The sequence below is a fragment of the Symsagittifera roscoffensis genome, chromosome 3, assembly GCF_963678635.1.
Source record: "Symsagittifera roscoffensis chromosome 3, txSymRosc1.1, whole genome shotgun sequence".
Classification (NCBI taxonomy): domain Eukaryota; kingdom Metazoa; phylum Xenacoelomorpha; order Acoela; family Convolutidae; genus Symsagittifera; species Symsagittifera roscoffensis.
The window spans coordinates 74,202,228-74,274,316 of NC_087064.1; the positions used below are offsets into that span (position 1 = coordinate 74,202,228).

At 34.7% G+C, this 72,089-nt stretch overlaps 3 protein-coding genes across 5 annotated transcripts in view; all 3 read right to left on the reverse strand.

Moving 5' to 3' along the window:
• Window positions 1–9,395: 9,395 nt before the first annotated feature.
• LOC134842182 (solute carrier family 22 member 13-like) lies at window positions 9,396–34,336 on the reverse strand. 2 transcript variants are annotated; one of them, XM_063858399.1, is made up of 11 exons: window positions 34,093–34,336; window positions 26,310–26,447; window positions 22,517–22,674; window positions 22,030–22,200; window positions 19,751–19,955; window positions 19,256–19,490; window positions 18,738–18,943; window positions 16,938–17,116; window positions 16,131–16,396; window positions 15,605–15,741; window positions 9,396–9,801 (listed from the first exon to the last, which is right to left on the reverse strand). In XM_063858399.1, the coding sequence occupies exons 1-11, from the start codon at window positions 34,233–34,235 to the stop codon at window positions 9,498–9,500; spliced, it is 2,142 nt and encodes a 713-aa protein (XP_063714469.1). In that variant the 5' UTR covers window positions 34,236–34,336; the 3' UTR covers window positions 9,396–9,497. The 2 variants fall into 2 exon arrangements, with proteins under 2 accessions (XP_063714469.1, XP_063714470.1); XM_063858400.1 differs by lacking the exon at window positions 9,396–9,801 and adding an exon at window positions 15,075–15,194.
• Window positions 34,337–39,097: 4,761 nt separating this feature from the next.
• LOC134842586 (hydroxyacylglutathione hydrolase-like) lies at window positions 39,098–43,794 on the reverse strand. 2 transcript variants are annotated; one of them, XM_063858996.1, is made up of 6 exons: window positions 43,444–43,794; window positions 42,159–42,504; window positions 41,386–41,561; window positions 40,786–40,990; window positions 40,035–40,247; window positions 39,098–39,782 (listed from the first exon to the last, which is right to left on the reverse strand). In XM_063858996.1, exons 2-6 carry the CDS (start codon window positions 42,286–42,288, stop codon window positions 39,235–39,237), a joined length of 1,272 nt encoding a protein of 423 aa, XP_063715066.1. In that variant the 5' UTR covers window positions 42,289–42,504; window positions 43,444–43,794; the 3' UTR covers window positions 39,098–39,234. The 2 variants fall into 2 exon arrangements, with proteins under 2 accessions (XP_063715066.1, XP_063715065.1); XM_063858995.1 differs by having other exon boundaries at window positions 43,291–43,794.
• A 7,363-nt stretch (window positions 43,795–51,157) lies between these two features.
• Window positions 51,158–72,089, reverse strand: part of LOC134841831 (uncharacterized) — a 34,415-nt gene continuing 13,483 nt past the window's right edge. The window contains exons 9-21 of the mRNA XM_063857870.1: window positions 67,036–67,129; window positions 66,652–66,750; window positions 64,393–64,483; window positions 63,776–64,049; window positions 63,281–63,377; window positions 60,160–60,233; window positions 59,659–59,769; window positions 59,439–59,491; window positions 59,055–59,174; window positions 55,852–56,038; window positions 54,534–54,646; window positions 53,918–54,014; window positions 51,158–51,620 (exon numbers count right to left, since the gene is read on the reverse strand). Coding sequence (XP_063713940.1) covers window positions 51,318–51,620; window positions 53,918–54,014; window positions 54,534–54,646; window positions 55,852–56,038; window positions 59,055–59,174; window positions 59,439–59,491; window positions 59,659–59,769; window positions 60,160–60,233; window positions 63,281–63,377; window positions 63,776–64,049; window positions 64,393–64,483; window positions 66,652–66,750; window positions 67,036–67,129 — 1,713 coding nt within the window. The 3' untranslated portion in view covers window positions 51,158–51,317. The remainder of the gene's footprint in view (window positions 51,621–53,917; window positions 54,015–54,533; window positions 54,647–55,851; window positions 56,039–59,054; window positions 59,175–59,438; window positions 59,492–59,658; window positions 59,770–60,159; window positions 60,234–63,280; window positions 63,378–63,775; window positions 64,050–64,392; window positions 64,484–66,651; window positions 66,751–67,035; window positions 67,130–72,089) is intronic.

The following is a 72,089-nucleotide window of genomic DNA, read 5'->3' on the forward strand; positions in this document are numbered from 1 at the left end:
AACTTTGGGTCTAAAAAATTTCTTAAGTGATGCACGCCAATTATGAGTCTACTTAATTGCTAAGTGACGCACGCTAATTATGAGTCTACATAAATGCTAATGAACGCTAGCCAACTATGGTGAATTAGCAGTACCAGTCAATTTGAAAAAAAAGAAATTTATCAACTAACATGCCTCAATTTATAGAGCGAACGCATTTTAACTAGTATACGAAAAAAATTCATTAACATCCGACCCTGCCCAGGTTCAAACCCTTTTATTTTGTTGCTGGTCTCCTTCCCTATCTCTACGCTACAGATCCATGATATCTTGAAGCTAAAGTACTTTTTGTAATATAATAGTCTGTGTTAAAATTCTTAGCATTGGCTGTACTTAAAAGCTGGGTAAAAATGAACACTTTCAAAATGAACACATTTTGTCACAACAATTGCATCGCAACAATATTTGCGACTTAGGTTGGAAAAAAGAGAGTTCATACTCTAACGCAAGCTATGCTTGTGTAAAAAAGATAAAATCATAATAAAGTTTTGAATTTCGAAAAGTTTAATTTTCCTTTTTTTGAAGTTTGTTGATAAGAAAGTTTTGGCAGGAAATTTCGGATTAGTTTTCTAACACCTATTTAAGCTTCGAGTTTTTGAAATTAAATTTCGACCAGAAGCAATATCTGCGCAAAAATGCATTAATTTTTACTAGCAATTAACGCACCTTCGGTGCTTCGAAATTTTTCGACAACTCATGAAAAAAACCGCATATATTGGAAACAACATCTGCAAACTTTTAGTGTACTCTGACTGCACCCAATTACCGGGTTGGTAATTATCTAACTTTTAATTTATTTTTTGAAATTCCCATTTTGAAAGCGTCATCTCAAAAACTTAATGGGCCTCTGGAGAAATTTGGAAGCCAGATTTGCAACCACTGAGAGTCCCTGAGAGCACCCTACTATAGGGTTAGGAATCCAAAATTTTGTGAATTTTTTTTAACCTAAGATTCCCGAAAAAAAAAATTGAAAAGAAACGACTTATCTCGGAAACTAAAAGGATCTGAGCATTCATATTAAGAGGCAAGATTTGAGACGCCTGAGTCTGCGCTGACAATAAGGTTGTATCTTCATTAAGTTTGTAGTTTCAAATTTTTTGAATTTCTTTGTAGATAAGTTCTTTGAGAAATTTTGAAAAAATCGAAAAACGTCACATCTCGGAAACTAAAAGCATTTGAGCATTCGCGTTTAGCAGTCGCATGTGGCAAGATTTGCAACTTTTTAGAGTACACTGACAGCACCGAACTATAGAGTTGGGAATTTCAAATTTTGAAAAATAATTAATTTTAACTTTCTGAAAATTTTGAAAAAAATCACAAAAAACGTCACATCTCGAAAACTACAAAGAATTGAGCAATGATATTTGGAGGCAAGATTCGCAATCTTTGAGAGTACTCCGACAGGACCTAACTACAGGGTTGGGAATTTCAGATTTTCAAAAACTAATAATAATTTAAGTTTTCTGAAAAATTTTGAAAAAATCACAAAAAACGTCATATCTCGAAAACTACAAAAAAATGAGCAGTCACATTTGGAGGTAAGATTTGCAATTTTTGAGAGTACTCTGACAGGACCTAACTACAGGGTTGGGAATTTCAGATTTTTAAAGAAAAAAAATAATTCAAGTTTTCTGAAAAATTTTGAAAAAATCGCAAAAAACGTCACATCTCGAAAACTACAAAGAATTGAGCAGTCATACTTGGAGGCAAGATTCGCAATCTTTGAGAATACTCCGACAGGACCTAACTACAGGTTTGGGAATTTAAGATTTTGTGAAAAAAAATTAATATAAGTTTTCTGAAAATTTTTTGAAAAAATCACAAAAAACGTCATATCTCGAAAACTACAAGGATTTGAACAGTCGTATTTAGAGGCAAGATGTGTAACTCCTTAGAGTACTGCGACAGCGTCCAACTACAGGGTTGGTAACTTCAAGTTTTGTAAATTATTTTGTTATTTGAAATTTCTGAAAATTTTTGAAAAAATCTCAAAAATCGTCTTATCTCGTTAAGTAAAATGATTCGGGCATTCAAAATTGGAGGCCAAATTCGCAACCCCTAATTCGATATTGGGCTGCTTAACTTAAACTCGGTAAAATAACCATTAACATATTGGAAAACCGAAAAAAATTCTTAACTATAGCAATATACGATATAGCTTAAACGTGCAAAAATAATACGTTGAAAAAGCTTTAACATGGCGAGATAGTGAAGCCCGCATTTAAATATATAATAGATTAACTAAAACGATTCGGGCATTCAAAATTGGAGGCCAAATTTGCAACCCCTAATTCGATATTGGGCTGCTTAACTTAAACTCGGTAAAATAACCATTAACATATTGGAAATCGAAAAAAATTCTTAATCATTGCAATATACGATATAGCTTAAACATGCAAAAATAATACGTTGAAAAAGCTTAAACATGGCGAGATAGTGAAGCTCGCATTTAAATATATAATAGATTAATTGGAAATGACAAGTGAAATTTATTTCACAATTTATAACAGTTTCAGTTTTCAAAATTTCGTGTCCAAAAACTCTATCATAAACATTGACCATGACCAGCGTTGGAGTTTGTTGCATCATTTAATGTCTTTCGGCAAGAGCTGGAAGTGAATCAGAACTAAACAAGCTAATAGTAATTACGCGTGTACAAACGATACAGAAAAATCAATACGGCGCCAATCAAAGAATTCAAAAAAATAATTTGCATGAAACAACAAATAAATTAAATTTTTTCCATTTTCCGAGGAAATTTTTTTTACTTGTACACGCGCGTCCAAAATCCAAAAATTTTAGGGTCTTGTGATTTCACCAATTCTAGAAAAAAATGTTAGAAAAGTTTTAGAAATTATAAAACAAAACACCTCTAAAATATTCTCTTCTATCGGCAAGTTTTAGCAAATCAGATATTATTGTATGCTTAATTGCTCCGAAAATTTGAAAAAAAATTACACAGTTCTCATTTCGTACATTTAGGAAAAATTATATGGTAACGTTCAAAATAATTTGAATTTATTCCAAAAACTGAAACAATAGCTGATACCCAATTATTTATTGGGAAATTCCTTCACAAAAATGAAAAAAGTCAACCTACAATTTTCAAAAACTTTCTAGTAAAATGTATCAAATAAATATCATTACAAGGCGTTCTGCTTCCTTCCACGCTCCACATGTTTCGTCCTGAGCTACAACTTCATAAAAAATGATAAAATAAGGCCAAAACGCTTTGGTTGGTTGCCTTGTTACCAAAAAACTTGGCAATTTGTGGGGTAATATCAGTCAATAAAAATTTTTTGAACAACATTTATAATGTGAAGTTCTAAATGTAGCAACGATTACATTGTTGTAATGGCATGAAAATGCACTTCAGTATATCAAGTTTGAAAATAATTGTGTGGATCAAAAGACAAAGAAACAGCGTAGTGACTGGCTTCAAAAGTTATTGTTCCAAAAGAACACACCATAAACATAGCTAACTGAAAGTTGGAAAAATGAATGAACACAAGGAAACCGACCATCGAAAAAAGAAACTGACTTTTAAAAAAACTTCAAGATCGGAATTTTAAAAAATATGTCTGTCCTTGAAGCTCTTTGATTATCACGAACAATTAGTGTTTAACCCTTTTTTGGTAAAAGAATACAATTTGAGAAAACTGGATCAATAGGTTAACTTTCAATATCGACGCCTAATCTGATAATTAAATTCCATTTTCGAAACCAGCGTTTTTCGTCGATCGCGTTAGGTCCAATCAGCGTTAAGTCGATCGCGGTTTTTATGATCTTCACATTTCTGCTGTTCAATAATAAAATTTAGAACCGCGAAAAAGTAAAACTGAGCTAACACTTTTAAAATTTGAAAACTCCTAAAAAGAACACACCATTAAAACAAACGGAAGCCATTTGCGAGAAAACCAATATTTTTACTGCATTAGAAAATTTTTAACGCGTATAAAAGCACCACAATGACCTGGAAAGATGATTGCGACTTCAAAGAATGGCTTCGGAAAAGCAGGGGTTGCTTAAAAAATTGAAGCAAACGATTTTTTCGAGAAAAACTCCTCTCGAGGATTTTTAACATAGGCGCTACGCGCAATACACCGAAGGCATAGAAACTGAAGCAAAAACCAAACAACTTGAACAACTAATAATTGAAGAATAACAGTTCTAGAACAAAAAATCGTACTAATACATGTATACACCAAAATTTTGCTATATCGAGAAAGAGCCTGAAATAACAGTTCTAGAACTAAAAATCGTACTAACACATGTATAGGTAAAATTTTTGATATATCAACGAAGATCATAAAATAACACTTCTAGAACTAAAAATCGTACTAACACATGTATACACCAAAATTTTACTATATTGACAAAGAGCCTGAAATAACAGTTCGTGAGCTAAAAATCGTACGAACACATGTATACACCAAAATTTTGCTATATTGGCAAAGATCATGAAATAACAGTTCGAGAGCTAAAAATCGTACTAACACATGTATACGTCAAATTTTTGCTATATTGACAAAGATCATGGAATAACAGTTCTAGAGCTAAAAATCGTACTAACACATGTATACACCAAAATTTTGCTATATTGACAAAGATCATTGAATAACAGTTCGAGAACTAAAAATGGTACTAACACATGTATACAATAAAATTTTGATATATTGACAAAGATCATGAAATAACAGTTCGAGAACTAAAAATCGTAATAACACATGTATACACTAAAATTTTGATATATTGACATAGATCATAAAATAACAGTTCGAGAACTAAAACTGGTACTAACACATGTATACGCTAAAATATTGCTATATTGACGAAGAGCCTGAAATAACAATTCTAGAGCTAAAATCGTACTAACACATGTATACACCAATATTTTGCTATATCGACAAAGAGCCTGAATAAACGTTGTAGAACTAAAAATCTTACTAACACATATATACACCAAAATTTTGCTATATTGACAAAGAGCCTGAAATATTGACAAAGGACCTGAAATAACAATCGTAGAACTAAATGTCGTACTTACGCATTGTAGATCAATTTCTATAGCTATAATAAAATACAAAAGATTGTGTTTGTATGTGTAGCAAAACGCCTCCTGTTTTACACCTAATACAAGTATACACAGACCAGTTAATTGAAACTACAGTGTACCTATTACAAGTATACACAGATCAGTTAAACTAAAGAAACTGTGTACCTAATACAAGTATACACGATCAGTTGATTGAAACTACAGTGTACCTAATACAAGTATACACAGCAGTTAAAATAGAAAAACTGTGTACCTAATACAAGTATACACAGACCAGTTGATTGAAACTACAGTGTACCTAATACAAGTATACACAGCAGTTGAAAAAAAACTGTGTACCTAATACAAGTATACACAGACCAGTTGATTGAAACTACAGTGTACCTAATACAAGTATACACAGCAGTTGAAATAGAAAAACTGTGTACCTAATACAAGTATACACAGATCAGTTGATTGAAACTACAGTGTACCTAATACAAGTATACACAGCAGTTGAAAAAAAACTGTGTACCTAATACAAGTATACACAGACCAGTTGATTGAAACTACAGTGTACCTAATACAAGAATACACAAAAGTTGAAATAGAATAACTGTGTACCTAATACAAGTATACACAGATCAGTTGATTGAAACTACAGTGTACCTAATACAAGTATACACAGCAGTTGAAAAAAAACTGTACCTAATACAAGTATACACAGACCAGTTGATTGAAACTACAGTGTACCTAATACAAGTATACACAAAAGTTGAAATAGAATAACTGTGTACCTAATACAAGTATACACAGATCAATTGATTGAAACTACAGTGTACCTAATACAAGTATACACAGCAGTTGAAAAAAAAACTGTGTACCTAATACAAGTATACACAGACCAGTTGAGCTGCTGGCAGAAAATCATACAGTGACTAGCTAAAACTTTGTAACCACCTGTTCAGAATGGCAAGGGAAGAATTGAAAATGTTTTTTTTTTAAGAATTAAGGTGTAAAATTTATTGGTCGTACATTAAAACAGATTGTAAATTCTTAAAACACGTAGTCCAAAATGCTCGTACTCTTCGACGTGACCTGCATTGTCAACTGTGACCCTCTAAGAGAATGAATAAAATGCAGTAATGATAAATTTCAAAAAAGATTCAAAGAAAATTATCACAAAGAACTCATCTACTGCTAGTCAATCAAAAATATAACAAGGTACATTTGAACGATTTGAGTACATTTGAGAGACATAACAAAAATTTGTCTACAACTAGACATCCAGAAAGTGTAAAGCAGTCTTAAGCGTACTACTAATAGGCGGTGTGTAAACGTGATACAACGCCTTGGGTGAACTCGAGCGTAATGGACGGGTTCTCGAGAAAGAACTCAGACAGGCTTACTTCGTTTATAACTATAGATAAATCTTTAAAATAAATAATTTAAAATCATTTTTGATGTAGCTGCAACCCAAAAGCAAGTGGACAAATCTCGTTGGCAGCGTTCCCTGTAAATCGTTGTACGCTAATTGGTGATATACAGATCTTTCTGAAAATATCCTAAACAGAACAATAAATTGAAAATCATTTTTTGCTTTTAACTACATAGCTAAGAAGTAAAACATCAAATTTCACAATCAAAAACAACAAAGACGCTAACTAAATAAATAAATAAATGAACGAACAAACCAACAAATGAACGAACAAACCAAAAATAAATAAACATAAATAAATAAATGAATAAATAAATACATACATGAATAATAAATAAAAGCAAAACTAAATGAAAGAAAATAATTAAATAAATATAGCAATAAATATCAACGAATAAACAAAACACACCTGATAAATAAATAAACAATAAAAAAATAAATCAATACATAAATAAATAAATACATACATAAATAAATAAATAAATAAATAAACGCAAAACTGAAATGTACAAATAATTAAATTAACATGAAAAAATATATATCTCATGAACAAATAACCAAACAAACAGACCCATAATATAAATAAATGAAAGTAAATGAATTAAATAAATACACATACATAAATAATAAAAGCAAATCTAAATGAAAGAAAGAATAATTAAATAAATATAGAAATAAATATCAACAAATAAACAAAACACACCTGATAAATAAATAAGCAATAAAAAAATAAATCAATACATAAATAAATAAATAAATACATAAATGAATACATAAATAAATAAATATATAAATAAATAAAATCAAAAGTGAAATGTACAAATAATTAAATAGACATGAAAAAATATATATGAACAAATAACCAAACAAACAGACCCATAATATGAATAAATGAAAATAAATAAATGAAATAAATACACATACATAAATAATAAAAGCAAAACTAAATGAAAGAAAGAATAATTAAATAAATATAGAAATAAATATCAACAAATAAACAAAACACACCTGATAAATAAATAAGCAATAAAAAAATAAATCAATACATAAATAAATAAATAAATACATAAACAAATAAATAAATAAATAAATAAAAGCAAAAGTGAAATGTACAAATAATTAAATAGACATGAAAAAAAATATATGAACAAATAACCAAACAAACAGACCCATAATATAAATAAATGAAAATAAATTAATTAAATAAATACACACGCAGAAATAATAAAAGCAAAACTAAATGAAAGAAAGAATAATTAAATAAATAAACAAAACACGTGATAAAAATAAACAAAAATAAATATGTACATACATAAATTATAAATAAATATAAGCAAACTAAACATAATTAAATAAATAGAAGAACAGATAATTAAATAAATAAAGATGAACAAATAAAGAAACAAACATACGCAATCACGTGACATAGCGCGATATAGTCCAGCCCACATGATAATTGATAACTGTGGACGTTATTTGTCGACACTTGACAACAGACAACATTAAAAAAAAACCCCGTTACACGATACCATAACACCTTGACTAAAGTCTTCGGTGTAATAATCGGTTAAACATAGCCAGCAAGCAGTTGGAAAAAAGCCAATGAACACAATTAAATTTTTGAATTTCCCACAAAAAAATAGATGAGCTTAAAGCTCTTCGAATTTTTTGATTAAGTTTCGATTGTCACTTTTACGGTAGAATTCATCCAATTTTAAAAACGAGCATAGATAAATTTTTGCATTTGGCTGGGAAATCTTAAAATTAAATTCCACTTTCGAAAATAGAAGTTGATCACGTTTTTCATCAATTTTAATCTTTTGCTGTTTGATAGTCGAGTTTGACTTCCTTTTAACAAAGGAAATGAACTGAACTTACAAAGAAATCAAAAGCCAAAGGGCGAAAAAATGAATTTGAGCCTGAACAAACTTAAAAACTTTTCCTGAAAAAAAAACTTCAAAAAACTTTGAAAAAATCATGGCGACCTATAGAAAAGTCATTTTCATCTACTCTTACAAAGGGGCAAAAAAGGAATCAAATATTAATCCAGCTAAAAGGAGATATATATCAAGATTGAAAACAATGCAAAAATAAGGCACTAAAAATGGAGGCACCGAACATCCACGATGACCAAAAAAATTGAAGCATTCCAGTAAATTGTCCACCTATACTCTAGCAAAGAGAAAACAATTACTAATTGACTAGAATATTTGTGTATTATATATACCAGGGGACAGGGAACACGGACAACCGCATGTTGATTTCGCGTGCTTGTGAACAAATTTACTTGCGGGGAAAGTCTAGAACCTGCTTTGGAGTGCGGTCTGTATTTAGACAACCGCGTATTCATACTCGTCAGTAAGCAGACATACTATATTAACCAATCACAATCGAGATGAGAAAGCTAACTTTCGAAAAAAAAAATTATTATTTATTAAATTCTTCCTTGTTTCGATTCTAATTGGTTGATACAGTTTTTGTCTGCTTACTGACGAGTCTGAATACGCGGTTGTCTAAATACTGCTACAAAACCACCTGCTTTTTACTAACCTTACTTACTGCAAGGGTAATTATTAGGAAAAGTCAAACGAACTGCTTCCGATGAAATTAGAGATGCAACTTTTCTTTTAAGTTAATCATAGGTTCTGGAAGAAGCACACTATTGGCACGGTGGGAAGTCCGCCAAAAACTCTATGGAATGAAATTATTGGCAATTAGTTCATTTAATGATTTTAACTTTGAGTTTTTTAAATCAGAAATTCAGTTTTTCATTTCTTGAAGCGATTTCATTTTATCCTAGAAATTCTTTTTTTTCATGCTTTGAAAAGATCTCTATCCTAGATCAATGATGACAATTTGAAACTTTCAATTAGAATAATCCAACACAAATACAATAAAATTAACCTATACAAATAGAATACAAACTAATATTTCAAACAAATAAGCCAGCGTGCACCTTTTAAATGAGATATGTTTCAAGGCCATTCAGTCTGTAAATCTGATATGTATACTTTCATTGTTCTCATCGCCAAAGTCCTCGCCGTGTGATGACCTTGAGCTAGCATCGTCTTCTTTATCGTTTTTGTTTAACCTTGTTTCTAATTCATTGTCACTTTCTGATTGGTCATCTAGCAGCCGCATGAACTGTTCCCCTGTCTTACCCGATTTCGATCCAAAATCGTTCTTCTTGACCCCGTTGACTCCCGAAGTAAGCTCTAGATATACTTCTGCTTCTTTAAGTTCCTTGCCATCTAGGTACTCTTTTTTCTTGTCCACTTTAAGGCTCGATCTGAAAAAAAAACTGAGTTTTTGGTCTGACCAATTCACACACTTGCAATACAACGCAATCTTCAAAAAAGTCGAAAAGACAATTATGACAAAAAATAGGTTGACCAAAATTTTCGAAATGCGTAATTTCAGTAATTGGACTATGCCCAAAACCTTTGTTGTTTCTCTACTAAAATAAGTGAGAAGAGTGAAAATTTTTGAGATTTTGGAATTTTCCCAAAAACATAACATTTTGCTAACACAAACTACAGAGTAGCCGATTCTGAACTAAAAAAAATCGCGCAAACGCTTCTTTCGATTGAACTTTTTATCTCAGATTAGATAGGGTACTTTTTAAGAAAATCAAAAAGTTGCAGAAAAATGTCAAAGTTCAAAAACTTGGTTTTCTGAAGGCCGTAACTTTTTTTCTGCTAGAGGTCTGTTTAAAAACCGGTCAAGGCCGGTAAAGACGAGAAGAATCCCAAATCAGGTTTTTCGATTTACGCAACCTGAGAATTGGCACAGCAATTTTCAAGTAGAGGCAAAAAATTCAAAAACAGTCAGTTTCAAAATTTTCACTTGTTTGAAGGCCATAACTTTTTTCTTAGAGAAACTACGCGTAGCAAACTACTAAGTTAAGCTTTCAACAACCTGTTGCGTCGATTGAACCTATGATGTCAGATTTGACAGGATAGTTTTCGAGAGAAGTCAAGAAGTTTCAAAAACGGTAAAAAAAAATCAAATGTTTGATTTTTCCGAGAGCCATAATGTTTAGCGTCAAAAAATTTTGAGTCGTAATCGCGTATGCAAAGGAGCTTTCCACAACTCATTCTTTTGCTTGAACTCAAAATCTCAAATATGACAGGGTCTTTTGTTGTAAAATTCAAAAAATCTATACAAAAACTCTCAAACAATCAAAAAATTGTCTTTTACGAGGACGTTAACTTTTTGTGTAAAAAATGGTGACTGGCTGATATTGCAGGTGAGATTCCCAATACCCTTTATCTCCATTGAACCCATAACCTCAGATTTGGGAGACTAGTTTTGTGGAAGTCAAAAAGATTCAAAAACGGTCAAAAAACGGTCAAAGATTAAAAAAAAAAACGGTCAGAAAGGTTTTTGGTAGCCGCTCATATAGTGGAACTGTTCAAATCTGCACTATTTAATGAAACCAAGATCTCAGATTTGGTAGGTTAGCTTAAGAGAAAACGAAAGAAACATCAAAAATATCCAAATATTCCCCCACAGACCTTTTAAGGCTGTAGAAAAACGAAAAGAGACCAGATGAGAATTCAGGCGCACAAGGCTGCCAGAGATCTTTCTATGGGTAACCCTTTTTGAAAATCGGTAGTTTTCCAAAGCGTCTCAAAGACAAACAAAATGAAAAACCAAATCTTATAAATTTCCATAACATCTGTTTTTATCAAACAAGAATTTCAGGAAAACATGCCAAATAGGACATTTGAAACTCAAATTAGCAACTGAACAACGCCTACAAAACGGAAACAATGCCGACAACCTGTTGCGTCGATTGAACCTATGATGCCAGATTTGACAGGATAGTTTTCGAGAGAAGTCAAGAAGTTTCAAAAACGGTAAAAAAAAATCAAATGTTTGATTTTTCCGAGAGCCATAATGTTTAGCGTCAAAAAATTTTGAGTCGTAATCGCGTATGCAAAGGAGCTTTCCACAACTCATTCTTTTGCTTGAACTCAAAATCTCAAATATGACAGGGTCTTTTGTTGTAAAATTCAAAAAATCTATACAAAAACTCTCAAACAATCAAAAAATTGTCTTTTACGAGGACGTTAACTTTTTGTGTAAAAAATGGTGACTGGCTGATATTGCAGGTGAGATTCCCAATACCCTTTATCTCCATTGAACCCATAACCTCAGATTTGGGAGACTAGTTTTGTGGAAGTCAAAAAGATTCAAAAACGGTCAAAAAACGGTCAAAGATTTTAAAAAAAAACGGTCAGAAAGGTTTTTGGTAGCCGCTCATAGAGTGGAACTGTTCAAATCTGCACTATTTAATGAAACCAAGATCTCAGATTTGGTAGGTTAGCTTAAGAGAAAACGAAAGAAACATCAAAAATATCCAAATATTCCCCCACAGACCTTTTAAGGCTGTAGAAAAACGAAAAGAGACCAGATGAGAATTCAGGCGCACAAGGCTGCCAGAGATCTTTCTATGGGTAACCCTTTTTGAAAATCGGTAGTTTTCCAAAGCGTCTCAAAGACAAACAAAATGAAAAACCAAATCTTATAAATTTCCATAACATCTGTTTTTATCAAACAAGAATTTCAGGAAAACATGCCAAATAGGACATTTGAAACTCAAATTAGCAACTGAACAACGCCTACAAAACGGAAACAATGCCGACAACCTATGAGCAGACACCAGTTTAGCCGAAAAAGAACTGATTTAAAAAAAAATTAAAGCTTCAAGTCCCCTAGCATGATCAAAATCGCCTATATGGTACCCTAGTTATTGTACCCTAACATCAACAAAATCGCCTATATGAGCAGTACTAATTGAACTTGAATAAGTGATTCAACTGATTTTGTTAAGCTAATTGTTAGCCCGAAAAAAGTCTACATTCCGATTTAATAACGCTTGCTAATCGCAAGCGTAAAATATGAGAACTATACACTGTTATTTTAAAATTTCCGTAGTTGTAGACAGATATGCTTAACAACGGCTTGTTCGAGCGAGGCAGTTCAAATAAGGTAAAACATTGACACCCTTTAAATTGGGGTTAAAAGTTCAAAAAGGAATATACGTTTTATCAGAACTGAATTAACTTGCCAAATTTTTGTTTTCCGCAGACATTCAGCATAAGCTAACTTTGCATTTACTGGCTGAGTACAGAAAAGCGTAATTTTCCTTCCTTTTAGTAAATGTTTTTGAAATGAAATTGAAAATAAATCAAAAATCAAATTTGAGTGTGAAAAAATTTCAAGACTTTTCCTCAAGAAAACCAAAACAAAACACCCGACTTGAATAAAAGACAATCACTTCGTTCATAAACACTTAACTGAACCAATAAAACGACAATTCAACAGAAACGACAAATAGCAGAGATTATAAAAAAAGGATTAAAAAACTCCTCAGAGAGCAACTCCCAGTACAGTTAATTGAAAATCAAGCTCAAATGAATTGATTTAGCAATGCTCAGCGACCAAACTCATGCCGAAGCGGAAAATTGACTTGCTGTGTTTCACGAAATTGATATAAACATTGAAGAAAATGAAACATTGACATGAAAAATTAGTATATTATTTGGAAGGCAATTTGCGATCCCAAAAGACACGAAGACACTTTTAAACTACCAAAAAACGGCATGATCATCATGAAGAAAAAACAATGTCAAACCTGATATACTGGCATTTACCGAAAAATGTAACTTCACGAAAACAATTTTGACAGCAAATTTAAAAACTATTTTACACTGAGGTGGAACAGTGCTTCGCAGCACTTGAGATTAAACAGAAAAAAAAAGCACGGAACTTAGCCGAAATAAAAAACTTAAAAGCCACTAAGACGAAACTGAAAACAAAATTAACCAAACTGAATGAGTAAAACTTTTACCAACTAAAATGCCACAATTTTTAGAGCGGACGCATTTTAATCAGTATACGAAAAAGTTCATTAAAAACATCCGACCCTGCCCAATGGGTTCGAACCCTCTAATTTTGTTGCTGGTCTCCTTCCTTATCTACGCTACAGATCCATGATACATTGAAGCTAAAGTGTTATTGGTACAATAATAGTCTATGTAAATATCCTTAGCATTGGCTGCTTGGAAAAAAATAGATATTTCATACTATAACAAAAGTTTTTCTTGTGTAATCAAGCGGTAGCTAAGCAAAATTTTCAAACTCCGCCCGAAGCAACAACTCCTCCGCCTCGAAATTTTAGAGCTAAGTTTTTACGCCTCTCTGAAGCACACGCGCCCAAAAAGTGATTTCGCTCTATAAGCGTCGTATTATTAAACAACCAATTAGAGAAACCATAAGTCAAAATCATAAAGCGAAATAAACTTAAAATCGGTTAACAAAAAATAAAACAAACTGTTCAAAATGATTTGGTAAATTTACAAATCACAGAAATATTTGAAATTGACTTTCAATTATCGTGAAAATCCCTAGAGCAAACGAAAATTTTCATGCTTTCAAAAGCGAGCAACAAAATAAGCAGACAAACGACGGTCTAACAAATGAATTTTTCAAGACAAAAAATTTGAAAATATTGCCAACAGTTGAAAAAGAGTCATGAACGCAAAGAAACAAAATAGACCGACTGATTTTAAAAAAAAACTCATATTTCGAAGTTGAAAAAAAATATATATGACCTGAAACCTCTTCGAAATTTTAAAACAAAAAATGATTGATTTCTTTGATAAAATTAACCCAATTTGAGAAAACTGTATCAGTACGTAAATTTTTAATTCCGCTATTAAATCTGAAAAACAAAACCGTTTTTCGTGACTTTTACTCTTTTGCTGTTTGATAGTGGAGTTTGCCTCCCTTTTATCAATGGAAATGAAGTGAACCTAAAAAAAATCAAGGGTCAAACTGCGAAAAATCACATTTTAGCGAGAACGAAATTCAGGAGAAAAAAACGTCAAGACATATATATATATATATATATATATATATATATATATATATATATATATATATATATATATATATAAAATCCAACCCAGAACATAAGCCGTCTCAAGCACGGAGATTATCGGCGAATTCTGTAAGCAATTATCTCATCGGCGAACTCGGGTTGTTTACGGCAAAAAAGTACAGTACCCAATTCCAATAAATTTTTTATTCGCAAAGATAAATATAAGCTTGAACTCAAAACCACGCCAATCCAGATTCCACAAAAAATTCAGATGCTTTGAGTGATAACCCATACTGATTTTTATCAGAAATTTAACCTGCAAAAAATGGGGAGCTTTATGGGCGTAGAAGAAAAACCAGACTTTTTTCTTTGTAGATTTAAGGTTAATAGCGACTTTTTTCTTTGTAGATTTAGAATAAATAGCGAAGAATTGAATTGGCTCTCTGTGAGATCAGACCACCAGCCCCCTCCCAGTTCCGCGTTTTCTTTTTAATTTAACTTTTGTTTTAGAGTAAATAGCGAAAAATTGAATTGGCTATGTGTGAGGCTAGACAACCCCCTCCCCTCGCAATGACGTGTTTTCCGTTTTCATTTTGTTTTTGTTTTTGCACAGACAACAGTGGTCGAGCATACTGGGCAACTGGTTATTATTTTTCTCAAATCAACTCAAAACAGGTCACCAATAAAATAAATTTTTGCTTTGCCACAAACCCATAAGCCCTGATAATTCCCAGTTACCAATAATGAGTTCAACTAAAAGCACATTGTAATACCAAACGCTTTTTCAAGATCTGCAAAAAGAGATTCAGCTGTAAATTATTTTCTGTTCATTAACTTCTAAATTTTAGGATGCTACAAGGCGCGATGCATGCAATCCTAGCTGATAGTTAGAATTTTACTTTTCAGCACGTTGAGGCCGGATAAGTTCAACCAAAATCATTCAAATTATTCCCCATTCCCCATACAAATTTTTTCAGTTAAATACCCAACGGCGCAGAGGACTATTTATTTCAACCTAACCCGACTATAACTTACTTAAAAGGGCCAAGCTTGCATTCTAGCTCTCATGGATTCTATTTCTTTGATGTGTTAATTTGAATTGATTTTTAATCTGCATCATAGCTTTCTAATATACGCGACCATGATCAAATTTTGACTGGTGTAAACTGTTAATCTGTTGATTGGTACATGTATTAATTACCTATTGCATATTTGGCCCCAATTCCTCAGTGGTATGAGTTGACTGTCGGAGAGTGTCTGTGGGAGAGCAGTGCCCAGAGTCTCAGGGAGGAAGAGAGACTGGAAGGCAGCCACGAAGCCCAACATTGACACACACGCCTAAACAAGGGAAGAGATAATACATTATTTTCCGTGAATCGCAGAAAAAAATAAGTTTCCGCGAATCGTAGAAAACCTATCAAAACAAGTTGAGCGTTTCAACGATAGTCCATTTCTATTGTTTGCCCACATTCCAGACTGAAACATTTTATTGAGATGAGATTTTTTGCGGAGCAAGGCAGTTATTTTTGTGTCTAGAAACTTCACGTGGTACCACTATTTCAGCCGAAACGGTCAAGCTGTGGTAGACCTGAAGCCAAACGTCACGCGAGACACGCTATCATGACGATTTCAGAGGATCGAATAGACAATCTGACAATATGAGAGCGAAAGTTCAGTTATAGATCAGAACTTTTTTTTTACTGTTAGTAAGGCATATTATCTCTTACCTGGGCCACAATTCCGAACTCGAGTGCGAATGGGACTAATAGAAGACCGACTCGGCCACACAAAGAGGACAGTCCCATGCCTGTGTTGCGCAGAGGAGTGGGATAGAGTTCACTGCTCCAGATGTAGACCAATCCGAATGCTGACCCGAAGAAGAACTTACCCCCTATCGTCAGCCACATCGCAGTCCGGTCGGCCGCCTGGGGGGAGAAGCGCTCTTCGAAATAGACTGTGGTAGTCATCAAAGTGCCAAGACCACACAAAGCACCTGAACAAAAACTCATTAACTGTCTTTTTACTAAACGCCCGCTCAAATTTGCTTCAAATCTCAAAATGTTTATGAGTAAAACGGCACCTGATTCGAATACAAACGAGTTGGCAAAGTACAGTTCGAATCAAGTTTAATTAGAAGTGTCGTGACAGTGTACCTTTTTAAGACGGGCAGGACCAAGTATGACACCTTTCAAATGGTGTTTTTGTCGCTCACGTGTTCAAAAAAACGACGTAGGAGTGGGACAGTAGCAATTCTACAGTCCCTCATAATCTATTATCTCAAACCATCTTATACTGCTTTCAAACATAATAGCCCAAATTTTTCCATACTTCACTGTTTCGTGGTCTAAATTAGGTGAATTGACGTTATAAGCTGAGATTTTAGAAACCTGACCTAATCTCATGATCTTGACTGACTTTTGAGTTTCTTTAATTCGGTGAGAATCAAATCCCTAAAGGACTCATTTGCACATAAAACCCCTGAAACAGCCCTGATTTGTTGAATATTCGCTATTAAATGGGAGAAAATTTGTTACCGGATGTCATGAATAGGCAGAACATGGGTCGTCTTCCGAATATCTGCATGGTGCATATGAACACGAGGACACTGGGGATGCCAATGAGTGCACCATAGATGAAAGAGAGGTAGGGGTCACTACCATGTAGAGAGGCCATGTTCAGATAGATCACGTAGAAGGCAGAGGTCACCGAGAACCTGTGAAGATAATAAACAAACAAACAAACTTACAGTTTTATAAATCTCAATAGTAAACGGTGTTTTACTACACAATTCTATTACTGTATCATGTCTAGGAGGGACAATAGCGACATTGTATTGAGACAAAAAATGTGATCAAACGGTAAATTTTAGAGTGAGAAAACTTGTAGTAATGGCTGCAAAAAAAATAATTTTTTCGAGCTTCAAGGTAATTATAAAATGAGTGATGGAGTTGTGGTTGAAGAAATTGAGTATCTTCTGCTGAAATACTAGGATCGTGGCATTAAAGCACCGATACTTTCTCTCATTGTTCAGAAGAGCAAACGAAACACAATCAGGCGAATGAACCGCCGTTACCAGCGTCTAGCAGAGTACCACAACATTCCAATACGAAATAAAAATGATGTCTCCTCTGTCGGCTTTCATCCACGACCTGATAAAATCCGTAAACTTGTAGCAGATTTCAGAACTGATATTCATAAATTGTAATAAAAGAATCTGTAAAAGCTTCTGTAAATTTATCACTATCAGTATCTTCATTCCTGATTAATTTTTCGAGCTTTCGGTCGCTTTGCCCTTAAATTTCTTCATTACTTAAACAAAAAAACATAGCCAATTGACAGCTGGAAAAGAGTAATGAACTTAAGTATAAAAAACTTCTAGCTTGACTTTCTAGAAAAATTTTTGATTGGCAGTTTTTGATAACATTAACCCAACTTGAGAAAACTGGATCAAAAGGTAACGTTTTTGTTCCGCTGGAAATCTTAAAATTAAACTCCACTTTCGAAACTAGAAAACATTCACGTTTTTTCGCGCCATTTCCACGTTCGTATTTGGAGAGTGCTATCAACGTAGCTTTCAGCAGATGAAATTCAATGAACTCAAAAAGTGCATATATACTTAAGTGCATTCATAAATGCAATAATTTGTAAGAATACACATCTGTAGTTATAAGAGCATTTCAAAAATTTTTGCAAAAAAATCACCAAGAGCTATATAAAAGTCTTCATTACGTTCATTACTCTTAATCAATTGTTAATCTTGTTATTCCCCATAATATATCAGCCGATGTCTAACTTACTTCGCTGTGAGAAAATTTTGACTTCTTTAATCAGATTTTTATCAATGTTATGTCGCTTTCCTATCCCTTCCTTGGGCAATGGCCGCTGTAGCAGCTGTCCAAAATTTACACAGGCGAAGCTTCGCTTTGCAAATACTTGCGAGAAAACGACAAAAAGCAGCTCTATAAAGTTCAAAAATAAAAATAAAAGAAATAAGCCTCGAATTAGCAAAGATTCTGATACTTCTGAGATTCGAACCTACGATCTAGTGATTAAGAGTCTCACACACTACTAATCACTCAGCCACGGAAGCTTAATTTACGCCGAACACTACCCACCACAAAAGCCGAGAACAGATGCCATGCAATTTCCGATGCTACTGTGAAATTTCCAAATAAGTGGATACTTTTATTAGCGAGTTAGGTTCGAAAAAAAGAAGGTTCATAATAACACACTAAGCTGATCGCAAGTGTAAATACGTGGTTCAGTATTGGTTCAGAAAATCTTGTTAGACAAGTTATCAGGCATATAATTTGCATGCAATTTTGGTGGCTCACCAGTTAAACATGGTCATGAGTGACTTGGCCCTGACAGTTGGGTGTCTGAACAGATCCAGGGCAGAGGCAGAAGAGCCAGAGGATCCAGGGATAGAGACAGAGTCACACGTGGCCCGCTCCTCGTTGTCACTTCTGCTGTCAATACTATTCCCTCCATCACTGTCTTCGCCCATGTACTCCTTGCGATCACCCTTATTTTTATCCCCCTATCATACAAAACACATCAAAGTAGAAAAAATCAAAGTGATCACTGATCCAACAACATTTTTGAATTCTTAGCATTTTTTGCGCACAGATGAAAACATACACATTAAAAATACCAAAACTGAATAAACTTCCACAAATATCAAGTCTTTGATTAAACTTCTCCATCTCAGAGGAGTGTGTAATCGTATAGATTTTCCAAGTTTCAATAATCTGTGGCTACGAAAAAATTCTCGAGTACAACTTCAAGGAACAAATCACTTCGTTCATAACCAAAGAAATTTAACAACTTTAATGTAAAAACTAAGACTGACCTGTTGTGGTAAATCTTCTTTGGCAAGGAGCGATTCAGTATTCTCATTTTTCTTTTTCTTTCTTTTCATTTTTGTCTGGTCAGAAGGCTCCGATGTGCAGTAGAATTGTTTCAGTTGTATGAGTTTGGAGGGTGGGATAGGACGTCTGTTCATGATGGACATCCTCTTAATCACAGCCTCCGCTTTGTCCATTCTGCCTTGGGACAGTAGCCACAAGGGCGACTCGTAGAGGAACCTAAACATGCGAATCTGTGTAAATTTAAATCAGAAGACTCGCTGATTTTATATATGTTGTCATCAATCCAGTAGTTGAAACAGACTCAAAACTTAAAGTCTTAGAATTTTTCCGATAAATATAGTTTCATAATTATATAATTGGTCAACAGAAAGTTTCAACAAATACCCTGGATTAAAAAAAATATTTGATTGTTCTACCTAAATTTTGTTTTTTGCATGAAAAATATGCAAAACTATGCCATAAAAATAGCAACTCACATCAGCACAAGGAAGAATGAGACGAAGCTGGTGAGAGTGAGTACTTGAGGCACTTGTCTCCAGGAGGAGGCCAGATAGAACAGGAGACAGGCAGACAACTCCCCCAACACACTCGCACTCTCTACCTTCACACTCACCAGGTACCGGTGGGAACTGCCGAAGCTCTCAGTCAGCAACACAAACAACGACAAGAAGATGCCGTAGCCTAAAAACCAAATTAAAACTATGAACAAGTTCAACATAACCACAAAAGCCTTGTTCTATCTTATGTTTTGAAAAAACCTTGTTTTGCAAACAAATCAAATTTGAGCGGTAAGAAAAATCAAATTTTAACCTTTCCCTGCAGAAAATCATGGGCGTTTCACTATGTTCATTGACACTCACACACAAACCATTTAAAAAGATCGAAAATAGATCTACCTAAATTTTCATACGTTTCTCCCAACTTATCAGACAATTGCTTGATAAAACTTGGGTAGACGGACGCCCGTTGAACTGAAAAAAGTCTTTGTCATAATAAAGGAAAATAATGAAAATTCAGAGTTGGTTTACAACCAACATAAACAAAAATTTAGAATGAAAAACGGGAATTTAAAATTCAGAAATGCTCAAAAATATCTGTTGGCCCAAATGGATTCAGTGCGTTTGTTAGACAATTTTTAAACAGAGGCGCAGCAGCTCTATCATGTGACATAAGAAAAAATTATTGTTGCAGTAGCTACGCCCAACGCCATCGTCTGCTGGATTTTGTGGGGTAGCTTCGTTTTGTTCTGTTTCTTGGTTGCCAACGCTATCCAGTACTTCATCTTCGTAGGATATGAAGGTTGATTGGGTTTCCACTAGTCCCTGCCCAGTGCTCTTGTCCCCCGGCAGAATAGTTGGGGTATGCCACATGAGTGGTTACATGAATACCGTTTAAGCATGGACTTGTTTTGATATTGCTGATCCATCTTTCGAAGTCAGCTCTTCGTCGTTGTCGATGTGTGCTGTTCAAAAGTCAGCATCTTCGTCGTCATTTGACTGAGATTTGTTTCCTAAGGGCGTTCAGCTCTCTGCTCCCTCGTGATATGAAGTTTGAGGAACTCAGTAACTTCGAGGGGATGAAGCCAGAGGTCTTCAGTAGGCAGGCAAGTCGGGTTTCGAGTGCAGTTGAATAAATGATGCGGCGTCTCATTACAGTCTGGACAGGAATTGTATACCTCACTTTTTATACGGCTTAGGTATGAGTTAGTGAGCGGATTGTACCCGGAGCCGAGTTGAGCAAACCGTATGCGCGCTATCCGCAGACATAAGAAAAAGTAGAAATAAGCCTCGTATTAGCGAAAAACTCGGCTACCTGTAGGTTACGAATTTGCGACCTACTGCAATCAAAAGATTCTGAGTCCCACGCACTATATAGTCAGCCACGCAAGCTTAACAACCGACAAACACTAGTCACGAATAAAGTAGTTACATATGCTAATAAATTGCCAATGCGATTCAGCAGGAGTGGCACCAAATACAAATAGACTCAATTTTGCGTGTAATAATTTGGAATATAACAATTTGAAGGCACCACACTAACTTTGAATGTAACAAATCTCAAAGCAAAAAACCACATTATGCATAAACTATGCATTTAAAAAATTGCGAGATATATTGAGTTAGAAAATTTCTGAAATCGAGTTTTTATCATTGTTATGTTGTTTGGAACAAATAGATTTTTCGGTTTATTTGATGAATTGAAAATGCATCAACTGTGTCAACTCATTATTATTCGAATACAAAAGTACATGCTATCAAAAAACTGTACAGGTGTTCCACCACTATTGGGGTGCCGCAACAATATTTGCGATTTAGGTTGAAAAAAAAAGAAGTACTAATATACTCGCTTCGCGCGTTTAATTACAATTGTCAATCGATAGTTTAAGAATTAGGCAATTACCTGAAAAACGAAATGCGGCAAAAACCGATTTTTTAGATTTCAGTTATGCATAAATTATTCTTTGGCAGATCGTATGCATTAGAATGTTGCATTTAAACTCATGATGATATTAACAGTAATCCATGATATTAAAAAAAAGAGAAGTATGCCAGCCCAAATAGGGTAGGGACCTATTCAGCAAAGGGCTTTTAATAACGGAAGATGGAAACGAATGTTAGACAAAACAACACCATTCATTTGCAACACTATTGATATTTCATGTTTGTAAATGGTACTTTTTACCCAATAGCCCATTATGCAGATGCCGTTTCACAGCTGGCGGGTTTCAAATGTAGTCTAAGTCCCATGTCATTACCTGTGAAGCAGTTGAGGAAGTATAGAATGAGGAACTGGTAGTAGTTGGCGGATAGGGAGAGGAGGGCGTTGATGATAATCTTGCTGAAGAGCAGATAGAGAGCCACTTTCCTTCTTCCAACCCTGTCTGACAAGCGCCCAATCACCACTGAGGCCACGAGGTAACCGAGACCTAAATTAAGAAAACCGTAATATACCTGGTACCGTAAGTACATTTAGTATCGCAAGTCGCACGTAGAAAACATTTAAAAATATAAGTTTTAGTGCTCAAATTTACATGTCATTATTATTCAAAAAATTTGAAAATAAAAACCCGTCGCATAATTTTTGACCACTAAGCGCTCGGAAAATTAACATAGAAACATTATTCAATAGATAATCAAAAACTAAAACGTCTGCTTAGACATGAGCTAAAAATTGTTTTCTTCAACTGGTTTGAAACAAGAAGTTGATTCGACCCAATGAAAATGGGTGATAACTTAACTAGCCCAGATTTGACTCTGCGATGGACTTGTAGTGTAGATTCTCGCAGATGAGGTCGAAGTCGGACACCACAGTGCTGTGGAATGGGTAGCAGCACTCGTACTCTATCTGCCCGCCCACCGAAGCACAATCGGAGAGCGAGTAGCCCGCATCACATGAGTCACTGCATTAGACAAAAACAACATAGGTAAAGTGTCATTGCAGAGACTAAACCCATGCATGGGGAGATCTTTACTTCAAAGCTCACCGCCTTTAGAACTGTTTTACGTTATCCATTTTAAGCTGGAGCAGCGGGTTAAATTTAATGGGTTAAAACTTTCCAAAAAATTCATAAAACGCTTTTTTTGTCTGTTTTTATTCGCCTGCGATGCAGAACATTTCAAAATAGGGTCTTTAGAACGTTTTGAAAAATTCGCAATCCCCCCACGAGAAAACCCTAGATCTGCGCTTGCAAAGACATGATGACGTTTAAGCGAGTTATTTTTACTCGTGAAATAATTGTAGAGAAGATCCGGAAAACCAAAACATAGCCAATCGAAGATTGGAAAAGAGTAATAAACGAAGTAAACATAAAAAAAACACCGACTTAGAAAAAATCTCAACTTTCGAAATTCAAAGAAGAAAATAGATGCCCTTTAAGCTCTTTGAAAGTAGAAATCGCTCACGTTTTTTGCGCCATTTCCACGCTCGTATTTGGAGAGTGCGTTTTTCCGTCATTTTCAGCAGATGAATTTCAATTGAACTCAAAAAGCGCATTATACCTAGGTGCATCAAAATTTTGAGACTTTTTCCTGAAAAAAAAAAACAAAAAAATCAGCAAGACCTATCTAAGAGTCTTCACTACGTTCATTACTCTTAAAAACAAAACAAAAATGGCAGAAACAAACGTCAAATCACTTCAAAACTTTTGGAAATGAGTTTAAGCATATAACATTTATTTGCTATATCTTGTGCAATCACTTGCAGAGGCGACGCGGATCTTAGGACGAAACTCAGAAACTATGACAACAAAAAATGATCTAACAAATTTGAAAACTAAGAATACATACCAAACGAAATACAAGGGAGCCAAAATATAAGCAGACTATACCTAGTTTAAGTAAACCGATGAAAAACAAGAATAATTTTGCAAACCGTTGGAGAAACAGAAACGAAATTTTTGCAATTCAAAATCCAAATCACTTAAAAAAAATGACTGCTGAAACAGATTTTTAGGTTTGTTTCGGCACCCATTCGAGTAACATTATGATTTGACTGCAAACAAATCGTCTAATGGATTTAACTATTTGAACAAGTCTTTCGTATTTTCTTGATGCAAGAACAAAAATAGGCAACAGATAGTTGGAAAAGAGTCAACGAACGCAAGTAAACAGAAAAGAAAACTGACTTATTCTCAAAAAAATGGCCTTGAAGCTCTTTGAATTTCCAAAACAATTTATGGTTGACAATTTTTTGATAAAAGGAAGCCATTTGCGAAAACTGGATCATTAGGTAAATATTGTTTCGCTGAGAAATAAGATAGTTAAATTCCGTTTTCAAAATTAGAAGTCGCTCACGTTTTTTGTGAGCTTAACAATTTCGCTGTTCGATATTAGAGTTTGCCTTCCTTTTACACAGTTGAAGCTTCGCTTTGCAAACACTAGTGAGAACATGACAAAGTGCAATAAAAACAGTGCAAATAATAGCTCTACAAAGTGCAATAAAAATAGAAATAAGCCTCGAATTAGCAAAAATTCGGCTAGATTCGAGCTGCGACCTACTGCAATCAAAAGAATTTGAGTATCACGCACTAACCACTCAGTCCCCTACGCTTAACCACCGACAAACACTAGTCAAAAATAAAGCAGCTACATATGCTAATACAAATAGACACAATTTTGAAAGTAATAATTAGGAATATGACAAACTGAAGGCATCCACATTAACTTTGCAGGTAACAAATTGCAAAGCATAAAGCTGCATTAACTATAAATTAAGCATTTCAAAAAATTTCGAGAAATATTGAGCTAGAAAGTTTCTGAAATCGAGTTTTTGTTTTTGTTATGTTGTTTGAAACAAATAGTTTTTTTCGGTTCATTTGATTAATTAAAAATGCATCAACTGTTTTAACTTAATAGTAGTCGAATGTCAAAGCACATGCTATTTGCGTCTTAGATTGGAGAAAAAAGAAGGTTCTTACTAAAACACTAAGCTGACGCTAGTTTAAGCAAAGGAAATGAACTGAACTTAGAAAAATCAAGAGTCAAACCGCGAAAAAAAAATTGAGCCTGAACGACATATAGGACTTTTCCTGAAAAAAAAAACGCATTAAAACGCATCGCGACATATATATAGGAGTCTTAACTACGTTCATCGACTCTTAACAAGAAAAGCTAAGAAAACTACAATATGGATAGCTGGTTGATCTGCAAGTAGCAAAGAATGTTCCGACCCCATTCATATAAAATGTTTGACTTTAAAAATCGATGAAAGAAAAAAAAACAGAACCAAAAGGTCGGAAAAGTGTGAGTAAAAACTTCTAAGCAAAAATACATCAGTTTAAAGCGCTTCGAATTTCAAGAAAATTTCATGATTGAAACTTCTATGATAAAATTAACCCAGTTTAAAAAAACTGGATCAATGGGTCAAAACTTTAATTCCGCACCGAAAATAAAAATTTATATTCGCTCTCAAAACTAGAAGTCGTTGACAATTTTGTGCTCCATTTTCGCTTTCGTAGTTAAAGAGCGTAATTAACATACATATCTTTTAGCCGATGAATTTGTATTGAACTCGAAAAATGCATAGATATAAAAATGAATTAATATGTATGATGCACGTCTGTAATATGAGAGCATTTTAAGACTTTGCCTAAAAAACAAACAAAAATAATCAAAATCTATACAAATGAAAATCACTTTGTTCTTTTACACTTAACAATTAATTTTCAAGAAAAAAAAATAATTTTTCAAAAATCATTGCCAAGGAAGCGCTGGACGAAGCTTTGAAAACTAGTTTTCCTGAAGCAAGTGTTTCACTACCTGAAAGAATTTTTTATATTAGACCTACTCGTTGGAAACAAGACTAAGACTAAAAAATTTCCAACCAGTTTTTTTTCGACACTGATACTCGAATCATGACCGAAAAAACTTGAGTCACTAGACCCATTACCATAATTTTTGTGGCACCTGTTTTTGCATGGAAAACAAAGAAAATGAAATAGAAACTATAACACACCCATAAAAACTTTAAAACTATGTTCAATGGTCGGAACAAAAACCAACTTCGTGAATGAAAATTAGATAAGCCAAAACAAACCAAGATTTATATTTCATACAATGAACTATTTTGGAGTAATTCAAAAAGCGCCACAAACAAGAAAAAAATGGCAATAGGGCGCTTCGAAATGCAAGCACATACAAACGTAAACACAAAGGCTTTGAAAAAAGAACTTGCCTCCTAGGGCAGGGGGATTTAAACCCTGATCACCAGAGTGGGATGGGAGTTTAATAAAACACAAGTCACCAACATAGTCGACAAAACACATGCTATTAAATTGCCAAATATAACAAAAAAGAGTGCACAAATACTGATATTGAGCACTTATTTGTGCGAGATAAGTTTTAAAAAAACTGAAATCGCAATAGAACACAAGAGCTTGCCGAAAAAAAACAGGACAAAACAAATTCTGTATATCAAATTTTTCATTGAGAAGCAAAGATCGTAGATTATTTAGTTATCCGAAAAAGCAAACAGAGCAATGGAAGCATACGTAAGTATAGAAAGTTTGTAAGTGTAATCCGAAAAAAATGGTCTCACCTGAAGGCAGTATCTACAATAGAGAAGTTTCCTATTGCAGCTACAGATGACAAAGCAGTGGTCGTGGTCACATTGAAAAGAAGTGGAGAATAAGATGACGTGTTAGATGACGTTTCGGCAGCCGCAGGCACTGAGCACCTAAAAAACGAAGATTAATTAGAGAGTGTGGATAAAAGAACAAAAATTATCGACATTAAGCAAGATACGGAATGAAAGCAGATGAAATTTATGAAGAACAGTTTAGAACAGATAATTAACAGATTAATTCTTTAGATCAGAATACTCACTTTGAGTCAACTATGAAACCAAAATATTTTTGAAACATTACAAAGAGAATTTGATGTTGCAGTAGAAACACTAAACTAATACGCTGGTAAGAAAGGCAGATTCTTTTTGATTCGATAAATTTTTTATTCTTCTTCATATATGCGCAAACAACCCAGGTTCATTTGCAAACCTGTGCGGTATGTCGTGGAAGAGGAAAACAGGCAAGGAACCCTGATTGAGAAAGAGAGCGAAACAGACCACACACGAATAGACCACGTGGTAGAGGCCATACTCTCCGACCAACTCAAACAAGATTACGTCAGACATAATCACCCAGAATCACAAGAAACTTGATTGATGGGGGATTTTTGATTGTTTTAAAAAACGGCTACAAATTTATGTGCATGGGATGATGTTTTGTCATAGCAGAAAAAATGATATCGTTCTTTTAACTGTCTTCCAAGGACGTTTAGAAGTAAGAAGGAATAATATGCTAAAACTTAAGGAAACATAAATAAACTTCGGGAAAAAACTTATCTGTTGTGTACAATTAAAGATATCTCATAACTGAGGAGCGGTTAAGGTCTCCACCTCTTAGTCGAAAGGTCGATGGTTCGAGAACCACCATGATCTGCGCTAACTGATTGACGGTCAGGTAGTAATTCTCAGACTAACAAAAACATGCATGTATTTCTTAACTAAGAGTACAACGCTTGTCTTTTCTCTCGTAAAAATTCGTAATAATTAAACTCTATTATCAGCTTGTCGAAATGAAAACATCGATGATAAATCTCCAATACGGCGCTTATCTTACTTTCTAATAATTTTTCACTGAACGAATTGTAGATCACTAAACCAGGATAAAACGGATGCTAAGACATCAACAAAATGAATAATTCTAATCTTGAATCTTAATTATATTAACAAGTATAATACGACTTGGTAGCGTTCGATTGATACTGTTCAAAACGAATCATTAAATGTATTAGTTTTTTTTTCAGTAAATATAGTTCTGTAATGCACCATTCAATGATTAACTATACAGCTTTAATAGATTGAATTTTCAGTTAAATGAGCAAGAAAGTATATAAGCACCTCCTCAGAACTGAAATCCTCTATGTGCGTGAACAGGTTTCATGAAAGCACCTAAAATTTTTTTAAAAAAGCAGCTGGACGCAAGCTTGAGCCCTGAAGGTTGCAACACTCATTAGGAAAATTTTTAAATGCTTTCTTGGTCGTAATCTCCAATCATTCGCAGAAAAAAGAATAACTAGCCAGCCCATTTAAAATTTTTTTTTTTCTATTTTCATTAACAAAAATTCAACAGTGCATTTGCTTGATTTCAATTAAGGTTGATTGCTTGAACAGGTTCACATAAATTGTGAATTTTTGAAGCAAGCTAATGAAGCAAGGAAAACTTTAACATACCAGTCAGCTAATCAAGCCATGAAACGTCAAACTTAAATCTGACCTCAGCGCCTAAATCGGCGTGCTTTAACTTTCAAACTACCAAACAAAACTTTGACACATTCCAAGTTCTTTGCATGGCTTGATTCGCTTCGCAAAAGTTGGCTTCTCGCAAGCTATTCAAGAAATTAAAAAATAAAAAGTTTTAATTTACTTTGATACATGAATGAATTAATAAAAAGTCAACTATTTAAATGCGTCTGGCTCACTCGCATGTTCAAGCTTCGTCACCGTAATTTTTTATAAAAAAATTTTAGGCACCTATCTCGCCAAGTTTAAACACTATTCTTCTAAGTTTTGGCTATTACTGAACATGTTAAGCAGAACTGATTCAGTCGTATTAAGAAAACAACAAATCGGAGGCAAGTTTTACGGAGCAGCAAAATGAATATTTACCCAGCTCTTTTTAAATGATGCATCTTTAATGCAAACTAAATCTAAACAACGTTAGTTGTCTATCTTCATGACCTATCTATTTTTCATTCAACTTGTCTTGATGGCGTGATGGGTCCAAAAAACAACAGCTGACGCAAGCTTAAGAAAGAGTAAACTTCGAACCATTTGCAGTTTTATAAGCTTGAATTAGTTCACAAATCGTGACAAAAGAATTCAGCAAGCGTTTGACCAAAAAAAGATTAAAACTTTTCAATTGTTTTGACAACTCTTAAGGCTACTTTAAAAAAAGCTCTATCCCGTTTCAGCCCTTTTGCAATTCCTTGAAGTACAACTGAAGGGCCGCTGCCACTGACCATTTAAGTAGATTTCAGTAAATCAATAGACATCTTTCGTTCGTTTCAACAGTTTTTTGAACCGTAAAATTTGCTTCATTTGCTCTAACTTACTTCATAGTTCAATTAACATCACCAAAACAAAAAAAAACCAAAAGAATGTGAGACTTTTTCTAGAGTGTGGGACTCAGCGCATTTATTAGGACCCTCTGTCTGCGCGGCGCTGCACTAAGTTCCGTTACACTGCCCCTACTTGCCGTGCGCTGCCTGCATTCAAACGTGTTAACTCCAAAAAAATTATTTAAGCATTGCGAAGGATGAGCTGTTAAAAATGGCGTCAATAGCAATTGAAAATGACTTACAGGTAAAAATAAGATGTCTGCAATACATAATAGACCTAAACAAATGCTGCTATCAACGCGAATCCCTCAAATTTTCTGGCTGTCCTTTCAACTTGTTGTTCGTATAATTGACTGAGTGACAAGGAACAAGAGCCTTGCGTAAGTTTTGTCATATACACAGAGGAAAAGCTGCATTTTGCAAACACAAGCGAGAAAAAGGCAAAAAAATCTCCAAAAAACTAAATCTAATTAAGGAAAAACAAATGGTAAAATAAACCAAAACAAAACATTTGCTGTGCCGGAATCGCACCTCCAACGTGGAGATAAGGAGTCTCACTTTTTCGTTACTATGCTACTGAGCCGCATGAAAATAATCTAGTGATGCAGCTTGACTAAACTAACGGCCCAGTTTGATACTTTTAATGAAGATATTGTAATGATACGAAGATAAAGCGTAATTAGTGATGTGGGTGAGACAAAAACGAAATTTTCATGGATATTTTGTAAAAATCCTTACAAAGCTCCGGATACAGAAACAAGGGCCTAGAAAAGATCACGAAAATCAAAATCAACTTGGGAGCTCATACCTGTCGCAACGCTACGAAAGCTGCTAGTTTAACAGTGGTGTTCTGTGCAAGGAGAAGTTGATTTTTCATTCTCTTTGATTTATAAGAGTCGCAAAAACCAAAAAACCGATCACGCTACTTTGTAGAGATTAAATTTATCCACCAAAACTTACTTCAAAATAGGGATCTGACTAATCTTTTATAGTTAATAGTAGTATCTACACTCGTACACACTGTCTAGCGTACTTTGATCATGACAGATCAGAAAAGGTAAAGTAAAATTTCAAGCCAAAGTTATTAAAACTCTGAAACTTGGATGTAACCAACGTCCCAGACAATACATTCCGATTCAAAAAGGAAAAAATTGATATGTCAAACACTGATAAGGTCTCAATTTTCGACATCATCACTAACATGACTATTTTTTGACAGTTTCTCTGCCAAAAAAAGTAAACACCGCAAGAGTAAAAACAAAATCAAAGCGGGGCTTCACATCACTTGCGACACAAAGCAAGCGTAGAATTGCAAGCTAGCGAGTAGAAATTGAGATGGAAATATCAAAATCACAAACAACTTCATAGAAGAAAAAAATTTTTCAGAAACCGTCAAAAAACAGAACCACCAGTATTAAATAAACTTTCAGTCTTAACCGAGTATAATCGAAAGCGACAAAAAGTAGACGCCCATTTATCCAGAAACAAAAAAAAAGCCATCAGCAATTGTTGTAAAAAAAACGTTGAGCAATTAAGTTTTAAACTTTGAAACCTTGCAACTATCAGAATTTTTCACAATAAAATCAATCATTTTTTGCCTTTGAAAAGACACAAAATAACGTACCTAAACCAAAACCATTAAGGCTCAAATTTTTAAGCGAAAAAACAACAAAAAGGAAAACCAAGGACAAAATACAAAATAAAGTCAGGGCTAATAATTTTTTAAAAATTGCAGAAAATCAAAAACACTTGCATCTAACAAAAACTGACAAATCTGACGAAAATTGTTTGAAGCACAAGAAAATTACCCGACGTGGCAACTAAGCCGACGAAAAATTAGCAGGCAAACGAAATTTTGACAATTCTAAACGATTTCAGCTTTAAGCACACTGAGAAAAAAAAACAAGCTCAGGCCGGGACTCGAACCCAGACTACTTTTTCCGTAAAATTTTTTTCTTGAAAGATGCAAGAAATTTTGAATTTGCATATTCGTGAAGCTTAGCAAATTCGAGACATCCCACTTTGAAAAATTGTTTAAGGAAAAACTCTGGTTCCAATTACAATGCACTTGCTCTCAAAATTGTAACAGAAGACTAAACACTTCAGGAGTAAACATTTTGAATCTTTTTGTGACAAAATTTCACTAAAAACAGTTTAAATGTCAAATGGCTGGTATCAAGGCCACAACTTTTTATATTTAAAAAATAAGGGCGTAGCAGCTTTACTCAAACTGTTCTTTCGATTGAATTGTTAATTTCTTTCGGAAACTAAAGACACAACTGTAACTCTAGGACAAAGTTGATTACACCAGGGAGATCCCATTACATTTTCTTTCGATTGAAAACTTAATCTCAAATTTGGTAGGGTAGTTCGAGAATTTAAAAAAAAATCAAAAAACTAGTCAAAAATAACCCCTCTCAGGGATATTTTACAAGGCCAACACACGTTGAAAAAGAGCCAATGAACGCAAGAAAACGGAACAAAATGCTGAAAATGACTTACATATTTTAAGAAAAATAAATACTCGGATTTCAATTTAAAAAATTAGAAGGCCTTAAGCTCTTCATAATTCTACAACAAACAAGACTGACAATTTTTTTGATAAAATTTACTCAATTTGAGAAAACTAGATCAATAAATAAATTTTTTAGCTCGCTAGGAAATCTGAAAATTAAATTCCTTTTTTGAAACTAGAAGTCGATCACATTTTTCTATTCGATAGTGGAGTTTGGCTTCTTTTTAACAGAGGAAATGAACTGAATTCAAAAATAAAACCGCAAAAAAAACTATTTTTGAGCCTGAACAAATTCAAAGACTTCTCCTGAAAAAACAAATGAAAAAAATCAGCGCGACCAATTTAAAAATATAAGACTCAAAACTACGTTCATCAACAAAACATAATTACTAACTAAATCCCATACTTTTTATAATATCTATTTTATCAAACAGAAAGTGAAACAAACACTATCCAGCAATAACGCAGCTACAGATGTTACTTATTCGCCTATGGTTGGAAACTTACCGAAGTGCCACCAAATTAGCACTTTCATTTGCAACTTAGGTTGGAAAAAATGCATCTTAGTATTATGCCACAACCCAATGGGTAAAAAAAGCTTGGTAGTATTACACATCGCTCCGTTGTGTAATAATTTGGTACCAATTGGCAAGCTCGTGAGTAGCACTAAATACAAATAGACACAATTATGAATGTAATAATTAGGAATATAACAAACAAAACAGATTTGAAATAACAAAACATAAGTTCTGTTGGAATAAAACAAAGTGAAGGAATTCGCACTAACTTTGCATGTAAGATATTGGAAAGCAGGAAGCCAAATTATGTATAAATTATGCATTTCAAAAAAAATTCTGTTCATAATGACTTGGAACTTTTCTGAAATCAATTTTTGAAACCGATTTTTATTATAGTAATGTTGTTTGAAGCAAAAAGCTTTTTTCGGTTCATTTGATGAATTTATCAGTAACTTATTTCAAAGCTCAGTAACTTATCGAATTTCAAAGCTCGTGCTATCAAAAAGCCGTAAAAGTGCAAACAAAACTGGCACCAATGTTTACAACTTAGGTTGGAAAAAAAGAATAGTCGTTTTGTTACACTACGCTCCCTTAAGCTCGCAAGGGTAGAAAAAGAATAATCTTACTATTAAACTACGCTCGCAAGTGCAAACATCAAACAAATATTCTTTCACTTTAAAATAACACTAGAAATTTGAACGAAGAGATCCACTCCTCTGTACAATTGGATTGTTTCATCTGGTTTAACTTGTTATCAGCAACTTATTACACGGGGGCGATTTTTAAATTTTCGAGGCTCTTGACTACAATCTGAAAACTAGTAAACCAGATAAAAACAGCAGAAGAGATTCTGAACAAGAACAACTAAAATGACAAAATCAAAAATTCTTACATGTAGAAATGCGTCCAATTGATAGTGCTTATAGGCATTTAAACAGATATTTTGACACAGAAGCGAAGCTGAGATTCGCACCACTTGCGATACAAAACAAAAAAGCATAAAGGTCAAAAAAAATAGATCTATCAAAATTTAAAAAGCTAGTTTTGAAACTGTAGCGCTAGCTAAATTTGTGGCTAAAAGGCTCTCAAAAAAATTCCAGATAAAAGAGTCCTACGAACAAAATTATTTGCTGGAAAAAATATAGTACCCGATTTCAATAACTTTGCTTATCGCAAGGGTCATGATGGCAGTTAAATTCAACGGACGAATGAAAAAACGGACAAATGTAAAATTGGAACAAATAATGATTTATTTTCGAATTCTGATTGTTTGAACGTTTCACTTTTCTTTAAAAAATCAAGTTATATTAAGAATAACCAATTTCTGTGCAAGAAACAGGAAAAGTTCTCACCACATTAAAAAATATATTAAAAAACATTTTTCTCTGCAAATTTATGTTGATTTTTTGTGTGCGGAATACGTCATGGAACAACTTTTTGCGGAACTTTTTTTGAAACATTAAACTGGCGAAAAAGCGCAGCATGGAGCGTCATAAACTTGTTTTTCTGGAATAAAACTACACACTAAAAAAAGCTTAGTTTCTTTTAAAGTTTATTTTCTTATTATCACACCTACTCGCTCGAACCTGTCTAAAAACCAATGACACTTAATGTGCTATCTGGTGAAAAAACTCTAAGTTTTTGCCAGTAAGCCTATTTAAAACTTCAGCATACAAAAACATGCATATCTTGTACTTTCACGATCTCAATAAAAATCGGTCGATATCTCAAGTCTCAAAAACAAACTATTGTTTTTAAGTGCCTTGTTGAATATTAATCTTTAACTTTCTCCATACCAAGAGCAAAGAAGCTCATATACTGCTCAGAAGTTATTTGAATTAACTCTAAAACAGTAGTTCTGATTCTTCGAAAACCATCACACACATTAAAGAGTTCGGTTCTTTTTCATTTCCAAACCTGCAAAATTTTACAGATGAAAACTTTGTTCACATTACTCGATAGTTATGAAAATTGGCATACGGACTAATAAGGCCATGGCAAACATATTAGGTCTTCATAATTAACCTTGTAAAACCACTCGTTACACCATAAAATTGATGTTCGTGTGAGGTGGGGGGAAGGAAAATGAGCCAATAATTCTACTCTCAAACTGATTTTTTCCGCCAACTGAAAGGTATTTTGGAGAACCAGCTGAAAACTTGACTGACCTGTGAGAGATGTCGTGGAACAAAAAGGGAGTCAGCGCAGAATCCGTGCAGACTAGAGCAGTGACCAAAGCAGCGAGAGAAGCATACACAAACTGGTACACACCATAGCCCCCCGTCAGGTCAAACAGGGTCAGGTCACTCATTGCATGTTAGATATAATTACAAGTTATAGATAAATAGAGATCATTTAAGTGAGGATCATTCGGATGAGCAATACGGGGATGGTTAAAAAGTGCTACTATACTAATCTGAAAAAAAAACATTACTATTAAATTTTCAAAATTTCACAACAATTACAATACGGATCATCCAGCCTTGATAAAAGTTAAGCGAGTTCAAGTGAAACAAAATTTCACACAGCATTGTCAAGTTCAAGGCAATGGTCTTCATCACGCTAACTCTCGGTGTTGAATTCTAAGGAGGATGCCCCGAGAACAGTCGAAATTATTTTCAAGAACTGGTAGGAGCAAAATATAATATAGAGGAACAAGCAAAGAAAAGTCTACTAGAAAATAAGAATTATTCCTCAAAGAAATTCCAACGTAGAAAATGAGGCGTAGGCCAATCAGTCAGAAAAACCATAATTACGAAAATTTCATACGTTTGTTCTGAATATTGTTCAATTTTTCAAAGCGTTGCGAGAAACACTATCGACAGCGATTAATCAGCATTCAGACAAATTTACGATCGCCACCTGAACCGACGAAAATTAAGTAGACGAACATAGAACCGAAAACAAAATAACCATAAAATCTTTTGAGCTACAAAGTTCCTGACACCCACAGAAGCAAAACCAAAAGACAAATTAGGTAGAAATAAGAAAATAAAGAAAATATGCAAATTTACATATTACAGGAACAAATGACCGCATTTAAATTCTAACAAAACCAGAAGACAATTGCAAGTAAGTCCGCCGACAAAAATAAGGCGACAAACAATAGTCTGACAATTAAATTTCTCCTAAATCAGCTACTAGCTGGGATAACAGGCAGCACAAATGAGCCTCAATAAAGCCAATATTGCTATATACTCTCCATGTACCGCATAAATTTTGCACAACCAAGTGCGCATTGCGTTGGAAAATGTGAAATGATTTTATAACTTTGCTAGCTTGGTAAACACACAGATGAGTTGTTGAAAATAGCACAATATTTTTAGTCAAAGATCTCTACAAAAAAAAAATTTAGGAAGGTTTCGACGAATAGCTGTTCTTAAAGTGACATATCATATCTAAGTAGAAATTCCCTTCCAATGCTTAATTTCACACATTACTTAAACGCGGAGCTTAACATAATTTGCAAAACAAAAAAAATACTTAAGTTCATAGAAACAGATGCCAAGCGCAGCTTAGCAGTACTTGTTTTACAAAAAAAAAATAGCGTGACAGGATTGTGAATAGAAAAAACAAATTTTTATTTTTCAAATTAAATTGAAAAAATTCTTGCAAAGCTAAATTGGAAAAAGTCGAAAAACTACACCTAAAAAATATCCATGTCTTCATTGGCTGATGATCATAAAAAGCCTTAAAAAACTTTGGCAATCATTTACCGCTGCAACTAAGGCAATCAAAATTAAGTCAATCCTGTAGAGCCGAAAACAAAACTGCTGTCAAAACTTTGAGTTATCAAGTTTTAGATTTTACCAACCATCCGTACTGAATCACATAAAAACCATAAAAATATATCTGCCCACAAAACTACACATTAAGAGTTCGCAAAGCGTATATAGATACACTGGAACCCTTAAATCGAAAAAAAGTTAGTAAAAATAAAAAGAAATATAAAAATCATACTCGGTAAATATAAAAACTCGGAACTTTCAATTATAGTAACAACTGCTCGAATCAAAATAAAACTTCACGAACCCAAGAATCTTTTGTTATTGCTGTGAAATCTTAAAACATCAACTTTCGAAACTAAAAAGCATTCACGTTTTTTTTGCGCCACTTGCACTTTCTTCACACAGAGGCGAAGCCGAGCTTGGCACCACTTGCGTACAACACAAATATAGAAAAAACATAAGTCAAAAACATTATTAAACAAATAAGTCTTGTAAAATGAAAATGAAAGTGCCAGACATTTGAAAATTGAATTAGCAAAGGAACAAAGCTTACGAAAAAGAAACAAAGCCGACAATCTTTGAGCAGAAACAAAATGAACCGAAAAAATAGATTTTAAAACAAAATTTAAATTTCCTGTGAATCTACAATTAACACACTTGAAAAAACAATGGAAGTTGCTTAAAGCAAAAGAAAAATCCATGGGACAACTAAACCCACAATATTTGAGCAAACACCAGCTGGGCCAATAAAAAATGATTTAAGAAGAAAATTTAAATGTTTCAAGTCCCCGTGAAACTAATATGAGCAACAATTGCACTTGCAATTTCAAAGCAAACTGTTTGCAACACAAGCAAAATCCGTGATGTGGCAACTAAGCCGACAATCTTTGAGCAGGCACCAGTTGAGCCAAAAAAAAAATTATATATTTTTTAAGAATATTTCAAGTTCCCCCTGAAACTTAGCATCAACAACACTTGCAGGTTAAGATGCGAACATCTTGAACTTAAGAAGTGAACACTTGCACTGACTGTGCACAACTGTGAACAAAATTGTTTACGGGGAAAAAGTCTAGTACCTAATTGCAATACCATTACTTATTGCAAGGAAAAAAAGAGGCAACGTTTTTCTATATTTTATCAAATGGCATTCAATCGAACTTCAAAAAAAAAATTAAAAGTTATACAACCCTAAAGAAATTTTAGCAAAAATAATTATTGTAGCCATTTATTTTTCACAATTAATCATCAATTTTTTCACAATTAATCATACTTTACTGTTGATCAAAAAAGAAAACTCAAAATCTCGAGCACAAACTGAAAATTTTGACTTTTGACCTTAAATGTGAGCACTCAAGACGTTGAGAAGCTACGACTCGATTTCCGATTTTATACTAAAAATAAATTGTTTATGCCATTTCACTACACAAACTTCCGTACAAATTTATGTGAAGTAAGACGCCAAGTAACAGGAACGTGCAGTAACAGTCACTCAAACGCTACACATGATTTTTGCGTATGGCTAAATATTTTAAAGAAAAAATAACAAAATGTATTGATAGATTTATAACACCCAGTGTGGCTGGATTCTCAAAGAACGTTAACTAAAAATGAAAAGTAAAAAATATATGGGTTTACAGATCTATGAATTTCAATTACATGATCGATACTTTTTTTGGATAAAATTATGATTGATACTTTGTGGATAAAATTAACTCAAATTGAGAAAAATGGATTAGAAGGTAAAGTTTTCTTCAGCTAAGAAATTTGGAAACAAAATCAACTTTGGAATCTAGAAGTCAATCACGTGTTTCGTGGCCTTCACTTTTCCTTATCGGCGAAGGAAAATTGTCAAACTTCTGCAAATGAAATTGAATTGAACTCAAACAGTGCAACTATACCTAAACGTTTTCATAAATGCATTAAAATGTACGAATTCACTTCCGTAAAATAAAAAAGCGTTTTAAACTTCCTGCAAAAAACGAAAAAAAATCATCGCTTACTATATAGGAGTATGAACTTATTTCATCGACTGTTAAACAGTCCGTCTACTATACTAAGAATAAGTCCCCAATCAGCAGTACCAATTTATTGGTGAGGGGCACTGTTTTCTTTCCTTCGGAATTCAAACCATTAACAATCCAAAGGCTTTCCCTTTGGTGCCTTTTCACATCTTTTATGGCCCACCAACCCGATAGTTCAGCTCTTTTCTTGCCCCCCTTTTTTGATTTTTTCGGCAATTTAATTCGAGTAAGCCTATTTAAAATACTTTTTGATGCTCTAAACTGCGAAGAAAACTTGTCAGAAAAACACTTTTCTCAATCAACTTATTACAAGCGAATTGCCGTATAAACATTTTTCGACCACCTTATTTGTAAAACTACGTCCTAAACTGGAAAAGAGCTTAATTTTTTTTCTCAGGTCGCTTTTGGCGCCAATAAATACTAATTATTTGGGGGAGCACAACCCGGAAATGTGCAAATTTTTGTTCGAAACCTTCTAAAAAGCATCCGAAAACGGATACTTTCTGCACGTTTTTCTTTTCAAAAAATCGCCTATCGCACATAGCTTTTGTATTGAAAGTGTCTATTCAATTTTGCAGCACAGCGCAGAAAACAAATTACGCTGACCAAAAAACGGCCAAAAACTATTGAATTATAGTTAAATATTTCCTCTCGTGAAATTGATCGTTCCACCGTGCTATTTTAAAGCAAGCAAAATTTCAAAATCTTATTTTACTTTAAACTTATTGATACAAAACACCCAAATTTTTCCTGGAAAAAAAACTGAATTAAAAATCCACAAAACATGAAGAAATGATAAATCATTTCGTTCATTGACACTCAAGAAACGATATGCGGGTGACAGTTGGGTAATGTTAGCGACAGAAAACAACAATGTATCCACTCCAAAAAGCACTTCAGAAATTCAAACCAATCCGAAGTTGCTATTAGTCATTTTCTGGCCAAGCAACCCAAATTGCCATTCCCCTCTTTATTTGGTTTTCGCCTGCAAATCGATTTCTGATTTCGAAGTCTATTAACAAGACATTTGTTTACAATATTTCTTGCATGCAAACTGTCGTATAAACAATTTTCAAATATATATTTTTTGAAAAACTACGAGGGCAGTCAAAACTGGAAAGGAAAAGTCTTTGGCGCCAATATATACTAATTTCATGCCTAAGCGCATCCCAAAACCTGCAAACTAGTTGAAACCTTCCAAAAACTATCCTTTAACAGTGCTTTCCGCATACTTTCTCAATAAATTGCCTATCGCACAGAACTTGAGCCAAAATAAGGTCTATTCTAATTTTGGTAGAGATAGAAAAATTCATTTTGTTTAGCTAAAGTTGGCAAAATTCTTGAAACACACCTCGTTAAATTCATAGATCAGATCCTGCAACTCAGCTGAGATTTACTTTCATTTTTCTGTCCCAAAAAGGATGCTTAGCAAAAAGTTGAATTGATTTATATGGCAGAATATTGAGTAAATTTTTAAGTTTCAAAAAATAGCCATCCAGAATAAAATTTTTTGTCATTTAATGATGATATGGTACAAAAAATTGAATTGATGAAACCAATTTTAGTTAGAGTTTGAGCCAACAAATTCACTGCTACTTGCAGCAGGAGAATTAGCATTTAAACTTTTGGCAAATTTGTCTTTTCTATCGGCTAAAATTTGCAGAATATCGCTCGGACTTTTCTTCATGAAGTCTTTGTTCTCCGAGCTTAATTTGGCAGTGCGCAAAAAAGGGTTGCACTCCTTTTCAGTTTTGAACAGTGAGGGAACTGTTGGCAATTTTTGCTCAGTTAATTCACTAATTTTTCTGAATCTCTCTTGCAAAACTTCATTCTCTGGTTCAATTTCATTAAGCGTGAACTTAACAAACGTCATCGTGTATTCATGGCCAGGCCAGACAAGCGTAGTGTCCGGAAAAATGTCCATGATTCGCTGCAATGTGGCGGCCATGACCACACTTGGACACTCGAACATCTTTCCGATTCCGTTCATGAAGAGACAGTCGCCTGTGAACAACAGAGGCGGCAACGTGGCTTCGTCTTGAATTTCATCAGCAGAGTTTGTAATTTCCTCGTGATCATTTTCTCCTAGTCTACCAGTTCCATTGTACGCTAAGAGAAGCAGTGATGAGCATTTGAATATATTTAACAACATCAATAAAATTTTGGGCTGTGTCATCGACAATCAAGCATAACTTACTATTTTTTAAAAACCAATACATTTCAAAAAGTATTTTACTTCAAAAAATGGGCTATCGAAAGACCTTAACTAGTTTTAAGCCGTCTATCCATTCATTAGAATGTTTATATTGATGGGGAACATCTTATGAATGAGCTTTCCAGCTAAGTACTCATGATCATCACTGATAGTGGGTATGGTTTGATGTTTATTGGCTGAAGTGCCATGATGGTGTTGATAAGAGGTGATTGTTAGTGACTCATTTTCGAAATCGGGGTCTAGAGACAGTATGCGCCCAATGCTGTCGTTTCTACTGTTAGATTGTATTTTCATATTTTCCGCCGTCCTGTTTGATGACACTGGAGAAATACAGAACAGAGCATGTCCAACAGTGTGACCTGAACAAAACCATTTATACTTTTAATTTCCGAACATTCCTTTTGAAACCAAACGCTGCTAAAAAACGTTCATAAAAACGTTTTCACATTTTTTCATTAGGAATAAAGAACATCATATTGAAGATATTGGTAGAACTACTCTTTTTTCAAAACCCGTGACCAAGGTATGTTATTCATTCAGCTCATGATTCTCAGAAATAAAGCACTTTATTTTTGACACGACTGACTAAGAACGAACTTTGGCACTATTTCCGTTATGCTATCGAAAGACGCAATTTGCACGATCATCACATTGCTTTAAAATCAATGGAGCTTTTCGATTTATTGTCCTAATCTGGGTAAACCCATCACAAATACCAAGTCCATTATAAACTAGAAAGCCTTTTCCAACCGTATTTTTCAACCCTAAAAACATTTTCCTCTGTTATTAGTGGCTGTAGCCATATAAGTCCGATAAAGGAAGTTTTAGCATGACTGGTTTGACCGACCATATGACAAATCTTATCATTTCAGCCGCTTGTAGCCACCCTGAGCTTACCTGGCATTTCGTAAGCCGTAATGCTGGCACTGCTAAAAAGTCCTTGTCCAAGTGCGATCTCCTCCGAGTCTCTGAAAGTCCTGTTGCTCAAATAGGCTCCGTCATCCTCCGATGCGAATATTTCCAGGTGTGGATACTTCTCTAATAGTTCTCCATTGCCCGCACAATGGTCCCAGTGCTTGTGAGTGCATAGAATTGCAATGGGCTGGAAACAAAAGAAAATCTACACTCAATTAACTTCAAAAACGGGAACCCAAAAGTAATACAAAAGGGCGCCAAGAGACCTTCGAATAACGGAAATTCAAAATTATTTATTTATTTTTATATTGAATGGACTCCAAAGCCGCATCAGTGAAAAAGAAACAAAGAAAAATAAAAGAAAGAAAAAAGAAATAAAGAGAGAGAGAGAGAGAGAGAGAGAGAGAGAGAGAAGAGAGATAATGATTATGTCATTATGTGTAGTTTTCTTTACAATTTAGAAAAACAAAATTTAGAAATCAGGTCGAGATACTGACCTTACACTTAACCGCAGAGTGAAGTCTCCGCCTACTTTAGATAAATCACCGTCTAGAAAAAAGTAAATTGATTTCATGTACGCACCTTATAGTTTGTATTACGAGCGAAGAAGTCGACGACTGGAGTGGCATCCCCTGGGTCCACGACGAGTGCACTGAGAGAGACTGTGTCCACTACTATGTAGCAGTAGTTGTCCATACAGAAGGGTATTACATGCACACTGATGGGTCCATAGTCGAAGTGGGTCTCCTTGCTGTGCGCTACAAAGATGCCAGAATAGTTTTTTTGTTTATAAAATTGACTCTCCCATTACAGCCCTGCAGCAAACTATAGACACCCAAAATACAAAGTTCTCAGCTTGGTAGCTAGGATTTTATTTCATGCAGACTGAAGCGGATATAAGAACGAAAAAGCCAGAAATGTCAACCAAAAAAGGAATACCCAAAAAAAACCAAAAAGAGCTGTTCATCTCATTACATCAGACCACGGTGACCACAGACCAAAAAAGAGTAATTTCTTTTTTTTTGGGTTCGAAAACATTCGCTTCTAGAGGAAACCCAGCCACGTTCTAGGAATCGATTCATACTAAAACCAAGAAGCTAATTTTTTTGGTAAAAATTCAATCTGAAATCATTAATAGTTATATTGAAACAAAACCAATCGAAAAACTGTGTAGAATAATAACTCACATATTTCTACGGATACTTCCAAAAGTAATACTGCTCTAAGGTACAAAAAATAAAAATAAAATTTTGAATATTTTGCAACAACACATCCAACTGAAGAAAAAATCTTGGCCATTTATAATACGCTTATCAAACAAAAAATACTTGAAAGTAGTTATTTCGGTGACTTACCTTTGATGTCGTTCGGCCTGAACTTCCTCTCCGCAGTTGCCAAGTTATGAGCATGGTAATAGTAGCCCGCACTCGTATTCGTGTAGAGAAAATACGCCGCGCGGAACAATCCTGATTTAAGCACTTCCATTGTTATACTTAGGCAATCACTTCGAACTCACTTTGACAAATCCAATTCTCAGCTGGTTCCTTTGGAGCGATATATCAAACTTAAATCCAGGAATGCAATTTGATTGTAAAATGCACTGAGGTCAATTACTTCTGCCCTATATAACTATCACTAACTAGTCAAGTAATGCAATAATTGATTGATGGTAATAACAAGAAGCACGCCAGTCGAGAGAATCTAAAGCAAAGCATTGCTACTAAGTCAAGTCATAATTACTTCAGCTCCAATTCATAGGGTGCCCAAACTGGCACTATCATGCCATAATCTTTCTATTTATAGGCCCAATTTTGTTGACCTTTTGACGATTTTCATCTGAAAAATGATATAAATTTTTATCTTATTGACAGTTTTCTATCAGCAGAGAGCAAAAAATGAAGAAGAAAGAATCATGCTTGTTTGTTCAGCTATTTCAGGTATTTCCATACTCTTTTATGTTTTGTTGGTTCATTTCACCTGATACGGCTTTAAGGAAACTCAGATCCTCTGAAGATGATTTTATATGGCTGGTGTTTTCATATGCTAAGACTTTTATCAGGCAATTTTTCAAGGAAAACCGAAAAAATTGCAGAGAAGCAATAAGAACAAAAAAAACAATATTTTTTCATTTCTCCTTTGGGCGCTGAAGCATCAAACACATTTCTAAGGATCTCGAAAACACCTTTTAAGTTTCAAAAAATGGAAGATTAATATTTCACGCTAGCCTATTTTCTCTTCCTTTAGAAACGACAACCAATACTTCCTGGTCCCGTTTAATTTGTTTCTTAGTCGCTAGCTGGTTTGCTCCTTTATTCCCCCAAAAACTCCCACAAGGGGATTTTTTGGGGGAATTTTGGATGATTTGAATGTTTGTTTTCATTACCAGTGCTATGATTGTCAACTATTTAAAAAAACAATGCTGAAAAAAAGTAGATCTTATCATGCTATCAATTCCTACAATTGAATGAAGTGATATTATAAACTTACGTTTGCCTTTCTCAAACAAAAATTAGACTTGATGACAGTTTGTGAAAAGGTTTGATGACAGTGAGACGTAGCAAATTCAACAATGAGCTAACTTTGAGGCAACAATTAGAGTACAATGAGATGAAAATATTGGGAAAATCTGAAATAAATCACCAAAATTGGAAGGAATTGGAGAACAAAGAAAGGTGCGAGGCAATCATCTAGCTGTATATCTATATCCTTTTACATTCCATCAAATAGAAAATATAAACGGATAGGACTTATCTAACTGTTAACAGTACAGCAACTGTAGAACACTTTTTCATTAGTGGTTGAAAAATTAGAGCTCCGTTGAGCGCAGAAATCGTTTGCGAGATAGATTTTTATTTTCCTTCCCATTAAGCCTCTGCTTTCCGTAGTATAGCAACGGTAATGGTGTATCCATCGTGGCGATTTATTTGCTAAACGTCAAGCGCGGTAGGAAAATACAGTATATTGATTAAGAGAACAGAGGAGACACGCGAATTAAGGAAGTTCAACTGCAAAACAGTCTTGTTCACTTCACTCACTAGCTAACTTAAACAACCGCCCACAACTCAAAATTCTGGCGGATGAGAACATATGGTACGAACAGGGAACGCCATAGGACAATCAACAGAAAAACGCACATTAATTTTAAAAACAATCAAGCAAGCAAAATATATCTTATCAATTTGTATAAATGCAACTAAGAAAACGAAAATAACCAACAAACAATTGACAAAGAATTATTGAACTTGGGGAAAATATAATTAAAAGGACTGCTTCTTTCAATTATGATTGTCTTGGAATAAAAAGCTCAATTTTAAAGCTAGACCAATTTCAAGATACATTTATAAAATAAACTAAAATAAATTGATACAAGTCACCCAAATAATGAAAATGGAATCAATATATTTTTTTCCATTCAGTCTTAAAATAACTAATTTATGATACACTTTGAAAGTGAAAGTGGAGATTAGCACCGCATTTTCTTTTTTTTTGTTAATGAGAAATGTATCGCGAGCTCCAATTGGAAAATGAATTTGAAAAACGAGCTGTAAGTGGGACACCACCAAAAAAAAATCCTAAATTTGACTTTTCGAAAAACTAAATCAGTCATTTCGATCAATTTCAATATTCAGTATTAGTAAACAATAGTATCGCTAACTGTAGGTTAAATAAACATAAGTTACATTGGTATATAGGGTATAATGTCATGGAGTAGATTGTGATCGGGTATATTGTCCTACTAGCAGTATCAGTACCAGCTAACAAAGCAAATTACACGCTCATTTCTTGCGTGGCAATAAAAATCAAAAAAATACGAGCATACAATAACAGCGCACCATATTACTGAGATTACTTTTAACACATATCTGTTCAGACCAATGAGAGAGCGGCGGAACTTTGTCTTTGTGGCCGATTTGGTTTTTAAAAATTTTGCTACCACAAAATTAGTTACCACAAATAATCGTCTAATGGGTATAGTAATTTTCTATCAAATTAACGCACCTAAAAGCGCGATTCGAACGGCATCGCAAAATTTTCTCAGCCTCTACAAAAACTGGTTTCAAGTTCTCTAAGTTAAACTAAAAGCAAAAATTTCAACGCGAATAAAGCGACTGAGTAAGTGTTAAAAACAGAAAAAAAACTTTTATTTAAGCACTGAAAAAATTATTTGTACTTCATGTAGCTCTTGCTTGGAAATAATTTTAAAAAACCTTCAAAATGATCTGCAAAAGTTTAGAACTTTTGCTTTTACCCTTTTTTTCGAGAAACTTTTATTCAGCCAGCAACTTCATGCACCAATAATTTTCAATTTTCCAAAAATTTTCAGATGTTAATTAATCAAGCTTACATAAGTTAAAAATCCCAATAGATTGACGTTTTTGTGTTAAAAATATTAAGTGCATTTATTCTGCAGTTGCGATGCAAAAATTATAAGTCAAGAAAAACGTTGTCAAAAATCAGATAACAAAATTGTTGCAAAAATATTTTTTGAAATTATATAAACAACAAAATCTGCCTGCTCCAAGAAACTTTTTAACCTGCCTACTATGAATCGAAATATTCCGAAGACACGCGATCGATCCATGGGTAAACTGCATTGATGAAAGAAGCAAAAACCACTCTTTTTACTTTTTAAATTAGTAAATGACAGGCACATAAATACCGAACAACATTATTCAATTTTTCAGGAGCCTAGACAAATAAGATTAGAAACAAAACAAATGTGATCCGATACTTAAAAAACAACACTACTGACAATGAGAAATTTCGCAAAAATTTTCGAAAAACAATTCCAAAACCATTCAAAAACTTGAAATTTATTAGTTCAACAAAAAAAGTCTGAAAAAACGAATGATTTTAAAAAAAAAACAAGAACTAGACACTGCTTATGAAAAATCAACTGATTTTGAACAGCTATGAAGCCAAAAAACCACCGATTTTCATTTCAAAAAAATCCGGTCAGAGAAGACAAGCAAGTTGACTGAATAACAGTACCAAAAAATCAAACCAAAAAATAACCAATTAATAAAGAAAAACATGAGCCAATGAACTATTGTTAAAAATGCAGCCCGAAAACAGATCAAAATTAACTAAAAGTGAGCAAAAAAAATACACTTTTTAAATTGGCGACAAAAAAAAAGGAAAAATGATAAAATCGCGGAAAAATGATGACTTCAAGCTTATTTCGCTCCCGCTTTTACCATCCAAACAATGAAACTAAGCAAAACTGAAGGAACAAAAAATACCAGACAGCAACTCAAATTGAATTTGCAAAACATGAACTTGACTAGCAATATTAATTTAAATTACCAAAAATAGCTTGCTTCGTTCTTGTTTTTTGGATAAAACAGCTACTTTTCAGAACAATTTGAGCTAAAAAACAATGAGAACATATTTTCAATTGTTGTAGAAAAACTTAACAATCATAAGCAAAAAAATTGCGAAAACTCATTAACTACACCAGAAAAAAATATTTAAAAAAACAGTTGATTGAACAAAAAAAAACATAAAAGGTTGAAAGCAAAGTTATTTTGCAAACTGAAAATATACACGAAAAAAAATTTATTGAAAAAAAATTTTTTGAAAAAATTTCAATTAAAATTCAAACATTTTAAACTTTTTTTCAATTTTAAAATTTTTACTTTTATTAGGAAGGGTCTAGGAAAGTGATTTAGATTTGTCCGAAACATTTTGTGAGACTTCAACCATTTTTACAAAAACCAACAAAAAGCAATTGAAAAAAGTCAATCGGAAAATGAGCGCTTCCAATAAATTACAACAATCATAAGCTCAAACGGGGAATCCGAAACACGGCGTGGAATCCGAAACAAAGTGGGGGAAATCCTGCACATCTCTTGGAGAAATTAGTACGGCCTATGCAACTATATGATTAGCAACCCAAGCAAGGAATCGGGAACCTATGGCGAAATGACTAATCAGCGACTTAACTACAAGAATATTTGGTTCAAATTTCCCTTGGTATTGTCCCAAATTCCACGTGACAAGTTGAAGATATGTGAATCCAGACTCCCCAATTGCTTAGTAGATTCCATGTTGATCATTGAAAGTCCAGATTGTGTAATTTAATATCACTAACACAATCAAAACAGCAAGAAGCTCCAACGCAGAGGCACAGCGATACAAAAAACAGCATGGAAAGCTAGCAGAACTCCAAGCCGAGACTAAAGACACCAAGCCAAAAACTTACTTAAAAAAATTACTTAGAAAAATATAGAAAAACGCTTCTACTAAGTTTTGTGGGTCTCCGCGAATGAATTTTAATTTGAATCAACAACTGAAACAACACAAAAGCAGGCAAATTAGGTTTAAAAATTGTATCGAGGAAACGTATCGGCCAAATCAGCCAAAGTCTTTGATTTTCAGATATTACAAATAAGTCAGGAATATGGACACTTTGGAGATTAATTAACATCTACCCGAAACCCCTGGTTAATAGCGCGGATAAGCACGTGCATTTGAGCAAAAAATACAAGCATCAAGACAAGCACTGATGTAACAATGCAAAGCACTAATATAAAAAACATAGGTTTTCTCCCTTCAAACAAGCAAAAAAACCAAAATTGAACCAAGTCTTGGATTTCAATTTACTACACAGCACCGTTCCGTAAGGTTGTAGCGTGAAAGCTAAAACAAAATTAAGCAGACGCACGATAAACCGAAAATGAGAAAATTTCCAGAGCGCAAACATTTCAGGTCCCGCTCGCACTCGAAACAGTCGCAACCTCTAGTCAAAATGCGCAGAAGCAGTCATTGGACTCGAATTTAATAGAAACGAAGCTATTAAATCAATTACTGACTCTGTAAGACAAGTTGCCATTCTCGATAAGCCTTTGCTCGGATTTGATCACGCGTGTTAATCGCGAGGATAACAACAAACATATTCTTCAAAAAATAGTTTCTAATAATCGAAATATAAGTCGATGAGTAAAATGTGAGCTTTGTTTAAACTGGCATCGATTTGTTGATATGCAAGCGTTTTGCTTCCATATCATTTATCCTCACACCATGGTCGAACCCATTCTCAACCACATCTGTGGTTATTTTTTATGAAATGAGAAACATGCCGCAATGCTTAAACCTTCTGGGTAGGTGTAACACAAACATGGATCAATCAATTCAACTCAATGTTATCAAGGGATGATACAGCTGACAGTTGACCAAGTCCAAAAAACTCTTAGAGCGGCCGTGGCCGAGTGTTTAAGTCAAGCGTCTCTCAACATGAGGGTCGTGTGTTAGAATCCCACTTCGGTCACAGAGGTGAGGGAACCCAATTTAAACCACCTCCTCAAGGTGAGACCGGTTACGGTGAAATGGCTGCATTGAGGTAAGACCGGGGTTTAAACAATATTTATTCAGTATTTGCACTAGAAACCTCCAGAGCAAAGATTTGTTCTACGAACAGCAGTAGCTTTAGCAAATCGATGGGTTATTTATAATTCTGAAGAAATTGGTAGAATTAAAATGAAGCCCAGAAAAAAAAAGAATTTAAATTGACCAAGCTTGATGAGCGACCAAATCGACTTCACCCCCTTTTTTATGACATCTATTCAAATAATTGTAATTGTATTCCATATCCATACACAAATTGACGAAGCAGTGGAAAGTGGAAATCCAAAATCAAAGAATTTAAATTAAAATCGAGAAGCTTGTCACATCAGAAATTCGAAAAGTAATATAGAATTAAAAAATGAGTTAATCAAATAAATGAAAAAAAGATCAAATCTGTGCGGGAATTAAGCCAACATTCTCAGCCCGAAGCTTGAAAGCGAAAAATTTCAAATAAAAAGCTGATATTAAAAAAGCTTTCGAAAACTGATGTTTCACACATTGCTTATAGCCGCAGACAACCGTAAAATGCTCTTTGAGAAAAAAATTTCAATTAGATGAAATAATTTTCGCCAAGAAAAAAAAACACAGTAGCTTATAATCAAAAAATTATAACCAACAGACAGTGAGAAAGTTCAATGGTTTCAAGGAGACTGAAAAACTAAATGATTGTTTTTTTTTCTAGTTAAAAAACCATGCGGCCTTGAAACTCTGTTAAATCATTTTCGATTAACGATATTTGATATCGCTAATGAGAATTAAGACGACTGAATCAACTGAACATAGCCAATCGAAGATTGGAAAAGAGTAATGAACGCAATTAAACATAAAAAACACTGACTTTCTTGGAAAAATCTCACATTCGAATTTCAAAGAAAAAAATAGATTCCCTTTAAGCGCTTTGAATTTCTAGAACAATTTATGATTGGCGCTTTTTTCAAAACATGAACACAATTAGAGAAAACTGGATCTATAAGTAAAGTTTTTGTTCCGCTGGAAATCTTAAAATTAAACTCCACTTTCGAAACTAGAAAACATTCACGTTTTTTCGCTCCATTCCAGGTTCGTAATTGGAGAAAGCTATTTACGTCACTTTGAGCAGAAGAAAGTCAATTGAACACAAAAAAGGCATATATTCCTAAGGGTATTCATAAATGCTTCAATATCTATGAATGTACATCTGTAGTTATTAGAGACTTTTCCTAAAAAAAAATCAGCAAGACCTATATAAGTCTTCACGACGTTCATTTCTCTTAATAACATTTCTATTCCCTTTTTAATGTTTTTTCACGCCATCACTTCTTCAGTTGGAGATCGGAGTTCGCCTTCTTTAAAGCAAATGAAGTTTAATTGACCTTAAAAGTGCATACATACATTTGTATGTATGAATGCACTTGTCTACTTATTAGTGCATTTCAAGACATGTTTCTCAAAGTTACCAACACGACCCATTTAAGTTTCTTCATTACGTTCAGTCGCACCTAAAAGCTCCTCGTCAATTCACAAACAAAAAACAAAGAAGGAAAAAATGGTTTGAGCCGAGATCCGATCATGAAACAGATAGCAAAACACCCGATGAAATTGGATGTAAATACCATGAAGGCAAAAACCATTGACTTTGTCAAAAAAAGAGTCGCATCGTAGACCTATACTGGATAAAGCATGAACGGCGCACTCTACAGCAGCACAGTCAAAATTTCAGCTAAAGCAGCATCCAAGTACGTAGATGCAAAAAAAAACAATTCAGCCCTAAGTCAAAATTTATACAGCTAAATCTCCATCAATATCCTTGATAAATAAATTAGCAGTACCGCAAATACTTGAGTATTTGTCTTCAAGAACTTAAAATTGTGTTATTTCAAGCTCGGAAGACGCTAAAACGAAACCTTTAACTGGTATTTTAACTTCGCTGAAATTTCATTTTGAAAAGAAAACAATCGGAGCTTAAGAAGCAAACTATGTAGCAACCAAGAAAATACTTGATTAAAACAGTAACCCTGACTGCCTATGATACAAATTTATGATCATGTTGGGAAAAGATCCTCTGAAAAAGTTAAATCTGTAAAAGAAGAAATAAACGATTGAAACCTAAGAAACAAATTTTTAGATTTTCATAGACTTAGAGTTAAATTAACATTCAATGAACAATATAGCTAATATAAATTGCTTGGAACTTTAACCAACATAATATCAGCCGAATAAAAAAAAACGAAAGATGTTTGCACCAATTCCGAACGATTTACAATTAAGAGTACCAAAGTTAATTAGCTTTCCGATACTCGGAATCTTAAAACCAAAAATACTAGAAGTGCCAAAACGCGCCAAGACAATAGAATGTAAAAATTGCATCCAATAAAAATTACCAAGAGTTAAGAAAGCTAAAAAAACGGTAGCAGAAACCCTTTAAGCCAAAGAAAAATTCAACAGAACTTAACATAATAATTTATTAAGTGCCTCTCACCCTCAAAAACATACCCAAATAAGTTAATCGCTCGACTAATGAACAATTTGAGGCCACTAAGCCAATATAAACACAGAAGCGATGTTTCGCTTCGCAAACACTTGCGAGAACACGACAAAAAGCAGCTCTATAAAGTGCAATATTTAATATTAGAAATACTCCTCGAATTAGCAAAAACTTGTCTGCCTCTCAGCTTCAAACCTTCGACCTAGAGATTAAGAGTCGCACACACTAACCACTAAGCCACGTAAGCTTAAAAAGTACCATTAACCACTCATTAACAAATACAGCAGAGAACAGATGCTATGCAATTTCCAATGCTTGTGAAACTTTCAAATAAATGAACACTTTTATTTGCGAGTTAGGTTAGAAAACAAGAAGGTTTGGAATAACACACTAAGCAGATCGCAAGTGTAATTAACAACAGAAGCTCAATGAACAATTCGGTAACTTTGGGCCGTATAACAGAAAAATCCCGCTGATATTTCGTCATTCTTTTAAAATTAGAAACATTCGATGGTAAGGTTCATCTGCTGGTCAAAAGTCGGATACAATAACTTTCTGTTAAATTTTTCTCGATAGAAAAGCAAAAATTTAATTACAAATTTACACTTTATACAATTTAAATTCTGTATTTTATTCAATCTAATAAGCACTGGATCATTTTGGACTGAGCATGCATGAATTTTACAGATGAGTAAGTGATAAACTATGTTCCCGAATCGGCCGAATATCGTCTTGATCTTGTGGTCAGACTAAGCAGCGACATCCTCGAAATCTCTCGCGACAACTGTGGCCTACTGATAGGTTCATCATAAACTGTGAAGTCACTCTCATTCAGCGACTTGTTGCCCTGGTTGCTGTAAGTGGAGTCTGGGGGACCGTGTAGGATGTTAGCCACCTTCTGTTGTTCTAGTTGTCGTGCAGTCACTTTCCCCAGGTTGTTGATGAGGGCATTAAGTCTGCTTGAACTCCACAGCTGGATGGTTCCATCGCTACTTCCACTCAAATACTAAAGCACAGAGGCGAAGCTGTAACTTCGCAAACACAAGCAATAACCGTCAAAAATTAGCTCTAAAAGTGCTATAAGGAAAAAAGAAAAGATAGAACAGATAAAAAATCTGCTATGCTTCGAAATCGCACCCCGACCTGGAAATTGAGAGTAAAAAAACCTAGCTTATAAGCTATGAGCGCCTACCAACCTGAAACCACTAGCTACCAATAAACCAGCTATTCACACTTAACAAGACTGCTCATATATCAGGGCGAGGCCCTGAATAATCTGACTGCACTTTACGGCCAGTTTAAAAAAATTTTGGCTGACAAATTCACGAAATAATCGAAAAAACGTTTTTTTTTTAATTTATCCCCCCATACGCTCATGTTAACTGCAAAGGGATGTAATAAGCGTCATGTATCGTGTAAAATTAGACCAAAATATTTGCCTCAGTTTAATTTGGAACGCAATAATCCGCCGCTTACGCTTGTTATAAGAACGCAATATATCGCGGGTTAATTAACCCAAATTAGCAATTTTCAAACCTCATAACTTTACGAAAAAACTATCACAAGAAAGATATCTTTTTTATTTGAGCTCAGAAGAACAATATCTCTCAGAGCGTACAAAAAATTCCGTCAAAAAATCGTGAAGTCAAAATTGACTGAATATTTTAAAAAAGCCAGCCCAAGCATAAATATTCCGCTTTTCGTCAAAACTCGGAACAAAAGGCATGAAAAGAAAACAAGACTGCTCGTATCAACGCGAAGCCCTAAATGTTGCGACTGCTTTTTAAGCTCTATGGAGCAAAAAATAACATGGAAAAATAAATGTAATAAAATAAAATGAAAAAAAAAAAAAAAATTGAGATTTTTTGAAAATCATCACCCCACACGCCATATAAAGTACCAACTGATAGATTTCGCTCCAAGTAACATATCGTAACTTAGTAAGTTTAAGGCAAATCAGCTTCCTTGGACAAATTTGGAACGATTTCTAAGACGGATTTTATCTCCGCTTACGCGTTAATAGCGCGAAATATATCGCGCGTTAATTGTCCCTAATTGGCCAAAAAGGCAATCTTTAAACCCCCATAATTTTACGAAAAATGATCACAGGGGAAATATCTTTTCAAAATTAAGCTCAAGACAACAATACCTTTTGAATGATATAAGAAAGCCCGTCAAAATTGGCTAGTTAAAATAAACCCACCCCGAGCACAAATATTCCGTTACTTTCGTTAAGAAAGTCGGAACAATCAGTATGCTGTGTAAATATCACAGATTGTTCCTTTACTAAAATAGACAATTGGAAACGATTCAACAAACACATTTGATGGTGGAGTTTGCCTTCTTTTTAACAAAAGCAATTAACTGATGTTAAAAAGAAATCAAAAGTCAAAGCCCAAAATAAATTTGAGTATGAACAAATTTTAAGACTTTTCCTCAAAAAAATCCTCACGACCTATATAAGACTCTGAACTAGTTGGTGGGTGCAGCAACAGTAGTTTGAGTTTTATTAACCTCATTATTATTATTATTATATTTGCTGTTGTAAGTAATTCTATGGATCGAAGCCGTTTGAAATCAAGACCGACTTTTTGTTCCGACTTTCGAAGAAAACGGAATCTTTATGCTTGGAGTGGTTTTTTATTCAGCCAAATTTCAGCGATCCAACAAATAAGTTTTAACAAAAAAAATTCAAGTTTTTCATTGAAGATTTCGACTCCCTGAAATCAAATGTAAAAAGATATTTTACCTCAATCTTTTTTTGCAAAGTTCTGGGAGTTTGTCAATTGCCAAATTTGCCATGCTCTGGACTAATTCATGCACGCTTTGGAGATTTTATTCCTAATGCTGAAATCGTATTTCGAATTGTTTACGCATGGCAATTTATCCCCCACAACAAAAAAGTTCCAAATTGAATTGAGGCTAGTTAAATCGGTCGTATTAATTTCGTGCGACTCAATTTTTAACACTTGATCTTTGGTATTGTCCAAAATTTTTAGTTTTTTCAATACTTTCATATTCTAAAAACTATTCGATATGGATTAAAGGGCAGTCGGAACATTCAAGGCTTTGCCCTGATATACGAGCAGTCTTGTTCCTCTCTAAATCCAAAACAGTACCAGCATTAATCTGAAAATGTGGCAAATAAAGCTAGACTAAAACAAGAGGTTCCTCAAGTTAAAAATATGAAGGTAGGGTTAATCAAACTTCAGCTGACTTGCCTGACCTAAATACCCTATCATTATAACTCTGTGTTTTTCAAGTTCATATAAGGTTGCTGAAGGAGGAAAAAGAACTACTGACCTGGTTTCTTTCGGGCAACAGTAGAAGACAGTTGATGATGGAGTTGTTGAAGCTGCAATGACTCTGCAGAATACGCCAAGAGAAGATATCATACACTCTAAACACCCACACATAAAACAAACACCTCAGTCATGAATTAGATTAAACATATAAGGCTTTAAAGTGTCAATGAATTCGTAGATCTGTCAAGAAAAAGACAACTTTCAGATGTTCAATCGTAAAATATCAAACAAAACAGGCTTATAGCATCATTATATGCTAAAATAAACCAAATGGTTTCAAAGTTTTAATCAAATCTCATTTTGTTTCTCGAAGTTTCAAGCAAAACAAAATTTATACTTTCATGTCTCTATGTGGTCACCCGATCAAAACAGATGTTTAATCCAAAATTTTGACTATTAACAGGAATCTGCAAAAAAGGCATACCAACATTTGAGTTCTGCATATTACGATAAACTGCAATCTCTTGCTGAAAATCATTCATTTTGTGTGCTTTATCTATGACTGCTTTTTAACTCAGCATTTGAATCAAATTGTTTACGGAGGACAAATTGATAGTGCAATCGATCATTAAAACCATGCGCTCATTCTGACTAATTTAACGATATTGTCTTACAAGATTGAGTTCTGAGCTGCCACTACCAACACCCTGTTCATGTTGTCCACAGTGAGTGCAGACGCAGGCCCAGGCAGAGATATAGCCTCAGTACACTCCATTGCATCCACACTCTAAACCATCACAATATCTAAATTCCAAAAATCCTGGCTTCTCAGTTTAGGCTCACATAGAAACTTCTAATTTACAGGCTCCAAAACCATCGCAATCTTACTCCAAACCTAAGGATAGATAATTTATACGAGAAGGATAAGGGCCTAACGACTTTTTACTCAACTTCAGCAAAAACAAAATTTTTTAAAATGACCCGCATAACATTAAAAATTCAACGCTTAACAACTTTTCATTATACTTCCGCCAAGAAGATCTATCGCGTGAAAAAAATGATTAGTTCGCTATAAAAAACTAAATTGAAACATAAGCTTCTTTAAACATTAAGGAGAAACTAAATGCGAATGATTCATTGTCAATCAGAAATCAGCCGCATAGCTTTTGTAGTTTATTAATACATCAACAAAAAGAACGTTGGACATTTCTCACTAGTAACCATGTTGGTTTTCATCAATCATCTCTTTCATTCTCTTGGCGTATATAACGGAATTCGTATATGTGAACTTGAAGAAAGCACCTGTGTATTGATGGATACCGATATCATTAAAAAAAGACGACTTTAGATCTGCCTTAATAAGTGACCACGTGCCTTCAAAAAATGCAGATCAGTGGATTATATTAGCAAGAAACCACCGTAGATAACCGGCATACTCATTTACCCAGCCCATTCAAAAATCAAGAAAACAGATTGCCTTCAGCGTACTAAGTGACTTGCATCTTTATGCAGAGCCGACAATACCTAGATCTGTTATATCTTCGGGGTACTTCAATACAATGATTGACTCTTATCAAAAGAGAAACATACCCAACAGACAGCTGGAAAAGCGTCAATGAACGCAAGTAAACAGAAAAAATACAATATTTTTAAATAAGTCTTTATTTTAAATCTAAACATTCGAATTTCAAAGAAAAGAAGATGGTTTTCAAGCTCTTTCCGCGAAAAATCAAATTTGAGCCTGAACATGTTTTTTACGAACTTTCTTGAAAAAAAAAATGAAAATAAAAATCATTGCGACCTATATAAGAGTCTGAACTACATTCTTTCATCGCCTCTAAAAAGTTTAAACTTTTTAAATCTAGTCTTTTTAATCTAATTTGGCTGAATTTCGTAAGTATTTGACTGTCTGTATTTGAAATGGGCTGAAGAGTCTGCGGCTGAATAACCTCTGCGCTTCTTAAATGAGTGTATTGGTACGACGACACTTACACTCCACACGCGCATGGTAGAGTCATCTGCGGCAGACACCCACGAGTCCAGATCGGATATCCACCCGACACAGTTCACCTCTCCCAGGTGACCGAGGAGAGTGTTCACGAGGAACATCTCACTGCCACTAGGGGAAAATTTCCGCACATAGACCAGTCTGTCTGCACACCCATACGCGAACTCATTCCTAGAAACAATCAAGGGCTCTCTTTTCTAGTTTTCCACCCCACTAACTCACCCCTTCCCCCTCGTAAAAGTATAATGAAAGTGGTTTAGAAATGGTACCTACGACGATTTCGATGTACGAAATATTGGAGAAATCTGTTCATTTTTCCCGCTGACCCAGGAGCGGATCTAGGATTTTCTAGAGCTGGGGGCAGATTTTCAAAAGTTTCGAATTTTTTGTCGACTTTTTTGACAAAAATTTATGCACCACAGGCAAATTAGTTTTTTGGGCTATTTTTGGAAAATTTTGACCACAAAATCGCGCTTTTTTTGGCGCATCCCCTTCAAAATTAGTATATATTGGCGCCAAAGGCGCCTTTAGAAAAATTCAAAGGTTGCTCGGCCGAAAATGGATATAATAAAATAATAGCAAAGGGGGGTTGACCCTAGGTTATTTCAAATTGAATATCAGCAAAAATATAAGGGGGAAACTGGAAAAGAGCTCAACCAAGTATATTACCGATGTGAATATTGTCAAATAAGAACGTTATTTATTATATCGAGCCCTTTTTTCCCGAACTCACACCGCATGCTAGAAATGAAACACCCAAACGTGACAAAACGGCCAAGAGACGAAGCAAAAAGAAGTCTTGAAAAATGAATATTTGAACCACGGACCTAGAAACTGAGATGCTTACCAGCGCCCACCTGCTCCATGTACTCTTGCAGATAGTCAAACCCTAAGGCCATGCTGGCTTTTCTACAAAAATGGCTGAGAAACATTTTATACAGGGAAGATTCCTCTTACTTTCTATCAGTTGAACCCGTCATCGCAGATTTGGGAGGGTAATTCTCGAGAAAAGGCAAAAAGTTTCACAAAAACTGTCAAATATCAAAAATTTCCTTTTTTAAGACCATAACTTTTTTTTTAACCATAACTACAGAAACAAGAGCGTAGCCATTTATGCAGGAAAACTTCTACAACTAGATAAGTCAATCAAGATTTGACATGATTATTTCTTGAGGAAAAAAATCATAAAATGGTCAAAGTTTCATAAAACGGTAATAAAATGGTCAAATTAAAACTTTTTCTACAAACATTACGGCGTATTTTTTATGCAGTGCAGATCCCATGGCATTCTTTATCAATTGAAAATTTAATTTCACATTGGGTAGGGCAACTCTTCAGATGAAAAAAAAAAACAAAAAAAAATCCGAAAATCCCGCACTGAAATTTGTGAAGGCCGTAAAACGTCGAGTAAGATAAAAAGAGACAAGCGCAATAAGCAGACACACGTTTGCGTATTCGGTCTTTTCATTGGTACAGCTTGTTCAAAAAATTGGTGAAGTAGCTTTCAAGAAAAGGCAAGAATTTTCTAAAGCGTCCAAAAAAACATAAATTTTCAGAAGAGAGGCACTTAGCACAGTGGTAATGCGTTCACTTTGAAATCGTCAGATCGTGTATTCGATCCCATGCCATGGCAATGATAGTGTGTGAGGACAAGCTCTCACTTCACCTCCAGCTTCAGGTCTACCACAACCTGACCAAATTTGGCTGTAATAGTGGTACCACGTAAAAGTTGTAGACGTAAAAAAAAACGGCCTTGAGTCGCAAAAAAACAGCTTCGCTCAGCAAAATAATACTGTCTGGAATGTGGGGAGATAATACAAATGGACTATCCTCGACAGGACTGTTAAGGCCTACTGATAGCTCCTCTGCGATTCGCAGGAACTACAATTAATTAAGACCCGTTATTATCATACAGGAACTTGCCACTAACTAAGCCAAATTGAAACCATGCTATTAAAACGCTATTGAAAACATGCTATACACAATCAGCTAAGTAAACGATTTTAATGAATACTTTCATTTGCGACTTAGGTTGGAAAAACGTGGACATCGTAGCTGCTCGTGTGTAATCAATTACATGACCGTCCCTCATTACGGCACTAGCATTTAATTGCAGGATTTAACAAGAGAAAGCCGAATAATATGCCTTGTGATGGCATCAACTTGGATATGGAAGAAATATGGATTTATAATTTATCGACAAAAAAAAACATTTAAAGAGACATAACAAAATAACACAGAACACTGGGACATAACAAAATAACACAGAACAGCGAGCATGATTTGATGTGAAAAGAGCAAATGAAATCTTACCAAAGTTTGAAGATGCACTAAAAGATTTCAAAATTTTTTTGATAAAAACCCGAGTAGCTGAATCACAGCTTTGCTCAATCATGGCACAAAGAAGTGTTCAAAATGACATTTTCATGTCATTACTTTTTAAAAAGACGCTGCCTCCGCAAGGAAAAGAAACAATATACGAGCTATTCGCCTGTTTAAGGAGTACCGATGCTGTGCCATGGTAAACAAATTTGTCGCGTCAATTTTTTTTTCAGTTTGTCGCATCATTTTAATTTGTGCACATACGCCTGATAATTGAAAAAATATATACCACAGAATTTTACTTGACTTAGTTTTACGAGCTGGTTAATTTGAGGTTAAAATCAGCCCATCTTTTAACAGTTTTTGTGTCGTTTGTGTTCAGCTTTTCGAAATTATGATCAAGAAGTTGGTCCTAATTGATCTTGCTACTTTAATGCTCTTTTAACTTGTTCTTTTTGAAAAGTCCAATCTTCGTCTTTCGAAGATTGAGTCGGTATTCTAAGAAATTTTTAACACAGTTTGCTTTTCAATTCATTCAAAATTAAGTGTACCACAAACTTAAAGTTAAATGAACGCAAAAGTAAATTATTTTGAAAAATTCTTAGTATATCGATTCAATCTTCGAAAACGAAGATGGACATTTCAAAAAGAGCAAGTTAAAACAGCATTAAAATAGCAAGATTAATTAGGGCGAACTTCTTGATCATAACATCGAAAAGCTTGAAAACGGGCTGCATAGTACCACGGCGTTCTCGCAATGAGATTTCGTTTGGTTGTAAATGTAGTAACTTTTACAATGAATGGAATCTAATTTGCAAACAATTTATTTAAAAGCAGAACGGAAGCGATACAAAAGGTGCGCTACCTTTCAGGGGAGTAGACCATGTCCAGTATGGCCCCATCGGCCGCCACTTCCATGGCCGCCTTCACCTCTTTCGGGTCCTTGCTCTCGATCACTGGACCCATCTGACAACTATCTGCATATCTACAACGTTAAAACACGACATAAGTAGACGTATCTCCAGGAAATACTTTTTACCCATGACACACATAGACAGAATGAACAACGAAAACCAGTCATTATGTTTCAATGCAGTATAAATTCCGATTTGAATTTTCATTGCTTCCGTATAAGTAACTTTTTCACCTTATATTATACTAAAACTTATAACGAAACATTAATTAAATCATCGAAATCTTTCCTCAGCTATTTTGAGATTGGAGCTAGAAAGGGGAGGGGGTTATTAACCTTTGACTGTCCAGGTTCCAGATGAGTATCCGCCTGTCCCATCCAGCACTCAGCTGAAACATCAGTATTTCAGAACATCAGTGCCGAAATACAAATGTGCCGAAAACAAAAACTGTTTTGGCAAACTTGAAAATTGTTATTTTCGACATTAACGCCCCGATCAATGTTTTATCAACAAAAAAACAATGGTATTTTTTCTCAACTGAATAAGATGACTAACAAGATAGATGTGTTGAAATCCTGTGATGAGAATGAGTGAAGTCACTGGACCATGGTGCGCTATTAAGACGTTCCTGCAGGAGAACCCAGCCACCCGATTAGTGATTGCATCCTTAATACACATCAACTGACTCAAAACTGACAGAAGCTTGCTTTTTATTTGCGACTCAAGCCATCTCCTGAGAAGATGCAAAATTATTAAACTGAGAGAATATAAACAAGCCGAATTGAAGCCAACCGAAAATGCGCGGAGTATATAAGCCAGCTCAAAAGTTTCATCATATGGTTGAAATTTGCATTATTTTCGTAACTGTTACATAATTGTTACATAAATATTACATTATATTTACTTATTTTCGGCTGGTTGATACTTCGGCTGGTTGATACTTCGGCTGATTTATATATAGCCATTAAACTATACTCACTGTTGAACATACACATTAGCTTAAAATGCTGAAACTTACAAATCACAATTTAAAAAAAAAGAGTTGATAGAACTCACCTCAGCAGGAGTACTTTGAGTACTCTGGACCCTCTTCAGTTTCTTGACTGCTTTCTTGTCGAAGCCCCAAATATCTATAAACAAAAATTTCCGACTGAAGTAGTTTTTGTTCCGACTTTCGATACGAAAGTAACGGAATATTTGTGCTCGGGGTGAATTTTTTTTTCTTCAGACAAATTTCGACTTTTTAACTAGCCATTTTTGACGGAATTTTTTTATATCATTCGAAAGCTATTGTTGTCCTGAGCTTATATTTGAAAAGATATTTCACCTGTAATCATTTTTCGTGAAGTTACGAGGGTTTAAAGATTGCCATTTTGACCAATTTGGGACAATTAACGCGCGATATAATTCGCGCTATAAACGCGTAAGCGGAGATTTAATCCGTCTTAGAAATCGTTCCAAATTAGTTGGAAGAAGCTTATTCGCCATAATTGATTTGTTACAAGGAGCGAAATCTATCCTTTTGTACTTTATATGGCGTGTGGGGGGATGATTTTCATAAAAAAAATTCAAATTTTAGAATTTTTTTTTCATTTTTATTACATTTTATTAAACATTAAAAGGCAGTCGGAACATTCAGGGCTTCGCCCTGATACGAGCAGTCTTGTTTCATTCATGATTATATCTTTCTTCTCTTATCAATATACCTGCTTTTACCGCTTTTGTAATTACCTGGTTTATTTCTTTTTTCTATCAATCTTTTTATCAATCTATTTATCTATCTTTTTGTACTGTCTTCAATCGTAGAGAGAGTTATTCGGGGAGAGTAATTGTCCCTTGTGCTACCCAGAAAGTATATACTTAATTTTCAATCTTATTTTAATTTACCAACTTATTGTCCCTTGTGCTAACCAGAAAGTATATACTTAATCTTCAATCTTTTAGTAATTTACCAATTTACATTATTTGTTTATTCGTTTGCAACTGGAACTGGTAAGTGAGTTTTTTAGATTGCAATTATTAGTTGGCCTCCATCAGAAGTTGCCACTTATCGTAAATGTTTATAACAATGTCAATTGAAAACTGTCAAAAAATTTCAGACAAAATTACCTGCAAGGTCATTGGTTATTTGCATAACCCAGACAAATAATATCAGCGAGGTTCAAATTATTAACGAAATGGTTCAAAGTATCAATGAAATCTAAATGCCAACAACATGTGTGACAGGGCAGGCAGGATGCAGTGCTGAGCCAGGAAGGCTAGAAAAGGGGAGGAAGATCGTTGAGCAAGGTTCGAAATCAACTGAATCGAGGTCATTTATTAGTGCCTGATTATTTAGCATTCGATTTTTCTATCGGCCTTTGGGCGCTGGCACTAATGGGTTTTAATTAGATTTCTGATCAAATCCGACAAGGTCAACCTATATTAGAATGTTATCTGATGACCCATACAAACCATTCCAGTATGGTCAGAATTATCCCACCATGAATACCTGGAACTGATCACGATCATTCGTTTGACTTATCGCGTGAAATTAAGAAGTGTTTTAAAACTACCTTCTATGTCTTCCGTGAATCGGTGCAAGACAATTTTAACCAGGTTTTCGTTGCTGCTAATAATGATATCAGTTACTGAATCAATCGAATGAAACCCCACCTCCACGATTCGGGGGATGTTTTTTTTTAAAATGATCAATCTCAGCGAGGACGAACAACTTTACAGATTGGCAAAACCCCTCACATGTATGCAAAACCCATTGAATATTTGAGAAACCAGGTCACAAAAATCTATAATTAAAGAAAAACCTTTGATAAAATATGATAAAATTCAATTCAGCTGCCCTTAACTTGATAGTAAACAAAATTGAGGCGGCGAGCCCCATGTTGCAGACCTTAGTGGTCCATGTTTAGTTGCAGACTTTATCGTGTAGTTGCAGACTTCAGCGAGCCCATGTTGCAGAATGAAAAGACAAACTTGTCATTAACACCAAAATTGGAAGATCGAAAAAGAGTAAGGGAAACATTGTATATCTCGAAGGAGGTTCAGCAGAAGGCGTGAAAGAAAAAGCACCGAATTAATTAGAAACAAAAAACGACAAAAAAATGGAATGAACCCGAAGGCAGGCGAAACGGCACCAGAAGACATAAAAGGCAGAAGAGCTAAAGGCGAAACGCCGGTGGAATCCCTCAAGCGCGAAAACAAAAATTAGCCACTCAGATTTCAGTAATAAAAAATTTGGAAAGAAAGTAAACATTTCCAGGGTCTGGAGTATTGATATTGGCCGATTATAAAAACGTCAGAAAAATACAAAATTTTCAAATTGTCATTGACCGCCGCAAAATTGGGGCAAACTTTATATTTCAAGTGTTTCGTAATGAAAGAAGCAAAAAAATTGCTTCAATTAATTCATTTCAATTGAATGGCAATTGCTTCTTTTTAAAAATTGACTTTCGGCTAATTTTGTTTTCGGTCTTTCGCACACGAGTTTTTTCGCGCATTCGGTCCTTCGCGCATGAGAATAGCCCCTCGAAACGCCGACTGTCAAAATGAATTCCATGCTGAAGTTGAGCCTTCAATTTGCGCTGCAAGAAAGCGCCTAACATACTTTAGATCCGTTATCCAAACCCAGAAATTTAGAAAGTAAGCTTTAGAAGATATGCTGAAGCCAATTATAAAAACAATCGAAGCCCACTGAATGCCATGCGCAGCGGTGATATAATTTTTTCCACCTCGGTCATATCAAAACCCTATTGGAATCAAATATCATCAAGTATAACTTTTGAGCAACGTTTTGCTCAAACTTGTTTTGCTCAAACTTTTAGCAATCTTTTCTGCTGCTTGCATCAACTCTATCAGCCTGGGATTAGGCAACTAAGCTGGACCATTTTCAGGGCCACTAAATACTTTTTTTCGAACTTAACTTACGCAACCGATGAAATGATCGAAGATAATTTGATGCCATTTATTTATGCTTTGCAGCCAAAAATGCGCACGAACAACCAAACCATCTTTAGCTGCGTTGATCAGTTCGATCCAAAAATAACATCGATTTTAAGGCTGCTGTTTTGAAATCAATTAAACTGAAGACAATTTTTTTGACAATTTGCTGAAACAAAAAAGAATACGAGTTAACTAAGTGTCTTTACTACTTTCATTGGTACTTTTAATGCTTGCTTACATATGTTTCCATCCTCGCAGGATGACAGGATGATGTCAAGGTCTTCTACGTAGATCTGCTTCAAGTGTCCCACTGGGTTGTGTCTGTGGATCTTCACCTACAGCCAAGGCAAACACAAAAGCCACATTTCAATCTAACACAACTGTAACCGGAATCTTTTCCTAAGTGCCATTTCAAAAAACCTTAACCAGAATTTCAATTGCCTCGCTTCTGATAACCAAAAAAGCACCTAGAGTTATGAAAAATATTGTGCGCGAGGGCTAAAAAATTTTAAATTTGTGAGAACCCAAAGTTTTAAGTAAAGTTCGTTTAATTCCCGATGAGATGTCAGATACTTCAATGTAAATTGCCAACACTCAGCATGAAGCAATTCAAGTATTTTTTTTTTAAATCGGGTGTGTTGACGATTTTTTTCTGGTTACTGTTCTCTTATAATACGCATACTATAACTTCAAGCGATATCCTGGACCAACTAAGCCAGTCAACTCCTTTTACCGATCGTTCTAGAGGCACATTCAGTCCAGCATACGCAGATGTGATTCGCTTCTGTCGCTTCACAACCAGACTCCGTTTACCTCCTCCTCCCTCTCCCTCGCTATCTCCATCCTCCTCTTTCACTCCCTGTTTGCTTCTCCGACTACCCCCCGTTTGAGTTACAAGGGGGGACTGGCTGCTGCCTCCTCCCTTAGCTAGCCCCATTTTGGCGTTGAACTTGCTCTGTGCCTCCATCAGACGTCTGTTCGCATCTTTCGGGGAGAAGAGATCTTGACTGAAAAATGATTATTACTAATGGCTTCTTCTGGTACTTTGAATCTTCTTATAGTTCAGTTTAAAAAAAGAGGTGTATAAAAAATCTTAAAATTGTCTTCCTATAAAAATACCGCTGGTGGCCGATTGCAAAAAAGTCTCATAAAAAATTTCCCATTATTGATTTTTAACAGACGAAACTGCAATGCGTTTTAAAATACATATGCGTTGCCTAATCTTGTCTTATATATAACAAACCATGTAATATCACAAAATACACTATGATATTTATCTTTGTTGTGATGATGCAAGAGTGGTAGTATATTTGGAAAATGACTCAGAAAACTAATCAATCAGTATCTGACCTGTAAGTGAACATGTTTGCCTGACTTCGCTCCCACTTCTTCACCTGCCCATCTAAGGCTCCACTGAACAGAAGGATGGGTTCTTTACGGGCTGCAAACACACCAAAACGAAGATTCTGATTATAGTAAAATAGTTAATAACTGGTTACATGCAACTGGTTAATTGAACTGTAACTGTAACATGTAACTGGTTAATTGAAATCAGATTGAAAATCGATAATTTTGTACTTGAAAAATTCTATTAAAACGCAGAAAAAATATTCAGCGTTCCAGTTTAAAAGAACACAACTTCAAAATAATTCAAAAGTAGGCAAAATCCCTATGATTCATAACAGCCAAACTCAATGGCCAAAATCAAACCAGACGAAGGAACAAATTGCGCTTCCGTTAACTGGTTTCTGCAATCAGATCAAATCAAGATTTCAAACTAGTTAACTCTGGCAACTGTTTGATTGAAGAAGAGGCTTCATTCATGAATTTCTTTTGAATTTGACGAAAATGAAGCAGCAAAAACTACAAAAAAATCGTCCTTTAAATTTTTTTCAGAAATTTCAAATAATTGCAACTATATCACCCAATCACGCAACTACAGGAATATATCAAAAGTAGTTTCGTAGTTTCAAGTTTGGTGAAAAACAATTATATCTCAAGCAGTACCGGATTTAAAGAGGGAGCGGGGGAAGATCGGACTCCCCACCCTCAGGAATCCGTGACCCCTGACCACCCAAAGGTTCCCCATATAGTACTACTTTGCACAGAGGAGAAGCGGAAAAAGCACATTTCAAGCTCAGCATTAAATGAACAAATAGAAAATGAAACAACAAAAATAAACTTTTTTTAAGGAAAAAATGAATATAATTTCACACAAAGTCAAAAACAACCACCAAAAATGAAAAAAATTTTCAGAAAAACCGTCAACACAGCCACAAAAGACGAGCAGACAAACGAAAGTCCGACTATTCAATTTTTTCCCGAGAAAAAATCAATTTCATTCATACTGAAAAAATAAGGTCCAGAGCTGGGACTCGAACACTAAACCTTAGGGTACAAAGGTAAGCACGTTGCCTCTGTGTCAAGTGAGAAGGATCGAAGTTGTTAAGGTTCATTATATAGCAACTTCGCAAGTCTTACGTGTTACTGTCTTACCTGTACGAAAAGTTGTTTCCGGGAAAAAAGTCTAGTTCCTGATTATAAGACACTTGCTCTCGTAAGTGTTAAGTAGTTTTTAAACGCGCCTTTGGTATACTTATCTTGAGTGAGAAACTTTCTCTGGGACTCAATTGAAACTATCAGAGTCATTATCTTTTTTTTTCAAACCTTTCACTGATAACTTCGAAACCTATTTATAAATTTCCAAAAAATCTCTGCAGTGAAGAGAAAAGTCGGTTTAAATATTTCGCTTTTTGGACTTCAGAGCAAATAAAACGAGCGAGGAGGCTTATAATACGCCAACAAGACGTCTAGCTTATAGCTTATACTAAGATTTACTCCAGGAGCTTCTTTAGCCTTAGTTTTTGAAGCTTCTTTGGCCTTCCTTACAACGAAAAAATGCTATAAAAAATCTGCAAAATTTGCAAAAAAAAAACATTTGTTCTAGACGTTTTTTTGTTGTTCGATTAAATTTATGATCAAAGCCGCAGACAAATTTGCGTAGTCTACGTCTATTCTTATCATCGAATGTAGTTTTTTTTTCTAGGTTTTCGTTCAGATCCACTCCTAGCCGAACGAAAAAAAACATTACAATTTGAACAAATATGTTGCAGTGCAACAGGCTATTCTTGTTTTAATTTAGAAAAGATTTTTAATTGCTGAAACGCCCTTTTTTTTAAACAATAAGTTTCGAACCCACGATCGACAGCAGTTCAAAGCAAAAAACGTTTTTTTAAAATTTTAACTTGTAAACGCAGAGGCCAAGCTGCGCTTCGCAAACACTAGCAAGAACACGAGCAGCTCTATAAAAAGCAAAAAGAAAAAGTAGAAATCGCTTCGAATTAGTTAAAATTGGCTACCTCTCGTATTTGAACGTACAACCTACGGATTTTTAGTCTCACGAACTAAGCACTCAGCTACAGACTCTTAATAGATAACAAAAAAGCAGAGAACAGATGCTATGCAATTTTCAATGCAACAAAGAAATTTCCATTTAAGTAAACACTTTCAATGACAATTTTTATTTTCGAAATAGGTTAGAAAAAAACAAGGTTCGTACTAGTAAACTAATGCTCGCAAGCTCGTTAGTGTGAACAGAATAGCACTCACTGTAAGACAGACTCAGCACTGGTGAGTTGTTCTTGAGGAGTCCCACACATCCATTCGGATTGAACTTCCACACGATCAAATGCCTCCTCACATTCGAAGCTTAAACACGACGTGTTGATCACAAGACCTCACATTCAAAGCACTTCGCGCATACACGTATTTGGTAAATGCTTATAATTGGTGAATACACGTAATTGATCGCAATGCATCACAGCCTAACTTTAAATCTGAAAACGATTATCCAAATTTTTATGATGCATTTTATACAAATAATCTATCAAATACAATGAAACCAGTTATTCTCAATTAAGGGTAACACTCAAACGCTAAATGTTCTAAAATATGATCAGCGAAGTGAAGCAATGTTTAGGTGAGCAATCTTACCCACAGCGACATTCATTTTTGGGAAGAAGTCTAGCTTGGTCAGTTTCTGATTGGGATAGTCGCTCTTGTAGTCCACCTCCACATAATCAGTGACCTAACACGAACAAAAACTCAAAACACGATCATCCGGTTGCTTTTCAAGTCGTACCGAAAGTTACGAAAACAGCCATCATTTAATTCTCAAAAGAGTTTATAAAAAGGTTACAAAATTACTCCAATAATTTTAAACAGTTGGTTCAATGGCACCTGTTTTGAAATAATCAATGACACGCTCCAAACATCTAACACTTTAAAAAAAACCATCTCATGGATGCTCTACGGATTCAAATTTTTTTGATTTAACCCTTGGAGTTTTAGTATGAAGGATTCTTCGTGAGTTTAAATTACTGATTAAAATCTCGAGGAAATAGTGCATCCATTAAGCCTAAAAACAAATTAATATTAATAAGAAAAACATTAAATACTTTCTGAAATGAGCCCGAAGGGCTCACTGGAGGGGGGCATCTACTCCCAATTCAGCAATTTTCCTGAAATCCACCTCGAATTTCTAAGTTTCTACCTTAGGCAAAAATTAACCAAAACAAAACGTTAAGTTTTATCAAAAAATCGGTAAATGAAATGATAAAATCGAAATTTTTTAATATTTCAATTAAAAATTCAACCTTCAGGTCGCTTATTTAAGATTAGGGCAGAAAAGCATATGATCCTCAAGAAGCCATTAGCTGTCATCTCAGGTGCATTATGAATAAATTTTGTTCAAAATTATCCGATGTTATTATATACCAGAGAAATAAAATCAGCTTCTTAAAAAAATCTTATATATTAAATGAATGACATGTTTTCAGCATCAGGCCTAACGTTTAAGGGACTAACGAGCGCAACGTTTATCAATTTTATTTTTCCATCGGCTTAGATAACCTCTGTCCAATTGAACAAACAACCAAACTTTTAGAAATTGTTAACCCAAAGCTCAATTGCTGTCAATGCACAATTGCTTACTTTTGTTTCTTTTCCACTCTTTTTTGCTGTTTGAATTTTTACGCGTGCCATTCGTGTACGCTGTATTCAAATTTTTTGTTTGCGTTTTTAGAGCGAATTGTCATTCCCCTTGAAAAGTTATACAAGTCAGCAATTTTTTTTTCGTATTATCTATTTTAACAATATACGTTGATTCGTTTTTTGCTCCATACCCCACCTCCTATTAAGATCAATTTAAAAAAGTAACGAGGGGTTATAAAAGGTTGTGTATCAAAGGAACATATGATTTCTATGGCCTAAATAGTCTGCTTGCAAATTATCGAAACAACTGAGATTTTAAAATTACTGACTAAAATCTCGAGGAAATAGTGCATCCATTAAGCCTAAAAACAAATTAATATTAATAAGGAAAACATTAAATACTTTCTAAAATGAGCCCGAAGGGCTCACTGGAGGGGATAATCTACTCCCAATTCAGCAATTTTCCTGAAATCCACCTCGAATTTCTAAGTTTCTACCTTAGGCAAGAATTAACCAAAACAAAACCTTAAGTTTTGTCAAAAATTCGGTAAATGAAATGATAAAATCGAAATTTTTTAATATTTCAATTAAAAATTCAACCTTCAGGTCGCTTATTTAAGATTAGGACAGAAGTGCATATCATCCTCAAGAAGCCATTAGCTGTCATCTCAGGTGCATTATGAATAAATTTTGTTCAAAATTATCCGATGTTATTATATACCAGAGAAATAAAATCAGCCTCTTAAAAAAACCTTATATATTAAATGAATGACATGTTTTCAGCATCAGGCCTAACGTTTAAGGGGCTAACGAGCGCAACGTTTTACAATTTTATTTTTCCATCGGCTTCGATAACCTCTGTACAATTGAACAAACAACCAAACTTTTAGAAATTTTGTTTTTCGTATTATCTATTTTAACAATATAGGTTGATTCGTTTTTTGCTCCATACCACACCTCATATTGAGATCAATTTAAGAAGGTAACGAGGGGTTTTACAAGGTTGTGTATCAAAAGCACATATGTTTTTTAAGGCCTAAGTAGTCTGCTTGCAAATTATTGAAACAACCAGACAATGTGAACAGAAACATTACTTATGAAAAATTGCAAGTCTGTAAGGGGGAGGGGGATGGTTCAACAGTTCAACTTTGAAGCACTGTATTTACATTAGGGACTCTGTCTTTTTGGGACGGTACAAGTGCAACAGAAGGGTCCCATAAAACGGCTCTTCTCCTTTTCCCTTACATGCGAACTTTTACAATTAACTTTATATTCACATTTTCAGATTCTTACAATGATTGGCACGCATACTAAAAAATTAGCAATTAGGCCATGCAAAACACATTTGATGTTCATCATATTTAACACTGACATCCCGATTTGTCGCTTTTGTGATGTTGGGGGAAGAATAAGAGCCTAAGAAACTAACAGGGTCCTTAATATGAACAGGGTACTAACAGCGCCCATACAACGTTTCACAGATAGTTGTCTTCTATGCGCATGAATATTTTATGCGTTTCATCTCTTGCTTTTAGACATTGTGTCGATATTCCCCAGTGAAAAATTTTGTCAGCATTATTTATCCCAACAATGCCGTCAAACAAATTGGGTCTTAATTACATCAGTATTAACTAACCAGGATTTCCATTGTATTTTCCATTAGATGCATCTTAATTGTCTTCCACTTCATGAATAAGGTTAGTTTTTTCATGGATTGTCCTCGACTTTAATTAGGATTTTTTATTGACCTGTTTAAGTATGCGAGTGCGTACCTTTGTCAGTCTGGACTCATTAGTTAGGACAGATACCAGTCCTTTCGATCTTTTTTGGTTTTCCGCTTTGTATTTCATTTGTCAAATATCAACTTATTCTTTATGCCTCACAAAAATAATTAAAAATTGATTGGTCAAGCGTTCCAAAAAACCGAGAATGAGATCATCGAAGCTTTTAATGACATTCGCGCAAAACATAAGTTTGCTGTTTCTCGAGCCCTAATATCATAGAATGCCGAGGAACTTTCGAAGCTGGTTCAGGACTACCAACAAGCAACTAAGTGGCGCTTTCGCGAGGAGGTACCGAAAGTTTTCTTGGAACTGAAAAAAGACCTTGCATGGTGGCACAGAGCAATGAGGGACTTCGTGGTTAATAATAGAGATCCTGAGCAACCACAGATTTTTCAATTGTTGGTGTTGACTCTTCTTGACAAAAACAGAACAGTATATTTCTCTGAAACACGAATATCCTACATGTCAAAGGATCCTGTTGGCGAAACAGCTAACAAACAAGCGGACTGACAGGGACCAAACCGACACTGACTATCCATCCCTATCTTAACGTTAGCAATTTGTTAATTGTATGCAAAAACTATTAACTGCTAGAGATTCATATCAATTCTACATTAACTTAAGTTAAATCAAACTGCGTGCAAGGAAGAATGTTTCCTCTCAAAGATAGGAAAAACAGCACGATATACTGAAATGCCATGAGCTCCTCGAGCGTATAAAACTAAACCAGAAACCAAAAGTGACTTTTGCTATCCCAATTAACTTCGAGCAGTGGTGAGGTTATTGACGTTAGTTTTGTTGAGAACCCCCAAATTCGTTTTTACGCGGCTCGTTTTCTTTTATTTAGATTTCTCTGATGACAACAACCTCCATGTTGGCTGTGTAAAGGAATTTTCATCGTCTTCGTCTACGACCTCCGAGAGCATAAGAGCCGAAAACAACCAAACCGCAAACCAAATGCGGCTTTCGTCAATCAATGGTGGGTTTCTGGATTTTGACTTGTTTAACTTCCTATGGTGAAGAAGACCCACTTCCAGGTATTGAAAAATCTCGTGCCAAAATGCCGTGAGAACAAAACCTTCTTGATGAACAAACAGTGAAGACGAGGACATACCAAAACGTCTTGATGAACGAAGAACTAAAAAGAAAGCGATCAATCGGATTCGAGCGATGCCGAATGAAAAATTGCAGGTGAGTAAAGGGGAGGGGGGCAGTGGAATAGTTCAATTTTGAAGCACTGTATTAACATGAGGGACCCTGTATTTTTTGGGACAGTACAAGTGCAACAGAAGGGTGCCATAAAACGGCTCTTCTCCTTTTCCCTTACCTGCGAACTTTTACAAGTAACTTTGTCTTCACATTTTCAGATTCTTACAATGATTGGCATGCATATTAAAAAATGAGGAATTAGGCCATGCAAAACACCTTTGATGTTCATCATATTTAACGCTATAACATCCCGAATTGTCGCTTATGCGATGTTGGGAGAAGAGTAAGAGCATGAGAAACTAACAGGGTCCTTGATCAGGGGCGGATCTAGGATTTTTTTGAGGGGGGGGGGGGGGGGGGGGGCGGATTTTCAAAAATTTTGACGAACTTTTTTTTTAGGTCGACCAAATTGATTTTCCGTTCTCTTGTAAAGCACTAAAAGGTCCCTGTTTTTTCCAAATTTTTTGCGTCGCAGGCAAAATTTTGAAAAAACAGGTCAAAAAAGCCGTTTTTAGGCACTTTTTGAAAAATTTTGACAAAAAATCGCGTTTTTTGGCGCGCGCTCCCCCTCAAAGTTAGTATATATTGGCGCCAAAGGCGACTTTAGAAAAATTTTAGGGTCGGTCGGCAAAAAATGGATTTCTTAAAAAGTATCAAAGGGGGGACCCTTTGGGTCGGCAGGGGGTCGAATCCCTGAGAGGGGGGGGGGGGCGTCCGTCCCCCCTCTAAATCCGCCCCTGTCCTTGATGTCAAGAGGGTACTAACAGCGCCTCTACAGCGCTTCACAGGCAGCTGTCTTCTATGCGCAAAAAAATTTTATGTGTTTCATTTGCTTTTAGACATTGTGTCTATATTCCGCTGTTAAAAATTTTGTCGGCATAATTGAACCCAACAATGCGGTCGAACAAATTGGGTCAAAATTGCATCAGTATTAACTAACCAGGATTTCCATTGTATTTACCATTAGATGCATCTTAATTGTCTTTCGCTTCATGAATAAGGTTAGTTTTTTCATGGATTGTCCTCGACCTTAACTAGGTCTTTTTATTGACCTGTTTAAGT

What these genes read in the sequence shown, in the direction of transcription:
- LOC134842182 (XM_063858399.1), bottom strand. Translation starts at nt 34,235, where the DNA reads ATGAGTGACCTGACCCTGTTTGACCTGACGGGGGGCTATGGTGTGTAC. An exon ending in CTGCCTATTCATGACATCCG is followed by an intron (nt 16,397 to 16,937) that starts GTAACAAATTTT and finishes GTTTTTGTTCAG; the next exon opens with GTGCTTTGTGTGGTCTTGGC. An exon ending in TGGGGCCAAATATGCAATAG is followed by an intron (nt 9,802 to 15,604) that starts GTAATTAATACA and finishes TTTTTTTTTCAG; the next exon opens with ATCGAGCCTTAAAGTGGACA.
- LOC134842586 (XM_063858996.1), bottom strand. Translation starts at nt 42,288, where the DNA reads ATGGAAGTGCTTAAATCAGGATTGTTCCGCGCGGCGTATTTTCTCTAC. An exon ending in TACGGCTTACGAAATGCCAG is followed by an intron (nt 40,248 to 40,785) that starts GTAAGCTCAGGG and finishes GGTTTTGTTCAG; the next exon opens with GTCACACTGTTGGACATGCT. An exon ending in TCAAACCATACCCACTATCA is followed by an intron (nt 39,783 to 40,034) that starts GTGATGATCATG and finishes TGCTTCTCTTAG; the next exon opens with CGTACAATGGAACTGGTAGA.